This window comes from Dromaius novaehollandiae, chromosome 7 (assembly GCF_036370855.1).
Source record: "Dromaius novaehollandiae isolate bDroNov1 chromosome 7, bDroNov1.hap1, whole genome shotgun sequence".
Classification (NCBI taxonomy): Eukaryota; Metazoa; Chordata; class Aves; order Casuariiformes; family Dromaiidae; genus Dromaius; species Dromaius novaehollandiae.
In genome coordinates, this window is record NC_088104.1 from 39102476 (window position 1) to 39172570 (window position 70095).

The following is a 70095-nucleotide window of genomic DNA, read 5'->3' on the forward strand; positions in this document are numbered from 1 at the left end:
TCTGAATGTCGTTTCTGGCCAACTCTAATTACGGCGAATAGGAAGGTGACTAATGGGAGCAGCTCACCCACCCACCACTGGAAAGCGGCAGCCATTTACTGCCGTGTACCCGAGTGAACAAACTGGGACAGGAACTGAAGAGAGCTCCGTGTGACTTCAAAAATGTCTTGGTCTGAGATTTTGCTGGGGTATTCTTTTTAAACACTTTACGAGTACAAAACTGCCATGGTATCTCTAGTGACCATATATCATCGGAGCATCAGTTTCACATTGCAAGAACAGAAAACAGCGTTTCAGCAAAACATGGAAGTATTTTCTAGCAACTAGACAGAACCTGGCAGCGCTTCATTTTTCAGTCCATTTGTAGTTTTTATTTCAGGACAGATGCAAGACAGTGTATTTCTGAATAACTGAAACAATCTTTTGCGAGAGGTTTTGTTGTAATGAAAGGTGGGTTTAAGTAGCATGGGAAGCCTTTGAGCATGCTCTGTATATAACAATGCATCTTTCATACACATATTTCTGTATGGCTGTTTTTCACTGTATATGATTAATAGATTTGAATCCTAATTCTACTTTCCCAAACGACCTGTCCCACATCCAGCAAGCTACTTCCAGCTACTGCTCCCTGTTCTGGTCCAGGGACAGCTTTCTGCAGCACTTAAACGTTTCACCGAACTTTATCCTACACAAATGCTTCTTTTGTATGATGAATACGATTTTGGGATTTATTCATGGACTTAAAGCCGCATGAACCTGCTTTTAATGTGAGTTCGTGTATTTGCCTACAGTTCTCAGTGCTTTTAATCCACACACTAGCCTCCAGGAAAATGAAATTCATAGAGTATGGAAAGGGTTACATTAAATGGAAGATGGAAAGATCCAGTTGGATCCAACTGGCAGGTATCAAAAGTTCTATTCATCCTAATAATGAATCAAACTTGGGATCATGTAATGGTAACTACCTAGTAGCATAAAGAATTATAGTCAGAAAAAGGTTGGCTAAACCAGACAACAAAATGAGCAGTTACCCCCTTCTTCACATACATCCCTGTTTATCCAGCAAATATCCCAGTCTTGCTTTCTAGCACAGCAGAATCTCAGCTAAATATTGCCCTAGGCTACAGTTTTATTGAAAAGAAAAGGGGCAATTATTAAAAAATGATTGTACCTTCATTGCCCCACTAGAATACCTGCCTGGACGCAGCGTGCTCCAGGCTCTCCTGGGAGGGAGCGAGGGAAGGCCAGCGCTACAGCTGCTTCTGCGTTCAGCCTCTGCGGAGTTATGGGACGCTAAAGCTTCCGCATCTTCTTCCTGAAAGATTTCTCACTCCCATACCTGATTTCTGTGCTTTTGCCAAGCAGACTGCAACTGTTAGAGTGACTGGTTCCAAGTCCACGGTCCAACGTGCATAGGATCTGAAATTCTGACAAACTAAGAAGTGGAGAAAAAATAATTTTATCTTTGGCAAACACCCATTTTTTGTTATAAATTCGATGTAGCAAAAGTGAATTTTAAAGTATTGTAAACAAAATGTTTTACAGGACCGGAAGCTTATGGGTGGAAGAAGGTATTTAATTCAAACACTTCAACCGTCTAGAGCAGTCCTGGGCACTGAGCGTTTCCCGTTCTGTGCGTTGGACAAAAGCACCCAGAGCATCGCTGTTGCCAGACCGAAGCCGGCCTTCTCGTGGGCGAGCCGAGCCGTTCGCAGCGGCGCTGCCTCGCTGCCGGGGCCGTGCGCGCGGGCTGACCTCCGCCGCGAGCTGGCCTTCGCCCGGGCGCCCTGCAGTCCTGGCGCTCGCTGCCATCTTCTCCACAGATGTCCGCAGCCGGCCCGGTGACCGCCCCCTCCCAGGACCCGCACGCAAACGTTTGCGGTGCACCTCCACCCGAGGCACCTGAAACCAGAGACTGAAGCAACTTTGGCCACTGCCATGGAGGAGCCATCGATGCCTTGTGATCGGAGGGAGTGGAATAATTGCTGCATTTGATAAAACCCGTACAGAAGGCTGGTCTTTCTTAAGTCTAAAATAAGAAATAACAACACGGGAAAAAATAATGGAAGTTAATGTGGAAATTGCAAGCGAATGGATGAAGCTGATGTGCAGGATCGTTACAGAGCTACAGGCCAGCGGGCCACGTGAGGGGGTGGGTGTAGCACCAGCTTGGAGCCTCTTCGTAAGATCAGCATAATTACGTTATATTATTGCACGCAGGCCAAGGCAGAAAAGGGCTTAGAAGATGTTCAGTCTAAATAAGAGAGTATTTTGAAGGGTAGACGAGTAGTCATAAAATAAAATATGATATAATGAATTAGTTTGCTATTATAAGAGAAAGGAAAATATTATTAATTTGTGAAGCAGACAGTCATCTTTGCTACAGAATTAAAAGTGAGAGAGCTCTTATAAATGCTACCCACACGATATAACACCTCACCAAAGCTCAGCTACGAAACCAGCCTATTCTGCTGATCACTGCTGTTCTAGCCAGCTTTCCTGCATGTAAAACATTAAGTCAGCCGGTTATGAAGCTCTTGAATGTTTCCAGAGTGTCACTTACCAGAAGGATTTGATAACTTACAGAGAAATGAACTGTTTTGCTTTCTGATCTTGATTAAGCGTTGCTAACCTACCACATTTTATAAGAGTTTCAGATGCAGCGTTCTTTTTTTTTCTTTGTTCTTGTTTTATTTTCCCCAATATTTCTATGATTTTGTCCAGCTTATCGCACCTAAGTTTTTAATCCGTATGGCAGAAGTAAATTGGAGCAGGTGTTGTGTTTCCGTAACATAGCCTACAGCCGTTTTTACCGCAGGCAAAGAGGAGGCCTGTTTTCGTCACCTATTTGGTGTGTGCATTCTGGCTCAAATGAAGGGAAGCTGCCAGTGGCAGGAACTGGGGACTGTCAAGCAGGTAAGAAGACAGATTCTTAAAAAACACAAAAAGAGAAGGAGTCTTATCAGCGTTGTTGCAGAGCTTCAGACATCTGCGCTTTCCCCCACGACCTGCGCGAGGAGAGGCCTCTGCAGCGCGGCTAAGGGCCGGCCGAGAGCAACTTCCAGTGATGGTTTTCGCAGGGAAGAAGGAGGCTGAGGTATTTCATGCAGTTTCTGGTGATGCAGGGGCGCAGCGCGGAGTACCCGCACGTCGGTATGTACCGTTCCCTCACGCTTGCCCAGGAGACTTACTGGCCGGCACTGAAGTGAGCAGCCCTTTTGCTGGCCCAGGAAGCCACCAACGCCCAAGGAGGGGCTCTAAGGCAGGGCTGGGACCTGCCCAAGGTGTAGCAACGTACCAATAGCCCATTTCACCTACAGCGGGATTCACTTATTACCTGCACAAGCCCTAGGAAGAGCAAAGCGTCATGCCACTTGTTCCAGCTTCCGCCAAGAGCTGCTGCGTCACGAGGCAGCGCGGTGCCCGCAAACCCCACCCCCGGCACAGCGTGGCCCAACCAGCTGTTACCCAGCGGCTCAAGCTCTCCCGGTTTTACCACATATTCCATTATAGGAAGTGTTGTCGTTAAAGTCCCGCCTATCGGAATCACAGGATTAGGTGAAAAATTCCATTTTCCTTAAAAATAATCTTGCTCCATTTTGGAAAAACATACACCCCAGAAGCAATCCAACAGCAAAAGCAGTATACCTCAAAAAGCATCTCTTTAGTCAACATCCAGACTGCCTGGTTGCCTGAAACATGCCTTCTCAGGACTCTGGCACGGTTTTCCTTCCCTCTGGCAGGATAACTCTGTGCAACTGCAGTTGCATAGACTTAGTGTCACTGATATAAAAGATCACTTTAATTGCTGCCCTATGTGTAAAGTGTTCCTAATGAAAATAAACAGCCATCAGTTATCTGACATGACATTATTTGCCATTTTGAACAGTGAGTATTTCATTACTGAACTGGCTTTATTATAGCTAATAATAAGATTTACTTTCTTATCAATTTTATTGGTGAATAAAGAAGTACTACATAGCATTTGTTTGCAAGGAAATTGCATGCATATAAATATTGTACTAGAACAGAATTAATCCGGGTTCTTTAATCCTGATTTTGACTGCAATCTTACATATTTACTTTCAATTCGTAATACATTTATATTGAAAAATGCCTCCGTCTTACCACTTCTGCTGCAAGAAGCTTCCCTGTTGCTGCTCCCGTGAACAAAAGCAACTTGAAAAGTTTGGGACTTCATTTGTATCGTGTGGATCTTTGAACAGAAAAGAAGCGGTGTTGTCTGGGCACGCCCCACGCCAGGGCCGAGAGTGAAGCAGATCACACTGAACATATTAAAGTGTTAACTGCCAGAAGAGAATTAAAGAGAAAAACTGTCAGTGAAGAAACTGAGAACTCCTTTTTTCAACTGTAACTTCATAACCGCTAAGAAACGTTCATTCAGGTATAAAACCATGAGTGTGGTTAAGATAGCTGACTATGGAACTACAAAGAAATCTCCATTTTAAAAGTAAAAGAAGGAAAGACAGTCAAATACCGACTAGCTAATAATCTCTTACTTCAGGGCAGGATCCACCAGCTCGCATCAGTAGGAATTATTATTGATTCCAATGAAGTTTTGTCACCTACCCAAGCTTTGTCACTCTGGCAAATGCCAAATTTTTTTAAACTGATTTCAGGGAAGATTTTTATAACCGCCTCCCTCCCTCCCCCATTACAGCTGCTGAGATCTTCTACCAGGAATTGTTAATTTGTTCAAACAAACCATATAGCTCCTCACCATTCCTCTTTGATATGCAGCGTACAAGTCCCCTTAACAAAGGCTATTCTTTAATCAGCCACAAAAAACATTTGCACAAAGTGACAAGAAAGCCATGTAAATGCTGCTTATCTGTGTGTAGCAGGAGAGGAATAATTATTCCCAGGTGATGCTCAGGCCCCTGCAGGAGCAGCAGAGTGTGGTGCCGGGTATTTGTGATTCCTTCCTCTTTCTGTGCAGCTTGGAAACTTCTCAAGTTCACCTCTCCCTCTCCCCTAGCCATGGGCTTGCACGCCGGATTTACATTACAGTCCCAGGGTAACGTCGAGGCCCCACAGTCTAGGTGTGATAGGAACTAGCTCAAAATACATATTTATTTGTTCAAGCAAGCATGCAGTTTACAAATGTCAAGCATAAATTGTTTCTGGTAATGCATAAAGCTATCTGCTACACGCCAGCCTTCCCTGGTTTGGATTTCATGACAGGACTCTTGGTACATCATCTGATTCCTGTTGATGTGCCGTCTTCTAGAGGCAGAGCTCTTGTGGTTCAGACCATTCCCACTGCAGGGAAGACGGGTATGTTTGGGATTTTTTCAGGGCTTGCTCCCCCACAATAGCTTTGGTCCAGCAAAAGGAAGCAGCATCTGCATCCCCTCCAACTCTCACCTCACCCCCTCACACACAGGCTCAGGCTTTCTGGAGCTGCAAGGCCTAAAGTCGGTGCGTGGACCAGAAATTGTATCAAACTGGCCAGGAGTTACCTGGCCAGTGGAAATGTTGGTTACTGAAGAACAAGAAATTAGTCCTGGGTGAATCTTGAGCAAAGGTCAGATTGGTAGTAAGGATAGAAGGAGGTCAACAAAAGCGTGCTATTGCATAGCCTAGTGTTTCTTGATTTTTTTTAATTCGATAAAGATCAGCAGAAAACAGGATGACCAAATTTTCCCTGCAGACCTCAGGGCCTGACTGAGTAATAAGCTCAAATTCACAGATTTCACAAGAGTGGGGAGTCTGACTATTTCACAGGACTATCTCTAAAGCTGAAATGATGGACCACTTACTGCCCGCTCACAGGGCAGCCGGATGGGAGGCTCTTGTCCAATGGTTTTCTGTACCAGCCACGACTGATAACTGAAAATGGCAAGGAGAAAAGTTGATCAGATAAAAGAGCTGATGAAAATGAAAGTAAAGTCTGTGTTTGTGTTTGTGTGTGTGTGTGTGTGTGTGTGTGCAGACAAGTGTGCCTGTGAATGCCCACTCAGATGCAGCCAGAACCTCACTGTCCCTCTCTTTCTCAAACAGGCTGACGTATCTCCTGGCTGGGTCAAAGGCACCTGAAAAGAGACTCTTCCTGCACCTCGCCAAGCAGCATGGTCTCATTATTTGGCTGTCCAGGTAAGATATTTGGTTATGTTTTTAAACTCCCTGTTCTAATGAGCATAGCTCTGAGACCAATTCCTTTAGCCTCTGCTTTTCACATTCGTCCCAGAAAGAGAGTCATGATTTCCTCTTTACTTCACGTTCTAGGAAGTACACTGACCTACAGTGTGCATCTTTCATATATTAGTACTGCTGTGATTTGCAGAAAGTCATATCCAACTTGCATTTGTCCATTTTTTGGTGGGAGGATCGTGGTAAGATGCTCTCCCAGCATCGGGAAAAGCACAGAGCTCAAGGTCCTCGAGGGCATCACAGGGCATCAGGGGAGTGGAAATTTCCTGAGGTCTGGGCTCTGCTCTCTTCAGAGGTAGCTCCTATATGTACCCATGGAGATAGGCATAGATATCTCTGCAGGCACTTAGGCTGCGCTCATCCCTGTAGTGTCAGCTATAAATTTTATGAGTATCACTGTCAATAAAATCTGAACTGAAATCTCACTTTGGTCTTCATTGCAACATCAGCTGATTTGAGTGCACCTATTACCCTGCTAGAAAACTCAAAAGGGGAGCCCAGCTTAGAGCAGTAATAATGTGTACTTATGTAATATTTATCTCAGGGAATACTGGAACAGCTGTAAGGAAAGCCACAGAAAATTCAGCACTACAGCAATATAGACAAGGGGGGGAAAGGTTGGGTGGAAAGCTACTGACAACAAAGAGGTTCCAAACAGCCAGAGATTTGGGGCAAAGGCATTTCCAATAGGATAATTAATAAACAACTTGTCAGGAATTATTTAAGTGCAAAAGGAGCAAACACAAAATACTGCTATTGCCACACATGAGATGGTCATTTCTGCTTTGACCTCCCATAATTGCACTATTCAGGTGATTTAGCAGCCTTCAGTCTGTTTCGGAGAAAATGCTCCACTGACCCCACTTGCTAGGAGAGACTGCAATAAGTTAGAAATGCAAAGATCATTACAGGCCGCACACCTCAAGGAAATGCTGGCGTACTGAGCGTGGTTAGTCCGGGCGGATGCAGAGGGCCCAGCCAGCCTCAGCTGACCCGCCAGACATGAAGGCAAACTGGAACACACACAAGTTCTACCATGACACAGATTCACGGCCAGCTGTGGCCATAGGTCATGAGATTGTAGACACAGGTCCAAAGCATCGCTTCACCAAGCAGGGACAGACTTTGAAAATCACGTACCTGCGCTGCTTGTAGATTGCTTAAGAAAAGGAAGCTCTCAGACTTAGTGTATGGGAATCGTCAAGGAAGAGAAAAATAAGGAAAAATTGATTCATGATTTGGAATTACATATGAGATTCAGCATATCTGAGCTACTATGTGCTGTGGTGGAAAAAAATTGCCCCAGATAATTATTCGTACTTTGCCAAGGTAAATTTGTCAGCAGACATTACAGCTCACCAGGTGGATGTGTGGGCCAAATCCCTTTTTGCCAGTCTTGGAACACGTTTCCCACAGCAAGCTGCACTTGAATAAGCAGGGATTCAGTCATTTTGCAGTGAAGGGGGGTATGTGATCTTTGATCATTTTTTATCCCCAAAACACCAGGTTAGTGGAAAATTAGGGGGAAAATCCCAGACTGGTGTCAGAATAAAAAAGCCACTGCAGAAAAAGGATATATCATCAGATGCTACTTTTACTTCATGCAGTACTACTGTAGGTCAACACTGAGAAAGCAGAGTTAGCACCTGCAAACAGTTTAGCTGGCGACAAAAGGAGAATGTGAATGTTTGTACAGCCGGAGCTGGTGCCAGATGAGCAGGCGGAGAGGGGGAAAGCGAACCAAAAGAGCCATGAGATTGGGTGTCCCCTGCAGGAGCATGGTGGAGGGGACCGGCGGGGGGGTTGGGATCTGGGGCCATGAAGATGCAATCACAGCTGTGAAACAGTGATAGGTGCTGCCAAGTGTTTTGGTTGCAAGCTGAAATTTTGATAGTGAAGAGCCAAAACAGTAGATAGTCGCTGAGAAAGTTCACGTTGTTTTAAGCTCCAGGAGCTTTGTGTGTCAGCTACCGTTTAGCGAGTGAGAGTGTCAAAGAGGTGCAAAGAAAACAGGATTTGAAACTAGGACTGGCTTTTTGTATAAACATGTACGGGAGATGCAGCCAAAATCTTTACAATTACCCTCTGCAAGTAAGTAATTTTGCTGGAAGTGAAAAGGCAACTGGTAGCATCTCTGAACCACATCGCGGCAGCTCTAACTAGACAAGTGGAGACTCGGCTGGTTTTAATGGTGGCCTCTGAGGAGGAGAGCTGCGCAAGTAGCTGTTGGCAGGAGCACACTGGCTCCCGCAGAAGGGCAAAAAGCAGGGTCAGAGAGTAAAGGTTCATCTTGTCATCACTGCTTTCTAACATGTAGCCACTTCCTGTTTCTTCTGAGAATGGTGAATAAGAAATGAACTTGAATTTGGGCAAAGCGTCAAGGTTTTTATTGAATGGTACATAACTAATAAACAAGATTGTACACTGTCAGTATTTTCATGGAAAATAGACTCAGTTAAACACAGCAACAGACTTGTGCCTTTTGGATAGATGCTAATTTAGCATTTGTAAAACGCAAGGCCCCAGCAGAGCTGGGACATGCTCCAAGCAACGGCCCAACAGGGCTCTGCTGGGCAACCTTTCCCTCCAGCAGCGCTGTCAGCACTGGCTCGGATGTCACCGGCTAACTCCAGCGCAGCACTGCTGGGACTCGATGCCAGTGAATGGAGCTGAGACCAGGCTTTTAGAGCCGCGGTGTCATCGGTGCCAGCCTACGGTGATGCTTCTGAGGAGACGCAGAGCACTAATGCAAGAAGTGGAGCCAATAAATAGCAATGCCCGGGAGCGCGCCGACATTGTACCTTAGTGTGCTCTTGCGCCTCTGTCCCCCACGCCTATAGGGTTAGCCTCGCAATGGCACCCGAGCCTCTGTCTCAGTAGTGTTTGGATTTCAGCATTGATCAGCAGACAAGGTATAATTTGACAAAAATATGTTCAACTGCAACAGCAATAGGTCTTAATGCTATACATATATATATATCTATATATATATAGACTACATATTGGTACAATACAACTCAAAGAATCAATGGCCTAGTGTAGCCATTTTTATGTGACAGGGTTAATCTTGAAATATTAATGCATAAACTATTTATTCTCCTCCAAACCATAGAAGTTACAAAAACATTCTCTCTCCTTCCCATACACCTTTGTATAAGAAAATTAATTTTATTTCTTTAGCTTAAGTCAATTAGCAGACTCTCCACCCCAGCTAGGAAATGGGCTCTCTCTCTCTCTCTCTCCTTGTTTCAATTAACGGTGATGTGGAATGGAATCACTTTTTTCTCTGTCTTTTCAGAAGGCATTTTCACATAAACTCCGGTAGTGAGCCTTCGTCTTCTCTGTATCTATAAAATATGGCAAGAAAGTAAAATAAGCAAGAGATCACAGCATAACAAGTGACTGGCACATTTTAGAGAAAAGTGCTGCGTGTCCTGTGCCTTTACTGAGTAGGAGGTATTCTAGTCACCTTTCCCTATCCCTGGAGCCTGTTGGAGGGAGGATCAGGAATGACGGGGCCATTTGGGACAGGCTAGAGAGTCCTGCCATTGAGTTAACGCTTTCAAGGTGCTCTTGCTGCGGAGTTCAGCGCTGGTTCAAAACCAGGAGTGTTCACAGCTGCCAGTTTCATTTGGCTCCTGGGCACAAGGATGGGCTGAAAACATGGGGCAAGGGTAGTGTTTGGTTCTAAGCTTCGGCATCAGGGTTATTCCTAGCAGACTGTGCGCACTCCAGGCCCCCACTGAAAGGGGCAATCCAGGCTTACATGTTGTAAGCCCCACTCTGTGTGCAGCCCTTTCTAGCAGTGGGAAGAGAGGTCAAAATGCTGGAATTTACAGTTCTCCCTCATCACAAGTGGAGGACTCTGTAAGCTCACTTGGCACAGAGGTGAGTGGTGAGGCACGGAAAAATCAAATCCTGGGTTGTTGTGTGAATCAGTCATGTGAAATCAGAGTACGTGTGGGGACTGCTGCCTTTGGTCTCAGCAGCTCTGACTGAGGAGTCCCGCCTGTTCTCGCCACCCAAACCTAAGCCAAGGGGCAGTCCAGCTGGTGTAAGCTGACTGCTTTCTGGTGCTGTGGCAGCACAAATGAGACAGGCGCAAGTTTAAATGGTAGGTCGCTTTGCTTTATCGTAGCAGCACTGCATTACACCACTACAAAACAGCCAGAGCATCCAAGCGGGTTTGGTCCCAACAGCCCTCCCTGTTCTTATTTCTTTCTCCTTGCCATAGGGAGGGGTGTACACGAAGGGGAATGAATGGGATGGGGCTGATTCAATGGGACTTACCGCTTTGCCCACGACAATGGCTGAGATGATGATACTATAAAGAAAGAATCCTGAGGCAGTTGCTCCTAATACCCAGAGATATATGGCAGTGTCTGGACAAGGTTCTGGATCTAAAACATATCACAGAAATCATATCATACATTAGTCTCGTAAGAAAGCCCCTACATCCCATGAGCCAGTCTCTATGCTGTTCTTCTCTAGAATATGCTCTCTTAGGATACTTCCAGGACTGAGCTCTGAGTCCCTGACCACTCAGCCTCCAGGGAAAATGGGCTTTATCTTTAGGAGAACATACAGCTTACTCTTTGCTACTTCTGCACTTACATATGTAACTGCCTGCACATACATAGGCAGTATGTGGTATTGCTTACTCTGTCAAGCATCCATACAACTATAAATGCATCCCAAGCCTGTAAATATACCTGCTTAAGGTGACTGCAGGGAGATCCTAAAGGAATAAGAGCTAGACATGATTCTCAACGCTTGAATCAACGTTCAACCTCACTTTTTACGGACAGGACTTTGAACATCTTTGAAGCGTAATAACAGCTCCCTTAATCTGGGCATAGCACAGTAGGGTAAAGCAGCTTGGCTTACCAATGACATAGAGATGCGTCCCATTTCCTGTGTTCATAAAATAAGGTGGAGGGTACATCCGCTCCATCTTGCAGATGTAAAGACCGGTGTCATTAGCTTGCAGGCCTGTGAGAGTGAGGGTCACGTTGTTTCGGCTAGGGCTAACGTGGCACTGAATGACCTCCTCCACGCTGAACATTTTAAACTCCGTGGTGTAGGTTGAAGCACAAATCTCAGTGAACTGGTCACCCGTCTGTTTAAGCAGAGTCACTCGAATTTCCTTTGCGTTCCCAATGTGCTTGTATTTGCAGACCAAGCTGGCAACTCCTTGTCTGTTGGCCAGCACCATCGCTGGCTGGGTCACTTCCATCACTGTAGGGAAGTACAGAGCATGATGGCAAATGAGCTGTCAAGGAATGATCTGCAGTCACATGTAAACTTTTACTTGAAATCTATGCAATAAGAAAGAAGTCCTACCACCTCCCATCATCCATGGGTCATTCCTAGAAAGGCTGCTGAATTCTTCCAAAAAAACCTCCCAAGACCTCAGTTCACATCGGGACTGCAATAATATACTGAAAAATGCTGAAGAAGTTCTTTACAGTGAACAATATTATAAATCTCAGAAGTCATTTTTTGCTTAAATATTAGGGAGCTTGACCCACTGACTGGAGCAATGGCCTGCATGCTTCAGTGCAGGATTTAAAAAGAACCTTTTTAACATATATATAAGAAAGCAAAAAAAATAGACTTCAGATGTAAGGCTGAAATTGGAATTTTAAAATTAGAAATTTAAACCGCAGTTTCTACCTGGTAGAAATGAACACGTTCACATGCAGAAATAAACAGTTTGACATCCTGTATGGGACATGGAACAGGAGCACCACGGTACCAGTAAAACCGAATGGAAAACCTGTTTGCATATTTTTGTTCCTGATCTTTTTGCTCCTCATTTTTAACTAGCATTTGCCAGACAAGTACTAAGAAATTCTAAGCCACAGTATAGCAACACAGCAGAGCCTGATAAACATGCTGCAGAAATATCATTACAAATCTTAAGGGAACACTCGTGTACCATGTATATCACTGGCTGCTCTTCACAACTGCTATACTCTATACCACTATACCATGGGAAGGCAGTGACTTTTGCTTTAATAAACCATGAAGATTCAATATTATTTGTTCACTTCCATTTGATAGCAGTGCATATTTAGGCAGGATTTATCTTTAGTTCTGCAGTGCAAGAATTTGGGAGGGAGGGGAACAGAATCTCTCCATCCGCTCAAACCTCTATCTCCACATTATCAGCTTCTAACAACTTCACTCACAAGGCCTGATGTGACAAAATCTTTTCTCCTTCTTGAGCTTCTCTGAATCCTGCCCAGCATCTCTAGAGATGCTGCTGCTCTAAAGTCTCTGTCTGGCTTTCCAGATCCCCCGCAGTGCCCCAAGACTCTGTTCCCAGACTGTGCCATGGAGAGGTCCCATGTCACCTCCGTCTCCCTGCTGTACCCAGTCCCCGTCCTGCAAAGAGGTGAAACAGAAAATGCAGACACCCCCGGCTACCTTGCCTCCTTCATCTACCCACCTTCGGCAATGGCAGTGGCTGTGCAGAGAAAGCCCACGGTGACCAATACTGAGAGCATTCCTGCGCTGGGACAGACGCTGGAAGGGTTGAAGGTGGCTGATGCCTTCAGACTTCAAGCCAAACTGGAACTCTCAGAAGGACTGGAAAAAGGCGACACCTTTCAGGATACTGAATCTTCGAAATGTTTGAACCCACACAGAATCAGTGTGTATATATATAGCATCCCAGATGCTGTACCTGAAAGTAATATGAAGCTTTGTTTTGGTTTTACGAGAAAGGAAGTAGTGGGTTTGATTAGTACGTGCATTGTTAACCTCAAACAGCATGAACAAAAACAACTATTCAGCAGATGGAAAATATATATTCAATCTGAAACTGCCATCGATTCTGCTTTAAGAATTGGGGGAGGAAAGGTAATCATCCAATAGAGCAGTTCAGGCCCTCTGGTGCTGCCAGCTTTCACAGTCACAGCATTTTATATGTTAGCAATCATCAGGTATTTCCTACTAGGACAATGCATAGACAGCTGTATTTCTGCCTAATACGACGCAATGAATCAGTGCAAATTAGCCTTTTTATGGAGGACTTCCCTCCGCCCCCAATTTCTTTGCTTGTTCTAATGTTAGTGCTTTTGATGTTTTGAAACTGCTGTCCCCTTCAAAAAAACTTACTACAATTGCAATGGCCTCATCTTCTCTGATGAGCAATGTAACCTGCATCATAACCCAGCTTCTTTAGGTTTTCCTGTTTCCAAAAAAAAAAGAAGATCTATCTAGGTTTATAGCTAATGACTTACACATCTGTACAGTACTTTCCCTACCTACAGACTTTTCTAAGTGTCTTGAGCTCAACAGATGAAAAACATTGCAGGAGCTTTGGTTATTGCTTTCTCTGCTTAGAGCACCTTCCTCATTTCAAATCTCAGTGAAACAGTTTTCACCCATTGGCCCCTTAAAAATCATGTAAGGTCTGAAAATTGGCTTGATGTTTTAAGTGATGGGATGTCACATCCAAGAATCACTGGCGAAAGAATTTTATAAATAGGAAGTTACACTGAAGGACATCATTTATTTTTTTCCCCTTTTGAGAAGTTCCTTTAGAAGGTGCACCATCATTTATGCAGATAGGTCTAGTAGATTAAAAAGACCTACTTTTGAACTGTGACCTAGCAAAACTAATAACATTAGTTCTTAAATGGTAGCCTGCCCAGTCCAAAGATACAGGATAAATATTCGATTTTGAAATCACATAAATACATAATTATATAAATAAATTTACTGCTTCCTTATTTAGATGATGCAACAATTTTCTGTAATGACAGATTCAAAGCCAGCATTCAAAACAGAACTGGAGATAAATAAAAACAGGCTTTGGGAAAACAAAAGCTGCATTCAAATAGCAAGTCAGGCCCATATTGTATTACTGGTTAGAGAAGCTTAAATCAATTTTAAAATAAAATTTAATATTAAATAAATGCTATTGCAACATCACATAACAGAGTATCACTGAGATTTATGGCATGAAATTACTAGCATATGCTTGACATTCTTGTATCTAGAATAGTAACCACATTATTTGTCCTGTATATATTTTTGGCTTGGGTTTTGTATGCAGTTAAACAAATGATGCATTCAAGCCTCATCAACCATAAAGTCATCTCTTGATAATTGATTGAGACTGCATAGTGATGGTGCAATTAACCATTAAGCATTTGCAAAGGATTGCCATGTAAAACCCAGTGCTCGCTGCCCCAGATACCCACAGTGTCTTACACCGTTAGAATGGGAGGTACCACCGAACGGAGACTGCTCTGGCAAACGCCGTGTGTCCCGTGTTACCACGCTGCTTCCTGGCGGGGTCACGCTCAGGATTCCCTCTCAGATCTACCACTCCTCCTTTTTAACCTCGTTTCTCCATAAAAAGCCTCATGTTATGATGACTGTGCTTCTACATAAAGCCCAGTGTGGGGCTGCGGGTTCTCCCGAAGTTGTCTCTCTCCTGATAGCTTGGGCAGCCTGAGCGAGCCCAAAGCGTCCCCCCTCCAAAGGATACAGATTGCCTTCCCATGGCACCCTCTCTCCTTGCTAATCAGACTTTGGACCTTGTGTTAGAAATACCAGATTGCTGATATAGTAGGATAGGGATCTTGTTCCAGCAAAGATGACCGCTCCCACCCTTCCCGGCTCCGTCATGGCATGCAACAGCCAAGGGTACTGGTGACTGAATGAGTTCCCCACCCAAATGAGATCCACACCACGGCCTGGGAGGGCTTTGCTCTCTGCTGTGCCGCTCTGCTAACTGTCCTTCAGCAGATGAAGACTCTGGTCTCCTGCTTGGTCCACTTTCCCAATGTGCCGCAGACATGCTTTGCCAGCTACAGCCACAGGACCTATCCTGCGTAGTTACTGCTTCTTACCTGTGTAGTCCAGACTCTTCCTGCCCTAACTTCCCCGTCTTGCGAACTTGCCTTCTTCCCCCGCTTCCCCCATGACTGGAACCCTGACACAGGGCCTCGGGCCAAGGCGAGGGAGTGGGTGGTGGAAGAGCCCTTCCTCTGACTTTGAGATTCAGAAGGTCTTTCACAGCCTATTCCTCAGGCTGTCTCCAACAGCCTGGGTTTTGCACTTGCCACGTCCAAACGCTCAGTGTAAGGTGGATCTTTTTTTAAAGCACACACTCTGCCTTCACATGTCGTAGTACTCTCCTCTTTGTTCTTAGGGGTTATGTAAATCCCCAGGTCGCAGGAAACCTTTCTGCTCCACATGTGCTGCCATAGCTAGCAGTATCAGAGCAGTGGAGGGGACTGAGGGCCTCGCAGGGCTGAGCTTCGGTGTCTCAAACTAGAGAATGAGCTTAGGAGCTGTCCTGGTTTCACGGCCTCTGTGAACTTAGCACGGAGGGACATGCAATTTATGCTGAACACTGGACCACAGTACTGTGATTAGTCATCGTGCTAGTAAGTTAAATAACTAGGTTTCTCGTGTAGGTTTCTTTGTCGTTTTGGGTTAGTCTCTCACATTTTAGTGATTTTGAATTGCTTTTCTTCATTGAATGCTTGTTAGGGCAAACCCTCCTGCTGACACCCTCTCAGAATTCCCTTTGCAAAATGTTGTTATTATTCACAAATTTAATTTCACACTTTAAAGAAAAATTGCCTCACCCTGACCATGTTTTTTTCTTCTGTGACAGGAACTTTAAAAAAATTGCTTGGTGAATTGCTTAAGATGTAATGGGGAGAAGAGAAGTTTAACATTTGCATAAGTATCTGGTTTCAGGATATTTTCTTAAACTCAGAATGTGAGATCATGTCTTATTATGTTAAACAGTTCACGTTTTTACCATGTTAGTTTGCCACAAACCTATTGGGGTTTTGAAATGCCTTGTCATTTGAAAAAAAAATCCAGACCTCTAAGTGGTATGGCTGAAGAAAAAATCTTTTCTACAAAACAATAGGTAAAGAGAAAAGGAAATAACACAGTGGCTGGAAAAAGTATTGTTTCATTACCATTAAAGGACTAAAACCTGATCAGTGTAAGCAGAACGCTAGATATGACCAAGTTTGGCGGATCAGTCCTGGTTCCTGAAGGAACCACAATTCACATCACAAAACCACCGATTATTAAGTCTTTGAGAAATGCGGCCTTTCTGTCAGCCTCTCGCCTGGATCTACAGGTGCTGCTTTCTAGTCCTAAGCCCGTGCCCTCAGTCTAGCCTCAGCGGAGAAGACGAGTGGAGGCGGAGGCAGCCTCTGACTAACAGGAATTCTCCTTTCGGCGCTTCCCCGGGGGTCACGGGGTTGTTCTGCTGGGGCACTTCGGAGAAGTGCGGACCGGCAGATTGTCCAGAAGGATCTGAGGTGCAGGCAGATGTGTGAGAGGGTTGTTTTTCCCTTTATGCCACTCTTGCTGGTCCTTTTTGGAGTCCAGGCTTCATTACCCCTGCTGATATTGAAGCCACAGTCCTGTAAAGTTAATTATATCTGACAGTCTTTCCTGAAATTCAGGGCATTCAAGTTGTCTCACCCAGAGGGAAGCTTGCCTCCCAGTTTCCCAGGCTGGCAGTTCCCCGCCAGCACTGAAGGTCTGCATTGTGTCCCTTCTCTCGCTGGCTTGCTACGTGTTATTTGCAGTAGTGCCCACATGCCCCGGTAGGAACCAGGACCCCAGTCTGTTTGAAGTGTGAATGCATTGCCCCTGCCCATGCTCCAAGCAACTTACAGTTAACATATAGGATCTGGGACCATAGGGAAAGAGAGAGAAACAGAAGTCTGTAGAGCTGATAAAGCGGGCTAAATAGGGCTGGTTACTAAGTCCCTGGTTATTAATTTAAGTCCCTAAAAAAATTATTACTGGCGTTTAAAACCACAAGATTAAAGCAGGTCTCCTGGAAAACCTAGAATTAAACCTTGATATTTAACGTTTATCAAGCAAAGGACTGAGAAGTTTACATATAGGAAGGAGTGCTCCAACTCTGTGGACACACACGGAATCCAAATATTTGAAAGACGGGAGACCTGACAAAGCGAGGCATGTTCCCAGGCTCCCAGTGGGAGTTCGGCTCCCATCCAGGGGACGGCACGGACCGTTTCAAGCACTTCTCTGAAATGCTGACAAATGAGTAATGAAGATCAGCTTTGTTCTCCGGAGTCTGGAGGCCCTTTCTGAAGAGTGAAGAAGAGGTGACAGGTAGGATGGGATGGGCTGGCAAACGAAGTGGAGGAAGGAAACTTAGTAATATAACAGAAGAGGAGGAGCCAGCAGAGAGGCACAGGGAGAACGACAAGGTGTTCAAAGTGAGAGCTCACAGCAACATTTTGAGTGTAGAGCAGTGAGCCAAGGTTTGTCAAGGCCAGGGAAGAGAGTGCTTCAGCAATCAAAAGGTGAATTGGGATCACGGGCAAGAGGTTTTAAATGTATTTTGTCACATTCAGCCGCATCCACAGTCAGTCCGACTCGCCTGTACAGTGCAACACGAGTATCCTTCTCTTCCCAGGGGCACACCGACTTTGGGAACAGAAGATGCAAAGCCTGGAGAGTCTAAGGGAAACACCTTCATCATCCAAACCTCAGAGGGCTTTTGATGAGATGCAATTAAGGAAATGAGAATGTCGAGAGGGAAGAGGATGTTTTAGGGAGAAGTCTGAGTGGCTGAATTAGTGACGGGCTGTATGTAGCTTTTCAGCGCTTTCAAATGTGAATGTTAGCTACCAGTGAAGCATATTCCCAGACATAACCTGCCCAGAAACCACTTACGGACAAGAGCTTATTTTGACAGATTCCAGGTCGTGCACCACCGGCCTGCCCTTCAATGCTGCTCTTTAAAATCTGCGTGCCAGAGCAAGGGGGTCTGGAAACACGGCACTGAGGGGTGGGAGCCACCTTCCCGGTGCTGCAGCATCGTCCCTTGCTGTGACCCCGCCTCACTTTCCTGCCTCCCACACCCTCTCCTTGCCTCTTCCATTGCAGTTTTATCCACAACAACTGTGGCATGAATAGTGGCTTTATTACAGGTTGTTGTGTTGTTGCCTATCAGAGAGTCTGTCCCTGGGAATTACGTCTAAGATCTGTAGGGGTTGTGTCTTGGTGTATGGAAGTGATATGCTTGATCTGGTTGCCTTTGGTCCATGGACCACCACGTGTTACCAGAAGTTTACGGTGATGTGTGCAAGGCTTGCAAGTTTGTGTTTTAACATGTGATAAATCATAGGCTGAAGGCCCTGGATGACAGAGATAAGGAATTTCTGGCAGAGGGTTGTGTCATAAATCCCAGGCTTTGCAAGAACCCCCTTGTTTTTACAGTGTAGCAGCTGCACAAAACCCCCCTCACCCTGCAACCCAGACCCCTCTGCAGGTGGGGTGCTGCAGCGAAGCACTGGCTTTGTGGCTGGATCATGTGAGTCAGCAAAGCAAAAGCAGCTCCTGTTCCTTCCAGAAAATTATCAGCTGCAGGATTTGTTGCTCAGCCCACTCTTCACCGCAGAATCTGATCTCGCGTACAAAGCCTCACCCTTGCAGCAGCTCCAGCTTTGTCTTCCCTGGTTTGCAAAGCACTCGAAACAACATCTCTGGGACTTGGCAATCCCCCTTTCCCAAAGTCCGCACCAGGGCTGAGTGTGAAACCGAAAAATCGAGGTGTCAGAGAGGCCACACTTGCAAGGGGAGGCTGAGTCTTTCGTTAGCCAAACTGAGAGTTTGAAAAAGCTGACGAGCTTCTGCCTCTCGCAGAAGCTCTTTCTCACTCTCCCTGCGTGACTGCTCCCCACAGGCTTTTGTCTCCCCCCTGTTCTTAGACAACGGCATCTGCAAGGCCTGCGTGTCAGCGTCGCGGACTCGCCCTCCCGGTCATTACGCTGAGCGCTGGCTAACCCCTGCTGTAAAGTCCCTGATGGCAGTGAGCATCCAGCCAGTGCTCCCCTTCCCAGCTCCAGCTGCCCCCCACCAGCGTCGCCCGCAAACCCAGCTAGGAAATCCCGCATTTCAAAATTCAGATCCGGCTCCCCAAAGGCTTCTTAATGTTTGGGCCACAGGGCTAGTGGGTACCAGAAAGTATCGTCGTGGGCAGCTTGGCTGGTAGCTGTGCTGGGGAGGAAGGGGAGAAGCGAAGGCGTTTGCAGGGCTGTGTGTTCCTAGGGGGCAAAGAGGCTGTGAAACAGGGCTGCAAAATCGGTGAGAGGGGAGAAGGAGGGGGATGGGCTTCTGGGTAACACAGCACTTGGGGAATTTTTCTTTCAGATGACAGTGAGATCATATCTGGTGCACGCAGAGAAAACAAATGTGTTGGATGGGGTCCAATGAAAATCAAGTCCTACGCAACACTGGGGGAAATGTTTTTGAATTTTATAATTTTAATGAAATGTTGAAGGAAAGGGGGAAATTTTTGAGAAAATGCATGTGTATCTTTTCCTAAAGCTTTTTTTCAGCCCCCACGGACAGCATTTTCCTTTTTAAATCATCATTTCTTTTGCAAAGAAAACAAAGCTATCTTAGACATTGTCAAAATTACCTGTTTGCCATCGTTCTGCCTAGAAGCACTACCAGGTAAAGAGAGAAAAATGTGAAGGAAACCCTTTACAGCCAGGGGAACTGCAGAGAGGCACAACTTTCTTGAGAAAGTTTCACTTCCTAAGGTTTTTCGCTATGTTTGCTCATTTAAATGGCCATTGTATTAACCCACTTTTTAAGATTTTCGAACGTCAGCAACCAACTGATGTCTTGTAAAAGAAAAGGCACGACGTCGAAGGCCGGCCTCTCGTTGCTCTGAGGACCTGGCAGCACCAGCAGTGCGCTGCCCCGGCCTCGGGAGTGGCGTGGCTGCAGCCCGGCCTTCGCTGGGGTGGATGCGACTGCTTCCGTGTAGCTGTACCAGTCTGCCTGGGGGTAGCTATTCCCAGAGAAGTAGCTGGTAGCTCCGTAGTAAGGCCTTTGGCCCGCAGGGGTTAGGCAGGACCCGGCTCCCCCCGTTCCTGTTCCTCCATTCGTTCAATCGCTTTTTCTTGTGAAGGACTTCTGCACCCAAACGTTCAGGACAGGAGATGGTGAAATAGTACTATCATATACTTTAATTTCAAGGAAAAAACCTTCAAAGTTTCCAATTAAATAGTTTTTAGTGCTTTGCAACACTTTCCAAATTAAAAGCTTTGATTTTTCTTGTTCAAAGCAGCATTTTCTTTCAAAAATCCCCTTTATTTTCAAATATTCAAAATATATTTAAATAGCCACTGTCAAAGTGAAGCTTTAAAATTTTTTAGGAACAAATGTCTCATTGGAACCCTCCAAATCATTATTTGTTTTACTTTTCAATTCACAAAAAAAATCACTTTTCTTTCCTTTCAGTCTGATTGAAATGAGTCCTCCTAACTTTCCAAATTTGCCAACGAAACAAAAAAAAAAATTAAATATTCATCGTGTTCCAATGAACACCTTTCGTAAAACTTCTGAACTATGCAAACTAATCCCCTTCTGGGAAATAGGTGTAGAGCGTTTTATGGTAGAAGCTTGCGGAGTGACTCAATGCCTCTTCGCTCGCGCACCAGAACCCTCCTCGTTCATCTGATTATTCAGACTTGTGCCTCGTCTCTGGTTTTTGGCTCGTCCCCCCACCGATCTTCTCTCTCTTTCCTTCGCTCCTGAGAAGATACTCTTTATCTGCAGAGGTGTCAGACAGAGCCGTGCCGGGGGGCGGACGCGGCTGGCAGGGCAGCCGTGGCTGGGGCGTCCGTGCCGACGGGGCGCGGGGGCTTGTCCCCGCTCCGGCAGCGGCAGCAGGAGAGGCGCCTCCCCGGCACCTCCCCGGCGCCCCGCGCCCGCCGCCGCGCGCCCGCTCCCGGCTCTTTGCCAGGGCCGCGTCGGCACCGCCACGGGCCCAAGGCGCAGAGGGCCGGCAGGCAGCGCGGGGGCAGGGACGCGGGGTCGGCCCACGGGCGCTCTGCCCCGCGCGTCGAGCGGAGCAGGCCGTCTCCGGCGGCCCTGGCGGGGGGGAGGCTCCTCCCGGAGGTCCGGCCGTGCAGGTGGGCTGCTGGAGAAGTGGTGGGAGATGCAGCAGAAGCAGGAGCTGCCCAAATCGCGGGGCCAGAGACAGAGGGGAAGACAGCAGAGCTTTGTTGGCTCCCCTCGCTTGCTGCCAGCCCTCTCTTTCTTCATTTCACGCCTCTGGGTACACCAAGCCTGCAGGCACGGCCCCAGCGAGCGTGGTGGGCAGCAACGGCTGCCAGCCTCCTCCTCACGGCCGGCGGGTGCTCTCCTGACATGAATCATGTCCTCCCCGGCAGCCGCTGTGAAGCAGGACCCTGGCAGGACCCTGGCCTCCCTCACCCACGTAGTACCAGGCCCTGCAGCTGACCTTAGAGAGCGGCTCGCGCACCCCTTGCCGCGTGCCGTGCTGCTCACAGGAGGAGCGGTCCCTCTCCGCCCTCCCAGCTCAGCCGCGGCGCCAGCCTGGCCCGTGTTCGGCGCTCGTGCCGTGCTCGGCGCCGCGGCGAGTACGGGTGCTCCCCGCGGAGTTCCCGGCTGCGGCGTGCCTCTGGGGCGGGCGGCAGCCACGTGCAGGCAGCGCACAGCAGTCGCTTTGCCCCGCGCTTTCAGGCACCGGCTACACTTCTAGCTAGGCTGCGTGTGTTCTCGTGGGGAGCCGCTTTGTAAAATTCATCAAGTACCCACCGTTTCTTCAGGGCTTTTGCCCAGTGATCTGGTTTTATAGCAAATGCCATGAAGGCCATGGCTAGAGTTTGCACCCACCGAACTGCATAAACATCCATAGCGTTTTTTTGCATAATTGTTGGCCACTGTCCCCCTGGATAGCTGGAAGTTTCCTACAGGAGTATCTGCCTAAAGGGACTGTCATCCACCTAGCAGGAAAAGGAGGGCAGATACCAAGGGGTTTTTTTCTATCGAGGACAGATCACTGCTTTAATCCCAGTGCCACAAAGAGCTGCAGTCCTTGCAGAGCGGGCAAGATGAAGGCTTAGCTGACGGCATCTCCTCTCCGGAGCCCTTTGTGCTCATCTCAGGGACATTGTGAAGCCCAGTCAATCAGCGGGGCTGCGTGGGAAATCACCATCATTCTGTAGTCAGCTTGACTTTGGGAGAAGACACGGCAAAACGTTATCCTTGTGCTTCCTAGCTGCAGGCTGAGGGCAGCTCTAATTTACTCTGGCAGCCGGCAGCCTCCGAGATGAGATCTGCTCAGACAGCAGCACTGTTTACCAACAACGCGGCCACCTCGACTGTTGCAGTGTGGGCAAACGTTTGGTGTAGGCACTGCTGTGCTGCTTTCGAGTTGCTAAAAGACTCCTGTTGTGACAGCAAGCTCATCCAACAGCAGGCAGCGATGGCTGCCAAGGGAGCGGCTGGCCGCCGCGAGCCCAACTGTTTCGTGTGCGCCGCTGCCAGGGCCCCGCTGTTACCTGCTGAGCAAAAGTGGCCGTGGCCCTCCCACCTGAGCGCTTCTCTCAAGCAGCCAGAGCTGCCGTCTTTCAGGCTGTGGAACGCGTGGGGGCTTACGGTGCCCGTTACTGTGGTCAGCGTGAGAAGGCGCTGCACAGTGCCTGAATCCTCTGAGGACCCCGAGGAGAAGGAGGAGCCGCCGTCCCACGGGTGGCTTTCAGCGCGGCCCCACCACCCTGAACATGTGGCCTAGCATAGGGCTGAGCTGTGCCAACGGTGACAGCGCAGGGAATAAATAACAGACTGCATCTTGGAAATCGAAATCCATTTCTGCACAGTTGCCTGACTGGGCGGTGAGATTTGCTCGGCTTCCACCTCGAAGGCCCCAAGCAGGGACGGCAGTACTGGTCGGAGAAAATGCCGCATTTGCTGCGATAGAAAAGCTGAAGATGAGGCTGACTGAATGATTGCTGTGGGAAATATCGGTGGTACTGAATTTGGGCAGGGGGATATGTGTCAGGGGCAGAGCGCCACAGATCCCCCCGAGCCAGCCAGGCAGGGTGAGCGCATGTGACGGGGCTGAAGGTGGGCTGAGCTGCCAGAAGGGTAAGGCAAACTTGGGCGTACCACGGAGACCTTCAGAGAGGGAGCCTGGGTGCCCAGAAATTCGCTGCAGCTCTCTCTATTTATATGCTAAATCCTTCTGGATCGGTCACAGCCGTCGGAATGAGGGAGAGGTGAGTGACCCGGCTACATGCCCGTGTGGGGTGGCAGGCACTGGGGTCCCCATGGACCGGGAGTTAGGACTTTGCGGGAACGGCTCCCATCGGGTGGTTTGGATGCAGCCACCCCGCTTTGGAGGATAAGGGAGTTTAAAGATACAGATGGTAAGTGCCAGCTGGCCTCCGTTCCCAGGAGTGTTTCTGCGCACATTTAATTTACTAACAGACACAAGTGATACAGTCTAAAGCACGATTTAGCCCCAGGAAAATGGTGCAAAGGGAACTTTCTTTTTACAAGCTCCCTGAGCAGATGTTCCTGTAACTCTGGGGCTTGGCACCCTGAGGCTTTATAAATAGCTCATGCGATTCCCCCCTTCTAGGCAGAGCGTACCTTGTGCATTTAAGAGTGGGCCTCAAATCTTAAAAGCCTTGCTGGCTTTTCCCTTCCCTGCCCCTTACACACACCCACACGTACATGCGTCACCTTTATAGCCTGGTCATCTTCACCATTGCCTTAGGTCAAGGTTTTGTCATCTTTGTGTCTGATCTTTGTAACCAGGGCTGTGACTGCTATGGTAACAGAAAAGACAGGCAGCTGCCGATCACTACAGCTTGCCAGCCCCATACAGGGGGGAAAATAAAGGCAGGGGGGTGTGACTCTCAGTTGGATTTTTCTACACTCAGCTTCCCCCCAGAATATATAAATATGGCTAATTAGGTAAAGACTCTGCTATAAATGCATGACAAAGAAAATTTAAGCTGGGACCACATAAAAATGGAGTGGAGCCCACAAGGATGCGTTCTCATCAGACCGCCCCCTGCAGACGGCAGAACAGCCTATACCCCACGCCCTTCACCTTTGGCGAGAGCGTTACGTATTACCGTGTTATTCTTAGAAAAGCATCTGCCAGACCTTCCTAAAGAATCCAGTTCTCACAAGCCCTCCCCCTTTTCTGTCTGAGAGCTGCGGGTTTCTAACGAGCGTCACTGTAAAGCAGCTCTACCACAGGCAAATGTCATTTGGCATCTGTATTCTCGGAAGCGCCAGCGTGACACCTTGGCAGGGATGACAAAATACCGAGGGTAACAGTGAAACAGAGGGGAGGCAAGTCCTCCCTCTCGTACCCCCTGCAGCACCGTGGGTCGTTGTGGTGCCGCTGAACGGCACATCAGCATCCTTGCAGTTATTCTGGTGGGAGCTCTGCACTGAATCCAGTGGAAGTCACTCGGGTTTACACCACGCACGGCCGCAGAGCTCAACCCGCCATCCGCGGCCTCTGCGGGAAGTGCTGAGCGGTGCCGGGGGCCCTTGTGCCTATAGACGACTTGTCCTGTGGGTGACTTGTCCAGCTGGAGTGCAAGTCAGGCGGGACTGCTTTTAAGGACGCATTTGTGCAGAACCTAATTCTCCTGCTAGGGAGCGTCTAACCATGACCCTGCAACGCTCAGCGTCACTGTGAGCCGTCTCTTAGGGGGGCTGAAGAAGTATCACTGCACACCAAGGTGAGGGGAGAACCCCAAGCTTTGGAGCTCGAGGGGAATGTGGGGCACGTCTCCCGCTCTCCTGGGATGGGGTCATCCTTCGTCTTGCACAGGTTTAAACCAGGAAGCACAAGTTTAAAGCAGTTCAGTAGATCATGCAAAACTTTTCCCAGGTTTTTCTTACCATAGGGCTTTGTTTACTGTCTGAGACAAGTGAGCACTATGGAGTGAACTGAGAGCTATAAGAACTGTAGTGAGCTTTCTGGAGCCTCGAGTCCTCTCACTTTGCATCCATAGAGAGAAGGAATCAGGAAACAGGCCCCGGATCTTCCTTTTCTCCCCTCCCCACACCCTCACATGTGGGAACTGTCCAGATGAGGCCTGGGAGACTGCTGCTCGTCAGCCTCTGGAGCTGCTTCTAGCAAGAGCGTTTGTTACTTTCGGAAATGCCTCAAATTCCTCGTGACCCTGGGGAGCAGCTGGATGGGATCTCGGCGGAAGAGGCACCTCCACACTCTTTTTCCCACATTTTACTTTCCTGTGCTGAACTTAAAAACTGCCCACATTGAATGGGGGTTTGCAGATCCTGGAAGATGAAGACACTCCCCTTTCTGCATAGCGGCACACCAAAGTGGATGGTCTGCCAGAAAAGATGCGCAGCCTCCACCCTGCATGGCCGGCTGCCGCCTCTGCTTCTTGCAGCAGTGTAGTTAGGTGTGGACTGAAAGCGAGGTGAAGCACATCCCAAAATCTTTGGAGAGCTGCTAGCCAGCTCCCTGTGTGCTGCTAAAGGCAGAAGGGGCATTTCGATCAGGAGGGATCAGCAGGTGGGGAGACACGGCTGACTCAGGTACCGTGAGCTGCCTCCTTCCCCGGCCACGCTCCACCACCTCTCCCGGGGCGAGGGGCTTCCCTCCTGCGCCGGCTGCTCCAGCGGCCCCGTCCCACCCAGCCGCGAGGAGTGCGAGCGGGAGGAGAGCCCGGCCGTGCCTCTGGTCTGCGCACGTCCCCTCGGGGACGGAGGACCCTGCGGGGTTCGCAAAGGCTGTCACTTTGAAGGGGCATCTCGCTAGCCTCTCCGAGCACAAGGAGCGGCAGGAGGACACCTGGGCAGCCGAGGGCGCATCGCGGCAGCACCCACGGTGGGCCAGCGCCGGCGGGAAGCTGTGGCCCAGAGGAAGGGGCGTCTTGCTGAGGCTTTCACCGCCCACCGAGGCGTGGGGCACGGCTCCCCCTCCACTGCCCGCCAAACCGCCGCGGCCGCTGGGGGCCCGGGGCTCTGTGGGAGCATCCCCTGCCTCTGCCTGGGGGCAGCGGGTCCCCAGTGCTGCAGATGAGGCAGCACCGCAGCACCCTAATTTGCTGGAGGAAAATCGAGGCTCCTCAGATCAGGCGAAGGGCCCAGGGCTTCTCGGGAGGGCAGTGACAGAGCATTTTGTTGTCTCCTTGGCCTGAGGTGTGGCCACCAGCCTGCCCCTTGGCTAAATTTACTGTGAGGAAGGACATCTGTGGCAGTGTGTCCGGGGTCTTGGCACTCTTCCAGGGCCTGGATGAATGAGCGCGCGGAGGGGCTCGGGGTAGGAGCTGGAGTTTGCCGACCCGGCTGCGCTAGCAGGAAGCAAGGAAACAATGGGAATCGGGGGGGCGCCGCGTTTGTGCCTGCAGTTCATGGTCATTTAAGTTGGCACAAACCAACTGACAGCCTCATAGAAGGACCCCTCCCTCTGCCTGTCACCCCTCCCTCCTTCGTGGCCCCTGTTTTCCCTCTTGTGCTGCGCCTTTCCCTTCCCTTTCCCCAGTAAACAGGGGTCGCGGCGCCAGGCCCTGTGCCCGCGCGAGGGCAGGCCGGGACGGGTCTGGGAGGGGGCCCCGCGCCGTGAGAGGGGCCGGGGGCTTTGCCGGTACCAGCCTTCGGGCAGCGCGTGCCTATCGCTGGGACCACAGTGTCATGACACGGAGCTGCAAGTGTGAACGCAGTTTTGGGTCGGTTTTGGCTGCTGCTGCAGCCCAGTGCTTTCCCCTCCGTGCACCCACGAGTGGACCTGCAGCAAAGAGCAGCACCCTCAGTCCCCTGCCTGGAGATCGTGGAAGGGAAAAACGATCTCCTCAGCCACCGGTGGGCACTTCTTGTTCATTGACCAGGGCTGAAAAGCTGCTACGCAGCATGACCCTGCCTGCTAGTCCGGGCAGAGCACTGAAGGCTCCAGGTCTGAGGGGAGGGAAATGACTTGCACATCTTTTTTGAAGTGAATTCAGGCTGTTTAAATCACTCTGCCTCGCACAGTTCTGCCACTTACAGTTAGTAAACCGGATTAATTCCTTGGTGTTGGGCACACACAGTGATCTATTTAAAATAATGATGGTTCCTATTTCATTCTGAAAGCAAGCAAGGCATTGGCGATCATTACATTTCAGGAACATAGTCTGTATTTCCTCGTTTGCTCTTATTATTAGATGCTGCTTTTAATTGTTGATTCACTTCTTTCCTTCTATTTCTTTATCTCTATGACTCAAAGGTTGCCCGTGTATAGGAGCTTGGTTTGTTTTACTATTTTGAGGGGTTTTGTTGAGGTTATGGGTATATATAGTTTTAGCCAAAAATATGCCAGCCATATATCAGTTTCTAGCCTTCTGTCATTTATCGTGTTGCTTGACCTTTGCATGCAAGAGCTCGCTGGTTTGTTACAAAACCCCAGTGCGTCTGGCTTTCTCGCACACATCCTCTCTGCCATAATTAGCAACTGGCCAAAGCAAAAATCCCCGCTGTGAACACTGCTGAGTCATCATCCAGATATTCCTGTTTGCATCGCTTTTTCCATCACGGATGAGACAAACCGTAAAACCAAATAACCTCTGAATACTGGGTGGATAATGTTTTTACCTGAGATGGTTAAAGCTTTGATTAGGATCCCCCTGTGCTCAAGGGAAGAAGCTGAATTTCTGTGCAATCAAATAAAAGTTGAAAGCATAAATACAGCTCTTGCTTGCGCCTTTCCAACTGTGAGACAAGGTTACTCCAGGCAACACCTCAAACTCACCTGAGTGTTGTAGCTATTAGAGGGTGGCTGTGTTTAGATGAATGGTGTAACCCTCCCTCCCCCAAATTGCCTTGTATGAGTTGCCCTGCAACTTAGATGGGTAGCGAAGCAGTCGTGATATTGAGACCGGGAGGTTTGTGAAGCCATTTGAGCTGAATAGCTCTTCAGCAGCTGTCTGCTTTTGCCGAGCTCTGGACACGACAGACCTTTTAACTCCATGTTGCTCTTAGCCAGCACTCAGGCCCACACAGTTCCTCTTCTCCAAGGGCTTACGAGATGCCTTCGTGGCTTATGTCCATCTTTCTCTGTGGAGTCTTTGAAAGCCTTGAGCTCAACCACACCAGCCCACATGAAGACTGGGTGCCAGGCTCTTCTTGGTGCGGGTTCACGGCCTCGCTTTGCTCACACCAGACACTGATAACCTTCAAGAAAGACCACAGGAGGAACCCATTTTCCCAGACTTTTCTTCAACTGATCAGAGAAAACACTCGGACTTAGCTAGCAAGGCCTTACGAGTCGTGGATAAGGTTGTGCTATAAACTGGCCGTTTCAGCAGGACAGAGCCGGGCAGCAGGGCCCCGGGGCGGTCAGCAGTGCGAGTCAGGACGCACTGCCACCGAGGTTGGTGGAAGGTGTCTGAGCGTCAGCCTTTACAGCACGGCAAGCTCTGGCCATGTTCCTCGTAGGTTTATAAGTGGCCATGGGCATTTAGGACTGAATCAGTTTCTCCAGAAGGAGCGTTTTACTGTCTTGAGATTTTAAAATAATTGCCTGCCTTACGTTGCGCACACGCTCATAGCCCTGGCTGCTCAGTGTAGTCAAGCACCGTGTTAAAGCAACACACACGTTCGAGCAGAGGGGATGTGCCGCCGTGGTCACGAGACGGAGTTTCCAGCGGGTGATCGTCCTGAAGGCACTGACTTGCCCTGCCCGTTCGACAGTGCGTTTGGGCTAATGCCGTCTCCCCGTGCTGCGGCGATGTGTTTATTCCTTTTGTCTCTTGTTGGTCTGGCACATGGACAAACCAGTGTCAGAATCATTTAAAAATCAAATCATAAAAGGGAGTGAGACGTTTCTGTTCTTAAAATAGCAGTTTCTTTTGAAGCTGTTGGATCTGCCCAGGGGCTGGGGGGAGGGCAGGGGGAAGGACTTCCTCCTTTGAAGATAGATAGCTCTCGTAACTGTGACAAAGGAGAAAGGAGTCTGTATTGAAAAGATTTCTCCTCTAATCTGAATTTTCTGCACCATCATGACCAGTCTGGCTTAGACAAAAGTCGCTCCAGCCTTGAGGCAGATGACTCTTCCTCCTGCAGGCACTTGGCCGGTCCCCAGGTGCGGGTGACAGCAGGCAGGAGTGCTCCCTTGGGCTCTCCCTGGTAGTAACCGGAAGGCCCCACTACTCTAACCGATGGGGCTGGAGGTCACCACGGTGCTGGAGGAGGAGGAGGAAGCAGCTTTTCAATCTACCTACAAGTAAATACCTGTTCTTTTACAAATGGACGTCAGCAGCGATATTTCTCTGCTCACTGGCCCAACACTTCTGCTTTCCAGCTGATGCTGTGGACTAGGCCAGTGACAGCCATGCAGGTGGATTTATTGCCCTGGGATTTCTGGTGGGATAGCCAGCCCAAACGGAAGGATGAACCAAGCATAAGGTGGATAAAAGAGCGTGGGAGATGGGAAGACTCCTCTCAGGAGACTTCCTGTGGCAGCAGGTTAGCCAGTACAGAGGTCTGCATCTGAGGTGGTTTTCCAGGGTCCCTTTCAAATCAGTGGAGAGAAATCATCTTGTATACTGGAGATGTCTGAAGTGCGATGAGGTGAACCCCGTTTCTTTAGGCTGTCTGTCATAGGTCCATCAGTGTGAACTCACTGTAGTAAGTGTCAAGTATAGATCTGCATAATATTCCCAAATTACAGGTATTTTCTGATGAAATTTCTATATGTTTAAATGTTTTTAACCACGTGAGCTGAGAACTTACCACAATGTCATTTGTGTGAATGAACAAAGTGAATAGGCAAATGGAGAAATGGGGCTGCGCTTAGCCCTGGTGAGAAACAGGACCGATCTGATAGGAACGAAGGGACTGTCCTAAACAACAAACCACGCTGTCGGCAGAGGAGATCATGGAGATGCGACATCAAACAAGGGGCTGAGCTATTTCCAGGGCAAAATGTGGCATGCAGGGTGCCCAGCTGTAAAAGCAAATTATAATACTGATATTGTATGATAATAGTGAGAAGGAGAAGAAAGGGGAATACATTATCTCCCATATGGATTTATTAATGATTTCTGCTCCTTCAGTGAGGACTCTTTCCCAGTTATCATCTTTTGCGACAACAAATCTTTCATTTCTTTCACCAGGGTGTTACTTTATTGTGCACCAGAGGAGGGAGATACATGCCCACAAACCTTTAGAGAAACGCATTTACAGGAAACAAAAAACACACAAGCAAGTCCTTCTGCCCCACTGTATCTGCGTGGGAAGTGAGCCCTTACTCTTTCACACCCATTAAATGCCTCAGCTCATAATTAAACCAGCACTAACTACTGAAAATGTAGCGGGCTACACAGTGATCATCTATATATAGTGACCACCTGGTATTCGCCAGGTGCCCCAATGTGTGAGTATTATCGGAGGAGATCAGAGCCTGCTGAGTGTCACACAGAAGTGACAATCACTGCTGTTGTAAGAAGTCCATCTTTCTAATTGCTTTGCTGACAGATGGGTTCTGCACAGGGTCTCATTTTCACACTGCAGGCTGCCTTTTTTTGTCACAATTTCTAATCGCACAATTCAGTACAGTTTGCAAATATATCACACTGTGTATACATACACACCACTAAAAAGATCTCATGTTTTTTTGTGCAGCATTGGAGTTGCTCCACACTGGTGGCTGACCTGTTCGTAACCTAAAACAACATCTTAGAAAAGGGAACAGTTGTTACACAGGTAAAGGTTGCCCTTTTGGCTTTGAGATAATGGAGAAACTTCCACTTCTCTCTAATCAAAATGAGCATCCGTCCTTTCTCTCCATCCTTGCCACAGCAAAGAAATAAAAGGTCGAGAGGCAGGCTCTCCATTAAGATGAAATAGATTGAAGCTGTCTCCTGAAATACTTTTATATAAGAGCATCTGCAAGCACTTTGCAAAATGATTTCCTTTATTCAGCAGGGAAAAGGTAAGATGATCCAACATTTTGGCTTCAGATGGGGAGTTGGGGTCCTTCAAGGTATATGGAGAGCTCAAGGACTTTTAAAAGAGCCCCTGTCCCAAAAACTTAATTTATTATTTAGGTGGCGTGCATACTGCAGCCTTATAGTGCTTGAATTGGTCTCTGCTTCTAAGTCTGGCTGCTCAGGAATTCCTGACTCACTTAAATGACTCTCAGGTACTTGTCTCTGGGGAACAGGGATCCCATATTGGCTCCTGTTTTTGTTGCTTCAGAGTATCTGATCCCTTGAAGAGTTTCTGTTTTTCCTTCTTCTGCTTCTTTTGTAACAGAAGCTTGTTCCGAAGGTGCGGTTGTTCTTCGTGTGTCTCACTCTTCACAGCGAGGCTTTTTCTGTCCTTAGGGCATGGGCCGGTGCCGAGTGGACGGCTTGTGAGGGAACTCTTCTTCAGAGTTTATGAGGGAACCCTTCTTCCCATGGCTGTCCTCTCTGTGTCCAGGACTTGCCAAGCCACGTCAAGAGGCTCTGCGTTGTGGTGCGACACCTCAGCCTGGAGGGCACCACCACCGTCGGACAGCCTCTGTGCTCTGTATTCTGCATTAGTCCTTCGAGCCAGCTTATGAGTTGCTGTGATAATTCCCTGGAGAACAGGATGCCAGCTCTAACATAAAGAGGCGTTTCTCACTACAGTTAGTGTCATCAGTGAGGTTCAGCATTTGCTAAACAAATGCCAGCATGGGCCTGTTTTGCCAAGACGGCACCGTACCTTCTGCTTTCACGCAGCATCGCTGTAGCCAGCCTCGCTACCCTGTTGGCAAATGTTTGCAAGCACGGCCAGCACCTGGAGAACACTGGGCTGGCGATGACAAATTCGTGTTGATCCAAGGAAGGAGGGCTCCTTTGAAAGAAAACGTTGCCGATGACAGAGCATCAGTGTCGAAATCGAAACTAACAGGATCGAATTGCCAAGGCTTCGTCATGGCAGGGAGAAGTTAGCTGAGCAGCACCCCCTCTCCCGAGCAGTCGCGGCTTGGAGATAGTGGATAGCAACGTGACTTGGAGACTGCAGTACATAATGCCATTAGGTTTGTTACTCCCCCTTTACAGCTTGCAATAAAAGAGGATCGTGCTGCAATCAAGGTCAGGGTGAGGCATAAAATAAAGAGCCCAGTTCTGCCGCGAGTCACACTGTGGCAGGTAAAGGCAGCGTAGCTTGACAAGGGAGGACGATGGGATCGGCTCTTCCCTTCAGCAGCTGAGTGACTGCTCTCTCTGCAGTCTTCCGTGTACCTCCCCGCGCACTTTGCTCTGTAGCTGGAAGCAGGGAACAGAATTAGGTTTCGTTCCTCTTTGAACTGACTGATTCTCTTTTTTAGCATTTACCCCTCTTTTCTCAGCACCTGCTATATCTAGCAGCAACTTAATTCTGGTACGTTCATTTTTAGCCTAGAAAATGGTTTAGGAAACTCCAATCTGTAGATGAATGTGCTGAAGCTCGCTACACATCTCACAAACTTTAATGAAAATAAATACTTCCCTCACATATGTCTGACAGGTTCCTACCAAAACCCTCCAGGAATGACACTTGGGAGCAGAGAGAAAGTTAATAAAGTGTCAATAACCCAGGAAGAGAGAGACTGTCCAACCAGTTAGCCAGAAACTTGAAACACATGTCCGCAGATTGCTGGCTATGGCAGGTTATATGCGCTGTTACGAAAAAAATAGACTGCGCTAGTTCCAAATTTCACTCTCTCGCACCAGTGTAAATCCCACACAGTCACCACTGACAGTTCACTCTCATACAACTGAGAGATGTAGAATATCTTCCTGTTCTCAAGTATTAAACTGCTGCTTGACTGAAAGCAGACAGTTAAGCCCAGGAGGTAGTGACAGTGTATTCCCTTTTCATTCCGTTTTCCTTGGTTATACACCCAATTTAAAAGCAAACAGCCACACGTGCCAATCACATTACAATTCCTTGCATTTCCTTTGCATTTTTTTCCCAGTCAATTGGCTTTTGTCTGTTCTGCCTTTACCCTTTAAGCTCTTCAGGGCATGGAATATCATTTTTCAGCTTGTACAGTGTGGAAAAAATAGAGTTTTGATTATTGCTATAATACAAACGTATATTTGTGATCACAATGATTGTAGTTAGGGAAAAGTGGAAATCATAAAGATTATTTCTCACAGCTCCTGTCAGAGGCCATGAGATGATCACTAGTTAATGAGAGAAACACATTTCTTTCAGGGCAAGCTAGTGCATCGTGGAGGCTTTATATCTTCCTCTGGAGCAGCTAGGCTCGTTGGAAACAGGATCCCACTGCCAGATGGACCGTAGGTCTGTGCGCTTATGGTCTGATGCAAAATGCATGTGAAAAGCCTCAGAGCCTGGGGTCCCCCGGGGTGAGGTGGGAGAGTAAGTAAGATCTAGTTTGCAGGAGAACTGATTGATGCATTCAAATAGCTTTTTTCTAAGTCTTTCTAGTGACCCCTGAGCCCAGTTCATCTTGAGAACTACCAAATTGTTAAGTTGCATAGACAGAAAGTGTCTTAGACTGGCTTCTTAGCTACTCAGAGATTCAGAGAGCTTCATGGCACCTGCAGGAATAGATGAAGGACTGGACTTCAGTCTATGCTAGAGAGTGGCAGGTAGGTTGTAGGTTGATACACACAGCAGTGTATGTTTTTTAATGTTTTGCTCAGCTATGTCTTTATTCTTGCTATGCAAGAATATGCTTGCCATTTATGCAGGAAAAAGTTCCATGCCAATTCTGGGTATGCAGAGCAGGTTTATGGAGGGGATGTATGTCCTGGATGCACCGCCTGTACCCTAGCGATCTTCATGAGGAGTAAAAAATGCGAGCCCTTCGCATCCGCCCACGCCACGCATCACCTCTGCTTTCCTCCTTGCTGTGTGATGAAGAGCAGTAGGGACAGACGATCTTCACAAGGCTCCAGCCTGATGGCGCAGATGCATTTTGAGTCAGAGCTTCGACTTTCCACTGCGTCCACATTGTCATTCCCCCGTAACACAGTGTACTGCCATGACCTTTTACTTCTTGACTCCCACAGCAGCAAATGTGCTGTCTCCTTTCTAAATGCATGTGTGCTTTCCAACCCATTCTTCTGGTAACCAAAGGCTGTCTTAAGGAACGGGAAGAAGACCCATTCTGCTATGAGCTGGTGGAACTCATCCAGCAAACTACAAGAAGTAGCTCCAGGAATATAAATTAGTTCTATGATGCTTCATTTTATAGTGCTAAAGGGAAAACTGGTCCATTTAAGCTTCCCCACTCCAGCTGTACGTTGCATGTGTGCATAGTTACCTTTGCACAAAGTTTGCAATGGCTCCTATTTTTCCCCCTCCCTCTGCATCATCCTCTGCCCGTAAGTGCTGGGGGACACCTTGGATTATACAAAGTCTGTGAGAGATGGGCACCTCTGTGATCACAGGAAAACTCATAAATAAAAAAGAAGAAGCTGCAAGTGAGCAGACAGGGCTTAGGTCTTTTTGCTGCGGGGAAGCAGGGAGCTCCATGCAGAGGACACAGCCACACATACAGAAGGCTCCGTCCTTATCTCAGTGGCAGTTTTGTACCTATGGTGCAAGATGAGGGAGGAGAGGAGAAACATGTGGACAGTTAAAGCAGCCGTTATGCTCTGTCGGTTGCGTCTGGGAAGACCAGCTTGGAGGTCTGAGCTGTGGCAGAAGTGTAGAAGTGAAACCGCAGCCGTGACCAGCCCGGACTTTTCTGGCTCGAGCCGCTAGTTTCTGCTGTTGCCTGGGGCCGTGGAGCCCTACCGGGATGCACACGCGCTTGGCGTGGTGCAGCGCACGGAGCTTACCGACGGCGCGCCGAGGCCCCGCTCTGCTTTCCACCCTCACAACTGCTGTGCTCCCTGCCCGTGCCAGGGACTGTGCCTCTCCTTCCCTCCTCATTTCTGTTTTGTTTTTAATCTCCTCGAGCAGGGGCTGACCCGTCACTTCGGTGCGTCACGTGTACAGTTTATATACGTTACACGGACAGCTGCGAGCCTGGCACAGTGCCAGCCCGAGCCCTTTCCAGAGGATACCCTCGCAGAGCTAAAGGGTGGCGAGGCCAGGCGGGATGAGGCCCCTGGCTCAAGTACGAGGGAGCAGCCACCGTGGCGATGAGTCACGCGGGCACCTACGGTGCCTGCTCTCCCAACACCCGCAACATCCTTTGCACTCGTCTCTTGGTTTCCTGTTCCCAGTGCAAACACTGTTTGCCTTTACCCAAGTAACCCATTGCTCCTCTGTATTTTTTCCTCTGCCTTGGATCCTTTAGTATTTCGCTGTCTCTTTGCATCTGTATGCATCTGAGCTGCTAAACCTGGCAGCGTTAGAGCATGCGGTCACTCCTCACCAACCCGCAAGTGGTGCTTAGCTGCTGGTGCTCACGCCCTTCAGCCGGGTGCACCACTGAGCTGAGCAGCGCCTCGGGGTCATGGGTCTTTCGTTCTGATATTCTTCTTGTGCCGTTGTCTAGCCCCAGGTGTTGATCACCAGTTTGTTGACTGAGATTGCAACACAACACTTATGTGAGGGAAGAAGACACTCCCACAGCAAGGTGCTCTGATGTGTAACTTTCTCATACAACTAATCATACCAGTGTCAGCTGGATTCCTCCCCTCAGTAAGAGGACACATATAGAGGAGCCTTTGGGAGAACAAGAAATTAATAATTACTGACCAAGCATTCAGTATGCCAGCTATCGAGGACAAGTGAGTTTAATTTTTGTGAAGAGGTCTGTTTCAGGAGGAAGGCGAATTTTGTATTTTGCACTTGGGCAAGAAGTATTAGGCAGGTCCTTGGTTGCTTGGGCTGTAGCTGGGGCACAACAGGAGCGCAACGTCCACTCTTGCTTCGTGGTGAGAACAGCTAGAGCAGAAGCACAGGGAATTCACCTCTCTGATCTGCAGTTGAAAGGGGATGGTCATCCGTGTTTTCTCTGTGCTTAGTGGAAAAAGGGAGAGCCTTATAAATGTACCTCAAATCCAGGGCTAAAGCAAATTACAGCAGATTTGGAGGTGGAGGAAAATCCTCTTTCTAAATACAGATACTGTGAATTTATTGTTTTGCAATTTTCTGATACTTTTTCTATTTCAGAGGCTGGTGAGTTGACCCAGGCAAGTCACCACACAGCCAAGTTAAACATCATTAATCTAGAGGTATCCTAGACCCAATAAGCATACTGTGCCTGAACTGCAATCCAAGACACTGTGCTCATTGTTGTTTTCATTTTTACATATATAAATAATGATGGAGGAAAAACGACGGAAGCTTGCATCTATGTGCATGCCGTTGTTAGCGTGTCCGTATGCAAAGTGTCCCTCAGCAATTGCTATGCAGGAGATGTCTTTTCCTTAAATCCTCCTTAAAACGGTAATTTCTCGTGCCATGTATACAGCAAGCAGTGTTTTATCCGTGTGTGCAGAGATTCACTCTGTCACAGACACAAACGTGCCAACACAGAAGAACCGCATCTTCCACATCTTCTGCCCCCCTCGCCAGCACTCGTGCTGCAGGTGGTGCCCCGGCGCTCCCGCTCTGCCCGCGTGCCCCAAGGGCAGCCCGGAGAGAAGGCGCTCCTGTAGGCTGACTGCACAGCGGAAAGCTTCTGCTGTTGCGAATCCCCGCAGCTCAGCAGACGGGAGGACGGGGGAGGGAAAATCAAATTCCGTGCCGTGGGAGCCAGGCTGTCTTAGTGATTTACAAATGACCTCCATGATCTGCAATCATTGCAGGCACTTGATATCGCTCAGGTCCCTCTGTCTCCTGCTCTCGTGCCCTCTCTAAGCACAGTAAAGCAGGCGAAATCCAGGAGACTAAATTCAGTGCTGCAGATCAGTGACGGCAAGGAAATTGGATATGCATGAATTAAACAAGACCATTTGCCTTCTCTGATCTTTGCTGCAGATGTTTTTCTCTCAGAAATGCAACTTCTTTTTTTGCAGGTGACACCCACACATCTCCTTCACTTACGGGCGATGATAATAAAGGAGATAAACAACTGGAGCTCTTGCTGTTACACTTAATCTTTGTGTGTCATCGTCACCAAGCAAAGCCACAGCAGTAGGAAAACAGAGCTGTTTTCTGCTGCTCGTTTCTAACTGACATTTCCCCACAGCCCAGGTTGCTCATGTAACCTATGGACCCTTTGAACTTACTTTCGTGCTTGCTTTCTTTCACAGTGTGTGGGCACTGCCATGAAGTGCTGAGCTGCAGGAGATTTATCCTCCGCTTATATCCTCTGTCTCACTTTGCCTCTCTGCCTCAGTGGTTTGAAATCAGATCGCAGAACTACAGCAGAAACTCCTTAATAAAAAATAGTCACTGAGAAAGGAATATTCTGGTTTTAAAAATTTACACTGCAGGTGAAATGTGGAATTTGTAAGTAAGAAACCCTTTAAATAAGAAAGGAGAAAAGGCAACAACAACTGTATTTTTAAAATCTTTTTTGGTTTAAGTGTATAGGCATGGTTATTTTGACTTAAATCATCTCAGGAAACACCACAGAGTCGCCATCCCTCCAAGGGCCTGCTTTTATTGGAGGAAATTCCCTGGAGCTGCGGAGCGAGCCAGTGCGTCCGTGTAGCTGCCGGAGACCAGCGCTGGAGTCCCCGAGCGCCCCTTCTCCCGCAGCCTGCCTTCCAGCTCCTCCCGCCTTTCCCGCCTGCTGCGGCTTGTTCGCCCGTTGCCCTCTCAACGCGATCTGCTGGTCTGGTCTCAGGAGCTCCCTGGGACCAGCGCTGGGAAGAGGGGGCCGAGGACAGGCTGTGGAAGCGGCCGCGTGCCCGCTCCCGGGGGAGGCACTGCGCTGCGCTGTGCTGCGGCTGCCCGGGGCGCTGGGCAGAGCTCCGCACCGCAGCGTCCGGGCCGCTCGCAGGACCCGACGTGGCCTTCAGTGTCAGCGCAGCTGGTTTCTCCTGGATGCACAGCAGCCCACGGAGCAGAAAGTGCTTCTCGAGGCAAGCAGGGCCAGCGTGGTTTTAATACTCTTGTTTCTAGTATATGGGCAGGGAGAGGCAGAGGTCTGCTTTGCGCTGTGCATGCTGCAGCTGGTCTGCTCGTCTCCGTTCCCTGAGGGACTGTTCTGGAGCTTCGCTGAAGTGGTTTTAGAGTGGTTTCTCCATTAACCCCTTCTGCTTCTCCTGTCCTTAGTGGTGGACTGCTCCATCATTGGGATGGACCTGAAATCAGCGTCGACTGTGTGTGTCCGTGGTAGAGGAGGAGGTTATTCCGTTGCTGTCCATTTTTGTATCTTCGCAGCCTCTTTTTTTGTTTTGTTTTCATTTAAAAAAAAATGGCATTACTTCAGCATGCCGCTAACGAGAAGAGGCACTAGATGGGATGATGCTCCCAGAGTCGACCTCCTGCCCTGACAGTGGCCGCGTCCCTGTGCACGGGGAGCTGATGAGCTCCGGGAGAGAAGCAGTGTCCTTTCCCCAGCTGCTTTCACTTGCCTGGGGAAGGCTGAGAGGCCTCGCAAGAAACGCGAGCGGCATACTTCATCGCTTCCGTCAGCAAAAAACTGCGGCTCTCATCTTGACCACTGGTGTTTGAAGATTGAAGTAGCCCTAGGGCTGTCACAGGCAGCCAGCGTAGCAGGAAAATTAGTTCATTCTGACTCACAACAGAGTGATCTAATTTAATGGGGCACTGACAGGGCTGTCAGGCATTAACTTCGCGACCATCCTTCAGTGCCTGGCCTGCGCACGTTGTCTCAACCTTCACCCCCTTCTCTCCCCTTCTGTAAATGATGCAATTTGCAGGCACTTAAGGCACTCAGTTACCCTGCGTGAGCATGAGTGCAGTGCAGTGCAGCACGTGCTCACCCCGCCACGGGTGTCCGGAGGCAGAGTGACTCTGCCAGGCCGTGTGCCCGCTGCAGCTCCCGGCACGGGGGGCTGGAGGGGTCCCCGGGGCTCCGCCGCTGCAGCCCGGCCGTGTGCCCACTGCAGCTCCCGGCACGGGGGGCTGGAGGGGTCCCCGGGGCTCTGCAGCTGCAGCCCAGCCGTGTGCCCGCTGCAGCTCCTGGCACGGGGGGCTGGAGGGGTCCCCAGGGCTCCGCCGCTGCAGCCCGGCCGTGCGGCTCCCGCTCCGGCAGCGCCCAGGGCCTCGCACCACCGCCCAGCGCATGGGCAGGGCAGCCGGGCAGCCGGGCAGCAGGGCAGCAGGGCAGCCGGGCAGCCGGGCAGCGGGGCAGCAGGGCAGCAGGGCAGCTGGGCAGCTGGGCAGCGGGGCAGCGGGGCAGCGGGGCAGCAGCCCTCGGCACGCGTAGGCTGCGGTGAGGGGGCAAAGTTCGGCAGGCCGGGAAGAGCCGCGGCGGAAGCAGCGCGCTGCTCGCGCAAGGGGGCAGAAGAGAGGCCGGAGGGGCCGCTGCGCGCTGGCGTTTCCTGCCTCTGACGGCTGCGTTTTGCAGCTTGGTCTCTTTTCTTTCAAGGTACTTTAGAATGTCATTTCTTGCAATGTAATTACATTAGAGTAAAGGGACTTTGTAAAAAGGCCATTTGATCCTCCTACCAAAACGAAACCGCTATTCCTATTTCCACACCCAGCTGTGCTGGTACAAAGTGTGTGTGTGTGCTGCTGCGCTTTTGCTGGTTAGGGAGGGATCTTTCCTGACCGAAAAACCAGCCCATGAGAACATTTCAACATGATCCAGAATAGTTTCCTTGAAGGAATAAAAAGCCAGTGAGGAAAAGGAATGAGGTGGCCACCTAATGATACGACGGCTAGGAAAAGTGTGGCATTTGCAAACTGCTGCTTTGTCAGTCAGATGAATCAGACAGAGCGAGCTCCCCAAAACTGAGACGCTACTGGATAAGTTTATGAGCTCTGAAAAGAAAGTTATGCTTCATTTTTATTAACAAAAGGAGAAAAAGTGAGAACCAGTGCCCTAATCCTGGAGATCCAATAAAAAAAAGAAATCATGAATCTGAGACCATTCAGCTTCTCATCTCTTTGAAAATGGGCTTGTATGAAATTGGCAGCCTGCTAATACGCTGTCAGCCAAATTGGCCACATCAGACTGTCTGCGTGCCCTTGAGGCTGGGAGAGTAACACACCGTAACGCGATGCTCTAGCAAAAGCACCTCGTTGTGAAGAGCAACCCATTGCATCAAGGTAAGCAGCTAGTAACGTTCCCTCTCGCAGCCACTCACAGACACTGACTCTGGCTTCGGATTACTGCCGATGCTGCTTTCAGTGCTTTCCCACTCGCTGCCGGACCTTCACAAAGCAGGTATTGTCCTCATTACCCTAACCTGTTTTCTGGCTAGTGTGAGTAACTAACCAGATCTCACCGTGGCCTGTGATTCATCTTGAATAAACTATTTTCCAGTCACACAAGCAAAAGCCTTGCTGAAAGCGGAAAGATTTGATCTTTAGCACTGAAGCGTTTGCTTGCGTGCTCCTAAAACTCAAGCTTTTTGTACCACGTTATCGATATCAAGCGTACTGTCAGCAGCCGCGGTTGCTTCTGCTGCAAGGGCATATACAGGCATGGTGACTTGGCAATGGCCGAAAGGCTGCTATGCGCAGGAAATGAAATGTTCGGAAATTAAATGCACCGTGAGAAACACGTGGTGTGTGGGATTCCCACATGGGCGTCTGGCACGACTGAAAAGTTGGAGATGATGGGAAAAATCAGAGAGATGAAAGAGCCCAAATCCTTCAAACAGAAGACAGCTACATCTCACATCACCGCATGGCTCCAGTCTCCTATGGTGACTTGATACCCAAGACCGAAGAGGAATGTGGCATACAAGACAGTCTTTGTAAAGCAAACAGCTAGTCACAGGTCCACGGGGAAGGTTGCACAGTGGTGGCAGAGCTGAACCAAGCGGGTGGGTTCCTGAGCTGCGGAGTCTGGCACAGAAGCGAAAGTATGAGAGGTGATATGCAAAGTAAAGGAAGAAGATGCGATTATGGCCACAGAAGTCTGTGTTTATGGCCATAGAAGAAAGAAGAGACATTTTAAAGAATCTGATCCAGGAAGAGGATACTGGAAATTTGGAGATTTAAATCAGAAGGGTTGTCCAAGACTTTAGGCTTTAGTAAACCTGACAGCTCCTGTTGTGCAAGTTCAGGATACTTGCGGAGATAGCACAGGCTGCCTCCGCGGCGGCAGTCTGCCGGGGGCTCGGTCCCGAGACGTGGAAGGTGTTCATCTGACACTGAAATCCAAGTGAGGGGGATAGGAGAATGAAAAGTTAAATTGCTGTTCGACAGGGTGGTATCTGCACTTGCACTACGACCTGTCTGCAAGGCAGAAAACCCTGTTCATCTCTCTGTGCCGTCCGTGAGGCCCAGTTTCCAGTTCTGAGCAGCAGCAGCGGGGGGAGGATTTTCTTTACATCATCCCGCAAACAGCATATGGACTCCAAAGGCAGGGCCAGGGAGGGCCATGCTGTCCTCACATGTTATGCGTTGACTGAGACCACCTGCAATAAATTAGGACCGCTCTGTTTGTCATATATGCTAATCCGCATTTGCAGAGCTGGTCTCTGGGCTTAACTTGCCTGCTTTGATGCAGACTCTCTTCTGTCCCTTACAGTGGTGGATAAAAGCTATTTACTGGTATTTCATCTCCAGTGTGTAAGTCGTGTCCCTCCAGTGCTTTAATATAATGGTGATGTCCAGTTTAACACGGTGCTGGGGCCTCTCCTGTCCTACTTCTCCTCATTATTTTTGTTTTATGTTTAGGATGTTTCCCTTTATCTCCTTTTATTTTATTTTATTTTTTTTTGGTTAGTCAAATTAATTGACCCTTGTTCCAGATGTTGCAGGACTTACCTTCCAGGGCCATGTTCCGGGAGCTATCGTAGGCTTTAAATATAGAAATTACCCAAGTGTTAGGGGAAGGAAAAAAAATTATACCAACATTTACTTTAGAAAGTAATACTTTCCTCTGAGTAGCCTCAGGCCCAAAGCATTTATTCAAGATTTAATTTACTGTATCTATTTAATAATTTTAAAAGGAGATTACAAAAAGTATAATAAAACTCTGAGGAATCTAGACATACTGAAATAGATACATTTATCATTTCTGAAGATATATGTACGTATGCAGTTCAAACGAGGAACGTTGACCCTGTTTTATGCCGGCTTGCGCTGCACGTTTGCCCTCTGGCCCTGCACGCGCGCGAGCAGGTGAGGTTTCTGGCTGCGCGCGGGGCCGAGAGCGCCCGTGCCGGCTGCGTTACGCAGCGACGGCACCGCGAGACCGCCGAGGCCGCGCCCCGGCCTGCTGCCGGGCGGCCAGAGGAGCCCGCGCGACCCGACGTGGCGGTGTGCCCCTCTCCCCCGCGGCGGGCGCACGGCGGTCGTGTCCCCGCTCGGGGGTCGCGCGCCTGTGGTGGGGGCAGGGGGCCCGGCGGCGAGCCGGCACCGTCCGGGAGCGCGGCGCGCGTCGGCGTGGCTGAATGAAGGGTTTGGGCCTGGTCTGGTCAGCAAACGCGGATAAAACTTCCCATTTGGAAGTGCCGAAATTTGTACTTGGGTTAAAATGTCAAAGCAGATTGTTGCCACCCTTCCACATCGCTATTTTTGTCATTTCCTCTCCAAGATAGAAAGAATCTTTTTTCCAGTTTTGGAGTAAAGTAAGTGTTGGATGATCTTGATTTTTATTTCAAGGTGGAAATATGGATTTATTTTCATTTAATTGTTTGTTCAGTAGTCCCTAAAAAATAAATCTCATCTCCTCAGCATCAGAAAAGATTTTACGTTACGACCACCCCAATCACAGTGTAGGATTCCTTGCTAATGTAAACATGCTTAATTAAAGGAATGACGTAAGTTTTGCTGAAGACCCCATCCTGCATGGAGCATCCCTGAAAACCTCTTTAGGTAACAAAGTAATCTCCAGCCAGCACAAAGTTCCTCAAGGTGCCCAGAGCAGTCCCTGCAAGTGGCTGAGCACTTGCAGACCCTGTTGGCTGTGGTAGGAACTGAGGACCTTCTCACACCCAAAAAACTGGGTGCTGAGGGAAGAATTTTCAAGTTATCTTTATTCGCTTGTAACTGGACCGAGATTTTCAGAAGAGCTCTGATACAACGTTGGTATCAGAAGCGGACAGATTTTCAGGAGGACTCAGCTGAGTGAGTGTCTTTTGGGTAGAAGTAAAAATTCAGCAGAAGAGTAAAGCTGTCCTCAAAATCTGACCTCGGTGCGTTCTAATGCTTCCCACGCGACTTCGCTGCAGGCCTTGCGCTCCCTTGCTGTAGGCAAACGTAATGCAAAAGGGGCGTTTCGTGATGACAACAGATCTCTCTTCCTCTCCGGCTTGTCTTGCTTTTATCTTCAGGTTAGTTGCTTTCTCACTCCGTGGAGTTGTTTGATCATGGCTTCAAATCATCTTAGTCAGATTTATGAAATGACCAACCTAAGGACTCACGTGTTGAAGGTTTAGTGGTTTTCCATCAATCTTGGTTTGTCCAGACAGCCCATTTGTGTCCTAACCTGATAGCCCGGATACCTCTGGCTGACTTTTCCCTCTCTTTTTCTGAACATGTGTTTTGAACTTCAGACTGTGCCCTGTCTTGGGGAGTGGGGGGAATTGTGGTTTTCTGCATTTTGCCAGTTTTAACAGCAATATGGGTTGCATTTCTGAGGATTAGATATACAGGAAAAGAAATTAAGGGTTAAATCTGAGGCAACAGTTATTGGGAAAGGTCAGAAGTCCTGGTTCTCCCAACAGCTGAGCAAAATCACAAGTGTTAAGAGGAGACCAGCTTGGAGGTCCGATGCCATCTGTCTGTCTTACCCACTCTCAACCTTCAACACAAGTCGTATCTCATTTTCAGCCGTTGTGGAAAACAATCCTTGTTTAAATTTTCAATTTTTCATGTTTGCTTTTTTTTCCTTTGTGCATACCGTCGAAGTTTAGCCAATACTTGCCATGGTGTAGGTATCCATGATCGATGACAACAAACATGATGAGAAATGACTGGCTGTCCTTCCATGTCCAGGCGCAAGTGACGACGAGGAGCACCCCGGGGTGCGGGTGGGTCGGACGGTGGGGATCACGGCTGCCAGGAGCGGTATGCAGTGTAGTCTCGCGTGGGCGCGTAGGACGGGTAACCCTTGTTCTTCTGGTAAGGTGGATGCCGGGGAGTCATGTTCATGTAGTCACTCTGATGATACATTTTCTCCTTGCTTTTTTGCTGTGGGAGAAGGGAGAAAAAAAGTGTGAAAATATTTCTGCAATTAGTCTGTCCTGCCTGGTGAACATCTAAAAAAAGGAGAAAAAGGAAGAGTGTGTGTGTGTGGAGGGGGAGCCTTTGCACAGGGAGTTTTTGAGTGTTAATAAGATCTGAGAAAAAATAATAATGGATTTGATAAATTTTTCCTTCTTTTGAATTAATAAATGGTCCCACCAACCATCAGCTATATTTACTGCTGATGTTTCTAGCCCTGGGCCCTGGCTCAGGGAAGCAGGCCTATTTATAAGGAAGCCTCAGCTCTAAATAACATTCACAGAATTACAACACGTTCTCATAAAATCATCTGTGAATTTGCCCAACCTGAGCACAAGTCCAGCCTATCTGCTGAGAGATTTACAGCGTTAGCTCTACAGGTGGACGAATGCTGCAAGCAGAGGATGCAGACTGCTTGCTCTCACCCCCAGTTCTCAGCTGTGCAACCACTCAGCACAAGCAGAACAGCCTAAGCAGTGAAGGCTGTCCTCGCTTAATAGGAGGAGAAAAGGAATTTGCTTAACTCAAACAGAATAAAATCAGCTCAGGCTGTGTATGCCATGGTTTACCTACCACTTCTGGCAGGAATATGTATGTGCTGCTAGGAGCATCTCTTCAGGAGGCAAAAGAAGCAGAGCTGATGTTAATCTTTAATCTGTCTCATTAACTGGGCCTCAGAAAGCTCATTTCCACTGTTGAATTCCTGCCTTATAATGCCCCTGTGAGACAGAAAAGCATCATCTCTTCTACAAAAACGAGCAGCAGAAGCAGAAGGCAGGTGAAGTTATTTGCCTATAATCAGAGGGAGCCTGTGGCTATGGCAGCACAGGTTAGTGTGCTGGTGTGGCTTAAGTGCTCCTTCAGGAGTGACCACATAAAGTATTTCCATTCTCTCTCTCAGCACTAATTATACTTCTTTTTTTCTTATCTCTTTTTTTACTGAAATTTCCTTCCTCTATACATGCCTACCTATGTGTTTGTGTACAAATGTATGCACCTACTGTGGTAGGTATGATGTTGTGGAATTGGTTTGCGTTAGAAAATCTGATGGCTGAATTGTGTTGTGCCTGCAGAGTGGGAAAGTTAGTTACTGTGAGATTATTTAATCTTTTTGTTATTAATATTACATATATATATGCACACACACAAGGTGTTGAGTGTAAATTGCATGCTACTTAAGTTATGCAATGTAGTTGGTGCATGTAAATCATTAGAAAGAAAAGCTTTAGTTGCATGTGCTTATCTCCATAATTCAGAATTTTTAATTCACCTATTAAAATCAAAGAGTTAATTTTGCATGAGAGAAATACATTTTACTAGCATGAGTGAATGCTAGGCTGTTCTGGGATGAAAGACTGCTGCTTTTGGAAAGGAAAGCAGTTTTTCTCCAGGGAAGGCAGAACTGTAAGAAAATAGACAAATCTTCAGCTGCTTTCAGGAACTCAAGTGAAACAGGCTTGCTGTGGCTGTCAAGTATCATTTTTAGGCCATTTTTTTAACATCTGTAATCTCTTCTAGGCAGCTTTATTTACATTCAACAGCACTCCAAGTACATCCACACTCAGAGTATGTGTTATCAGGAGAATACCAGCAGCAGCAATAATAGCAGGTAAAAACGGATGCAGCAAGCAGCACACATCACAGTGCAGCCTTGTCAGCCTTGCTAGGAGCAGACATCTTAGCAGCGCAGTGCGTGGCCGTTAGGTACCAAATGCAAAGAGTGGAGAGAAATGGCTCAGATTCCGAATGATGGATTTGGAACTACAGCATCTCGTCAGGGCAGAGCCACTACAGCACAGCACTGTGGCACCCGCAGCCATCGCCTGTAATCCTCTTAGCTCCGCTGTGAGGCCGCCGCTGCAGTAAGACGCAAAGAAGAACCGCCTAACCTGGCTTTGCATTTTCATATGGCAATTCCTGATCCAGCCTCTTTTCCAGTAGAAAAAGGCATGCATTGAACAAGTGTATTTTGATGAAAAAGATATCGGCCAGAACTTCAGCTAGCAGAGAGAGTGGTTTTCTGTATCCATGCGGTGCTGAACCTGTCAGGGACTCTGGGCCCTTTAGATAGGCTACCTTGTAACGTATTGAAAATAGATATTTAATCACAGAGATTCAGGGGAAAGACAATGCAAGGAACAGAGTTCTTCACACTCATCGTTCCAGTCTCCCCCATGTGAGGGAAATAGTGTAAACTAAGCTCTGGGAGACTGTGGTCCTAAGACTCTTTCAGCAAAGGTGGCCTCCAGCTGCCTCTGCATCACCAGCTCACTCTTGCGTTACTCCAGCAGGCCTGGGTGTTGGACCAGGCAAAATTGGATGGGACCTGAGCCAGCCAGCTCTCCAGAGAGGTTAGAAAGCAAAAATAATGAGCCATAAGAATGTCTCTGCCTTCTCAGGGTTAATATACAGGACCAGAGGAGAGACTAGTGAGATCCCGGTGCCCCCATTCTCTTGCAGGCCAGCTGCCAGGAATAGTGGTACTTGAGGGAATTGCTGGAAAGGCACAAGACACCAATGTGGATGGTCTTGGGCCAATTCCTGGTCCCTGAAGACTGCTTTACTGCAGGTGAACCCCTTCTGTCAGAATAGTCCCAGAGGGTTTTGGTTTTGCCGGGGGATGCTTGTAGTGTTAGGCTTCCCTGACATGGACAATTATAAGAGCTGGAGACAGTGTTCCAATATTGCTGGTGTGCAGGGCACGGCAAATGCTGCGATATTTCTGTTTGCTTTAGAGCTCTACTGCGGAGGCCTGACAGCCCACCCGGAGAGCATCTGGGCTTTCAGCTTGTCTTGGGCAGAGCGTGGGTGTGCACATGTAGCCAGGGTGAAGAGGCACTGTTGTCCTGAAGTGAGGGATATCAGTGAACTGTAGTAAATACAGCACGCGTAGTCTGAGGAACATACTAGGGCCAAAGAGCGTACAGAGCAAAGGAGAGAAAAGTGGTTTCTTACCCAGTAGTTAATGAAGACTGCAGTTATTAGCGTACTGTAGAAAGCAAGAACTCCAGTCACTGCCACCATAATCCAGTAAGAGCTTGCAGACTGAGGCTCTTGTATTTGGATGGGTGTCTCTTTAAGGAAGAGAACAAAGACAACTTAAAGCACATAAAAGCAACAACCTTAGCCTCTGCTTATTTACTCTTTGCTCTAACATGCCCTGTGTATCAACCATATCAGGCACCATATTGAGATGTCTTCTCCAGGGATCAGGAATTTAGTCTTAATGGGCAACCCACGTATCTGGTTCCTGGGAAGGAAACATATTGCCTCAAGCCTTCGTGTGGGGAATGTGCGTAGGCCTACAGAGATTTCCCAGCTTACCTGTCACATGAATGACGGTCCCATTGCTCTTCTCGTTGTAGACATATGGGGGTGGATACATGACCTCGATTTTGCAGAAGTAAATGTCGGTTTGGTTGGCAGTCATATTCCAAAGTTTGAAGATTACTTTGTCTTTATCATGAATGCCCTTGCAGTTGAATTCTTTATTTGAATTACTGCTAATTTTGGTCATGTTCCATGAGACAAAGCAGACCTCAGCTGCACTGTCTGTGCCCTTGTGCAGCGAAGCTCGGAACTCCTTCCCCGTCCCATTGTACGTGTAGTTGCAGACCAGAGTCGCTGTTTTGTTTTCTACAGTGAGCAAAGGATGCTGAGCCACTAAAATCTTGTTTTCTGGAAGGGGGGGAGGTGGAAAAAAACACTTGTTTATAAAATACAGTATGAGACTTCAGAACCACACATCCTCCTCTGCAACTCTCCTCCCCGTCTGCCCGGCTGACACTCCCTCCTAAGGAGTACGTAACGTCTGAGCTGCAGGAGCAGTTCTCACAGGAGCTCTTGTTGCAGCCGTTCCCCTTCATATAAATAATTACACAGTCACTAGGGGACCCTGTGAGGTCAAGGGAGTTTTTCTTCAGTCAGAACATTAGTACAGAAAGAGGCCCAGGTAACTAAGATTTAACATTGAGAGTCAAAAGGCTACTCTCTGTGTGTGTGTGTGTGTGTGTGTGTGTGTGTGTGTATAAATATATATATATATATATATATATATGTATGTAAGACCATTCTAGTCTATCCTTTTCATAGTAAGTACGTTCCCAGGGAATACCATGGAGTAGAAATACAATGAATGTAATGCTTAGTTTATCTGTTAGAAATAAGAATATTATTTCTACCCTTGCTTTTTAATCCAAGGGCAGACTTGAAATGGTTCAGCAAATTCCACCTGCAAACTCTTCAAGGGTTTGGACCTTGGACGATGAACATTAAAAGCGTAAACTGCTATCACTTCAGTAAAAAGTCACTTCTCTAGTTAGCAGCTGAAGTAGATTCTTAATCTCCCAAAGGACCCAGGAGATCACTAACTTGACACTGCACTGGCACTTAGCACTTGAATGGCCTGCAAAAAACATGTCACATGAAGGCGTAATTCAGTTTGGATTGACTGGTCTGATACATAAACAGGAAATGTTTTCTGACATACAGAACTCTGCTACCATCTGCCAAACAGTGAAACACCACAAGGACTATGCAGAAAGACAACTTCTTCCAAGAAAAATCATCCTATACAACTGAGGCCCCACTCATCAAATGGTGACCTGTAAGAAAAAGGAAGTTTTGAATCTTAAGCTAGGAACTTGCCAGAAGGACAACCCTTTCATGTGTGTGTAAAACCATACAAATCTTCCTGAAAGCTCAACTCATTTATCAGCCACAGTTCTTGTATGAGGTCTCAGCAGCCTTTGGTAGATCCTTGGGAATTGCTGTGGCTGAGAGAATGGCAACTGGCATCTCGCTTCCTCAAAATCTGCTGCAAAACCCGTATCCCTTCCACTTAATCTATCTGAAGGAGACTTTGAACAGGCTGATAAGGGAAATGGTGGGGGGAGGAAGCCAGATCCAGAATACCCAGAAAACAAGTGTTTAATAATATTTAGGACTAAATGGCTGTCTATGAGCAAAATCTGTGTTCACATGTGCACACGAAGAGGAAGTACCCCCATCTCTTTAGAAGGACATTCCTTTGGGGCGAAGGCAACCCAAGTGCAGTTCCGTGCTCTGCTTGACTTAGGTCAAGGATATAAGCCTGTGTCCCACATTACAGGTGAGAGACTTGGCTTCTAGGTGGCTGCAGGAACATAGGACTGGGAGAGACCACTTGAGTCATCTGGTCCAGTGCACTGCTTTCAGAAACAGACATGTAAAACATAAGACACAGAAAACAAACACATTCATACAGTTGACATATCACTCACACAGATCCAGAAAGCATCAGCTCCAAATGCCACAAAGTGCATACAAAGATGCTATGAAGCTATTCTTTCTTTTTTGTTGCAACTGTTTCACATTGTACAACATTCACTATGAGAGTTGAGGGTGAAGGCAATGAACATACATGGTGGCTACAGCTGTCACCTGGGTTGGGGGAGATGCAGGTGTAATCCCTGCTCTGAATCAAAACAGTAGATGGGCATGAGTGTGGGTCTTCCACATCCAGAGTGAAAGCATTGACTCCACCTGGCTGTCCTGGGCTCTTGTTCCCATTCTTCTATCTGAAATGCCATTCTCGCTGTTAGAAGCTTTCCTGATCAAGGTTTGCTGCTGGTTTTGCTGAATTGCCACTCCGCAGCCAGCTCCCACTCTCTCATCACTGTGTAGCTGAAAAATTCCCGGCAGCTCTAGGTATCTGTAAGCTGGTGAGAGGGTCTATAAGACCATTTCTCTTGAGAGAAGAACAAGCCAGGTTTCTTTCAAGAGCTACTGCTGGTTTAGCAGGAAGTTTGGAGACTGACTCGGAAGCCCTCTGCTAGGTATAGCCTGGCACAGCAGTGGTACGACATGAAACAAAAAAGACTGGGACAGGGAGTGAAGTAAACACAGAGATGCGTGAGTTGGTCAGGACTATTGTTAGGGTGTGGACATTAAAAACAACCTGTGGCCAGCAGGTTTTCTGCTTACCAGCCCAACCCATGAAACCACTGAAGTTGGTAATTTCTCACGCAAAGTCTTGTTTAGCAGCACTGTCTTCTTGAGAGAGCAGGCAGGCACGGGACGAGGAATGCTCTGCTGTCTCGTCAGAGCACAGCTCCTCGCGGTGCTGAATTCCCAAGGCTGCAGGGAACCCAAACGCTGCGAAGGCTTTTGTTTGGGTGCAGAGTGAGCACCTGCTGGCTTTCCAACAGCGAGAGCCACAGATCCTGGAATCCCAGAACTGGGTGACGGAGTAATAACAGACAAGGTGGGTTTCTGTGGGAGCTGCCTGCCTGTGGTGAATTTTCATCGAAATGAAGACATTTCAGCAAAACACCTGAGTTTCATCGAATCAGCATTTTCCAACAAAGCCTCTTGCACAGGCTTAAAAGGCGTTTTAGCAAGGGGTGAGGTTTAGATTCCACCCCTTTAAAGACCTGCTAGTTGATCATATTTTTGTTGGCCAGAAAATCAGTCTTTGGCCTAGGTGGGAACGTGCAAGTCTCCTGTGGAATTGTTGTATATTTAGCATAGCACAATTCTACACATCTCAGTTCAGACAGAGTTACTCCTCAGATTTCTGCTGCAGTAGCATCAACCACTACAATCCCTATTGTTATAGGGACTAAATATGCTTTTGGAAGAGACCTTCTCTTTTTCAGAGAGTTTACAACCAAAATAGGTATTCAAAACAGACACTTATAGAAGCATTAGCACTTCAGAAAAATGCTTGCCAAAATATCTGTTTTTCATTGCAAGTGCTTACAAAAAGCAAATGAACACTTACTGCTCAGCCTACTGAGATTTTTACCATAGTCAAAGGAAACATAACTCTGAAAAATCCCATCTCTGAGAGACCACCTTCAAATGTTCTTAAAACTCTAATACAGAGGCCAGTGATTTTTCCTGCCTTTTGCTCTAGTGGGCTTATCTGGATTTCTGTAATCTGAATTACATAGCTGCATGCCTTGAGCTCCACTATTTAACTACAGCTTTGGACCCCTTTTGTCCCTGCCATGATATTGTGCTGATAATTGGAGACCAGACTCTTCTAATGCACCCGTCTAAACAAATAAGTTCCTTCAACTTATTTCTGTCACTTGGATTTATGGCCCAGTCTGCTGTGCAACACAGGCTGGATGTTGGTAACCTGGCTCCATGCTGTTGATGCTGGGTTGCAGGATGACTTTGAAGAATGGGGAAAGTTCATTTGTGGATCATTAAATGAAGACTTTTCCTACATGATTGGTTTAAGCTAAGCACCCAAATCTGCTTTCACAAAGTGGTTCTAGTATGTCAAATCTAAATTGACTGAGGGAGCTCTTTTGCCTTTCAGCTGTAGGAAAGAATTAGCGCTCCCTGTATTGCTTGGGCTGCAGTGCCAGCAAGGGCAAGGCAGGCTTAGCCCACGAGCGTGCCAGCAAGGCCCTGCTGTCATCCTGCTCCGCCAGGCCTGGATTTCTGTGAGACAGAGAAAGTCAATCGTGCCAAAATGTCCATTAGTTCTAGGGTGAAATACAGTAAGGCCAAACATCCCGTATTTCGTTTGTGCTCTAAGTGCGGTTTGAGTACATTTGCAGTAGGACCTGAGCACGGGGGAAGGCAGAGGGCTTGCACCAGGCGCTCTGAGAGGCCGGTGACCTTCTGGGCAAACGTGAGCTGGAGCTTCTTTTGCCTTCACAAAGATTGTTTTTCTCGTAAATGTCACTCTGAGTTGGTTAAAACGGTGAAACTCTGAAACATTTAGTATGTGTTTCCATTAGTGTATGTTTTCCCCTAAATAGGGTTGTGATTGCTGTTTCCCGAGCTATGTTCAGTCATGCTGAGTAATAATAAATGTCTATATGGAGGTACTTGGCCTTGACCAGCCAAGAAAATGGCAGCTGTGAAAAATTATTGTCTACAGTCTCAAAGAGCTGTAAAATCTAAAAATGTAAAAGCAGGGATGTCAGTGTGCACATGCTGCAAGCTTTCTCAGGATCTTAGGCTTTGTCAGCAATGGCTGTATGCTATCTCTAAATGCTTCTTAAGCTTTTTTCAAGCCTTATTTGTCACGTTAGGCGTATCTCATAATCACATGTAAGGTTTTTTTGCATCTTGAAAAAAATGCCATCCATACATAGTGTCAGTAAAACACTAGCTCTTTGATCCTAGACCCCTGATGCAAGCAAATCTCCAGCGAAATTCTTTTCCTTTCTTTTTTGTCAAGAAAGCAAAATAAAAACAACAAAGCATGGAAAATAATATTTTGATTTTTTTCCCAGAACTCTCCATGAATCATTGGCTATTGGAAAAAATAATCTGTAAAAAAATATTTTGCACTCCTCTTTTTTTTTCTTTTCCATGACAATTGCCTTCAAGAAGTTATTTGCCAGAACAAGGAAGCTGGAAGAAGTGGGGGTCTCTATAAGCAGAGTGAAGAAATGGCTCACTGAAGTTCCTGGGGGCTAGGGGAGGCGTGAAAGGAGCTAGCTCCCTCGCACGCAGACAGACAGACACACAGCTGTGTCGTGAAGCCGTTCTGTTTTGCTGCTGCTGGTCTGTGGTGTTCAACTACATTTACTTTTCTTCCCAAGGTGCAAGGGTGTCTCCTGCTTACTCTGGTTTTAGGTCAGCCAGCTGGGTGTTCAGTGTGCAGCTGAACAGCTCTGCCCCTTCCAACTGTTCTAGACTTGCTCTTTGCTAAGCTTTCCTCCTTCGGTGCAAGCGCTGCTGGAAGCACCATGTTTCATAAAACACAGGTGATGCTTTTGCTTTAATCACACACAGTCTAAGCAGAGAGTTTTGTTTTCTTGTTTTGTTTAACAGGAATTTATTATGTCATTCTAATCTCAGCTAACCTTGTCTCATGCCTCTCCTGCGTTCTGATAACCTTAGTGGGTTAGAGGTTGATTTGACACCCGGAGACCATAAGCCAGGAGGTTATGCGGGTAGCAAAAAGATGAGGTCATTTGTGGTATGCTGCAGTGGGAACCCGCTTACATTGCTTAATTCACAAAATACGCAGGACAGGCAACTTGCTCTACTGCCTCTGTGAGAGACCGTAGCAAAGTAGTTATTTAGCCAAAAAGGCGGGGGGAGAGGGGGCAAACTTTGTAAACACTGACACTACTGCAAAAGGGAATGAGCAAACTGATTTTTTTAAGACGCCTTCCAGCTTTACAGTTCTGCCGTTCGAACCGAATATGCAGCACTTGTTGGGGCAGCCTCTCAGCAGCAGAATGGGACAAAGCCGGTCTTTGGTAAAGCAGAATACTGGAGGCCTTTGTGGCTTGAGGAGGTCCTGCAGGGTTCCTCCTGCTTTAATGCTTGCCACATACTGTGGCTCATTCATCTTGGGGCCAAAAGGAAGAAAGGTGGAAAAGAAGCATGGGAAGATGAGAGCCCGGAGAAGCTTGCTAACTCATGTGCTTGACTTTAAGCAGTTGAGCAGCCTCAGTGAAGCTATTGGAGAAGCTCAAGTGCTTAATGCAAAATAAGTGTATAAATGGCTATCAAATTGTGGCACAACCCCTGTGTCTGAGTAACACACGCTACATTTTATTTTATGGCAATTGAAAAAAGTTGTTTAGAAGCTGCTGATGTCTCATGGAAATTTTTTCAACTGTTCACCCACTGCTGCTACTTATCCCCTCCTGGAGTTAGTGTCTTCTCTGACAACCCAGTTGCCTGCTGTGGAAATAATTGTGATGTTGCAAACACAAATTATAAACACGGGGAAAAGGATGAGGAAGAAAAAGTGCACGACTGTTGAAAGAAAAGTAGATCGTGGTTTCATGCAAATTGCAATGCCTTTACTAAGGAAAAGAATTACAGAAAAATAAGGCATGAACAAGGAAAAAATAGAATCAATTATAGCTCTTGTGTTAGGAAAAGCAACTCTTTAAAGATGTTCCCTATGTGAAAAGTTTTGCACTGGAAAACAGATTTTTGTTCTTTTCTGTATATTCCCTGTAAAATACAAAGCGCTGATACTTGGAGAAGACCCAACAACAAGCATCCACAGGCCAGCAAACTGAAAAATTGTCTGCCTCAGGATTATCCTAGCAAAACCCATCAGCCCTTGCCTTGCCTTGCGTTTTGATGTACCCTTTGGAGAGATGTGTTAATTCTGGACAGACTAACACTGTGTCGGCGAGGGACAGCGCCAAGACAAAACACGCTCCGCCAGGACTGAAGAGTCGGAGAGATTCACGGAGACCTCGGGACTTCCAAGTCACAGACAGACAGCTTTGTTGCTGGAGATGTTTTTTTAAAAAAAGCTAGAGGTCTAATAAATATCAACAGATTGCTAAACAAACAGAAATCAGGTACTTAGCGATTCCCAGCCTCCCAAATCTGAGCTCAGCAAGCAACTCTACTCTTGTTCCTTTACCTGCTGGGTGGGTTCAGCCCCAGCCCGGGGCCCGGGCCGGGCCGTGGGGCAGGGGGAGCTCTGCGCCGGCGCCCTGGCGGGCCGGGGGGGGAGAGGGGGCCCCGAGAGGCCCTGCCGCCACGGCCGCGCAGACCCCCGGGGAGGCACTAAGCCACGCAGGCACCCGTGTGGTCAGAACTTGTCACGTCTGGGGGAGTGTGGGGTAAAACCCCCTCCACCTGAGCATGCAATTTCCAAATGCATCCAAAGAGAAGCCAAGTTACAAAGGTAGCTCTTGGGTCTTGGAGGAATACTTGTGGCAGGAAAAAAAACAGCCTCTGAGTTGCATCAGGTTGCTCCCTATGCAGCCTTACCGGCACGCTCTGTCTCTCCCCTTACATCCCAGCACAGGACAAGCTGTGCAGAATGAATTTAAAGCTGCACTAGACAGTCTCCCTCCTGGTGAGGAAAGCGAGGAAGAAGGGTGGAAAGGCTCAACGTGTTTCCCAGTTACCTGTTGCATGAGCGGCCGGGAGGAAGCAGAGCGCCACGAGGATCCCCAGGAGCATGGTGCTGATGGTGGGCCCCGGGCCTTGTCCTCACCCCGCGAGCGCCGCAGAGGCGCGCGGGGCTCTGCACCACCAGCCACGCCGCGAGGCCCAGCTGCACCCTTGGCCACTCGCACCGCTGCTCTTCTCCTCCTCCTCCTCCTCCTCCTCCTCCTCCTCCTCCTCCTCCTCCTCCTCCCCCTCCGCAGCGTGCGATATGCAGCCAAGTGAAACTGCTGCAATGGCAATGCTTGAACAGGAAGTTTAAGGTTTTTTTATGACTTTAGCGTTAGGAAGCCTCTGTGCCTCTGCAAAACTCGGAAACATCTGAAAGGTGGTGGGAACCCGCCTTGCCAAATAGGGACTGTCGTCCCCGTGGTGCTACATGTGCGCCGGTGGCCGGGGCTTTGCAGGCTGCTCCTGTGACAGCGAGGACTGGGCTTCGCCCGAGACGCAGGGCTGCTGCTCCACCAAGAGTCTGGACGAACGTACCCTCTTCCCGGTGGAAGCAAGCAGCAGCTTCCACGTTCCCGACGGCCTGACCTGGCCCCGTCAGCACGTTCTGCGCCCGAGGCACTCCATCTCTGCCCACTCGTGAAAGCAGAAAGCTTGCTGTGTGCTGGCTTGCTTTTGCCCCTTCCCAGCCCCCGGGATCGATGCCTTTTGGCAGTAGGTGACCTAGGTTTGTTCATTTTCATTTTTCTGCACCAGCTTGCCACCTAAATGCAGACCAAACATTGCACGAAATAGCTGATCTAGTATACCTTCCCTTTTCTAAGAAAGATCCTGACTTATAAATGACCGTGACTGTAATGCGGTTTGCATCTAACTAAAGGCAGCATGCAGCAAGCACACTTCTCAGTCAGTGCTTTTATTAGAGGTCTTTTTATTTAAAGTTACTCTCTCTGACTCATTGCATAAGCGTTTTCTCCTCTTTTCCCTGCAAGCCTGATGTCACCTCGCCCCTTGAAACAGCAAGATTGTGCGAGCTGGTTGATGGCATTTATAGCTGTGAAGAACTCTGCTTATTGCCTGTTCACTTTGGCCACCAGCATAGAAATAACTGTATAGATGCCTTTAATAGATAACTCTGTGATTTATCTGAGAAGAAAGGAGAGGTGCTTTCCAGGAAGACTTTCAGGAAAAGTGGGCTGTAGTAGAAAGGTTTGAAGAGAAATGAACTGTTCTTCCTTTTGCCTGAGTATCTGAGGTCTTTAAGCCATGCTTTATCAGAAATTATCCGTGTAACCTAAGTGCAGCTTTAGCTGGTGTATCCCTCCACAATCTGGGAATTTTAACAAGGTGCTTATCGTTTATAATAGGTGCAAATTTCCTGCTATCCTGAAAGTCTTGGAGTTTCCTCACGCTTAAAAAAAATAGAAAAAAGAGTCAGATTCTCTCTGTCTCCCAGCCCACTTTTGCGGTTTCTAGATAAAAATACTAAAACCTTTTTTGAGTCACATGAGCGTTCCTGCACTTATCAGAGAAATGGTCCCAACTTATCTTGAGGTAAGAATCCCCCAACACGGTTGCAAAATTCAGTATCTTTTCGCTGAGCTGTCCTGTTTTGGGGATGGAAAACACTGCTGTCACATCTTCTGGCTTGGATAACTGAATGTGCCCAAAGTGTGTCAAACCTGCTGTAGATACACATGCTTCTGTATCCTGGACATCAGATCCCTTCAGTATTTGGGATACAGACTGGACGTGCACAGGGAGTACGCTCTTCCCCTGCCCCCGGATTGGCAGAGTATAATATACTCTGGACTGGGCAATGTCAGAAGAGGAGAGAGCGCTCCAGCCATGCCGTTCGTTGGCGTATATTGGCAAAGGAGCAGCATTCAGGTGGAAAGCTGACTGGGGAAATGTTTAATTGTCCCTGCAGCTGTGTGGGAAGAGACTCTGCTCTAGGAACTACCACCGAAAGGCAAAACACGAGGGAACAGCGTGGCCTCTCTTCTGTTTGGCCATGGACCCATTTATGCCCTTCCATCTCTGATTGCTCCTCGTGTGCCTCTCTCGTGGTGAGGACAGGCCACGGCATGGTTTGCAAACAGGGACTGGACTGCTGAAAGAGAGGAGAGGCAAGAGGAGCCACTGAGAACGTATAAACTGTAGCCCTAAAAAAGCAGGCATGATTTATTTGCTCTGCTGATGAACAAGCAATCCTGGCATTGTGCTCTCCAGGCGCTCAGGTTCTTTTGTCATGTTGTTTGGCCTCTTGTTTTCCTCTTTGATCCCTGGAGTAACGAAGGGCACTTTTTTCAGGTAACTCTGCACTTGGTTTTCTTGTGTTTTAAAAGGACACAAGTCGTCATTGTGTTCCCAAGGGTATGGCTCCTTTCCTTCTCCAAATTGCAGCTCTTGCTCTAATTTGAACAGTTGGTTTCCAATCACTTAGACGCTTGACTTTGTCACTTCACATGTACGATCTTTCTCTATTGTCCAAGCTATTGTGAGAGTAGGGGAAGAAGATATGATAGCTTTCAGTAAGTGGTCTTGCACACAGGACAAGCCACAGCTAAGCTTATCTAGGAACAAAAGCCTACGAGCGTCCCCCAGTATGCCCTCACTCTTAATTCTTCATTATTCTCCCAGGCACTGCAAGTATCTCTCTTTCTATATTCCAAGCATTACCTGATGGTGTTTTGCTGCGACATTAATTCAGACACCATACACTACTCTCCTTACCCCATTTCCCATTCAGATTTCAAGCTGTTGAGTCTGTCTGTATTCTGTCAGACAGGCTCTGCTTGCTGTCACAGCAGTGGAAATCCAGACTAGCATTATAATTTCAGTGGAGCTAGAGCTGTGAGAGAACTGAAAGAGCTGCGAATGTAATTTGGGCATGTTTGGGAAGGAGAAGGTTTCCTTTCCATCACAAAATGGCTAAAATCCCAGTCCAAGAGAAGTAAATGGTAATTCAGTAAATGGATTTTTGAGGTACCCAAGAATCTACCCCAGGGGCTTGGGATTTTTTACCTGTCGCAGAATGTAGATAAAATAACAGTCCAGATACTTGATCTCAGCATTTCATGACAACTTTTAGAAAAGCAAGCACTGACAGGAGCTATTACTTGATTTTTTGAGAAATGCTGATATGATCTACTATGGTTTCTCCAAGAATTATCTGGGTATTTTTAAAATAGTCCCGAGAAATCCCAAGCAGGCTGCCACTTTGCCTTTATGCTAAAGAATCAGGAAGTACTGACCCACATATCGTGAATCAAGTATGCAGCTTTTAAAGTCAAACAGATTCCAAAAATTTTATGATCAAACAAGTGGATAGTTTAGAACCTAATCTTGAAATAAATGAAGTCTTCCTTCAGTCACTGGAACTTGTATAGTGCCCTAGTTGTTCCCAGCACGTACCTCTGTTCTCGAGCAAATAAAAGTGTAGGTGCATGCTAGAAGAGTAATTGCAACCAGATACTTTCACTCACTTATCCCTGATAACTTCCATCTAAAGGGAAAACAGTAGGTCACTAAGATTCCTGTTTAACTTCCATTAGACAACTAACTTTTCAGTCCCTGGACTATCTTGCAAATCCACATAGAGAACATACGTAACAGTTGTCGGAGGGAATCTTCCTCTCTCTTCCCCACCGCGAAGAGTCGTAACAGAGACCTTGTCTGAGCGATCTGGGTAGGCTTCATTCTGCTTGTTCTGTATACTTGTGTGTTGTTCAAGGGCTCCAGTAAATGCACTCGTTCTCACGACTGCAAGGCTTAGAACATCTTTATTCTTCCGTTGCTGCTGCAAGTAATAATTTATTAGGAATAGTGTTATGCATACTTGATAAAGAGGGAAGGTTGATACTTTCAAATCTTTATTACGAGGAGAATGTGCTCTTAACTAGTTGCTGTGGAGATGCAGAAATAGGGTGATAGAAAGTGTTCAACAAATTGTTCATAACCAGGGAAGCAGTGGATGTTATCTATGTTGTTCATCACCCACTCTGTCCAATAAGCTAACCCGACAGAGCTATACAGCGCTCGTCATCTGAAGCACTTCATGGAGGAAGTTACATATGATTATCTTCATTTTGCAGGTGGGGAATAATGGAGTCCCAGCAAGCTGAGGAGACATGCCCAAGGACATACCTCAGGTTAGTGGCAGAGCTAAAAATACCTAATAGCCCTGTGATATCTAGCTTCCAAGGCCTAATCTGCTTTCTGACAAGAAAAGCAGTTCTACATTGCGTTCTACATTGTCATTTATTATGTGCACTCATGAATTTTAATTGTGTTGTGAGTCTTTTCAAACCCTTCCTTCTGTGAATTCAGATGCCTTTATACCACGAGTACAACCATTACAGTTAGAGGAAAAAATCAATATATTCCTTCAGAAAGAATTTTAAGTTGGTTTTCTGCACCTTAAAATGTTACACTGAAGTCTGATATGTAGGAACCTGCCAGGGCCAGAGCTTAGTATTGCATGTCACAGCAGAAAGGAAGTTTTGTTTTTTGGAAAGATGTGAAATTTTTGTTTCCAGCCCTCAAGATAGCAGCCCATAAATGTGTCACTAATCCAGGACTAAGTGCTGCCATCAAACCTGTGTAATGTTGAGAGAGAGCTTGAGGGAAGCCTTCCCTATTTGAGGAAATAAACATTTCCCTGACAGGCTGATTATTTTTTAATGCCAATAGCTGGAAGCTGTTCATTTGCATTTGTTGGAGGAAAAAAAAAGAAGGGGCAGGAGTTCACACATGTACATTCTTGGCTCTTTTTAAGTTAAAATGTCATCCAAGTTTCAAAGTGGTAACCATTTCTTCCGGCTGCACCTATTCTTAGTTTGGAGTGTTAGAACAAGTCTCAAAGGAGGTGGATTAATGGGTAGAGAGGGAATGGCTCAAAGCTGCATGATTAACTGTATCTATCACCTGCCTGTGATATGACATATGGCTGTTGCTTCATTAGAGGTCATGTGTTTGGGTAGGAACACCTGAAATAAGGCATTGCAGGTGAGTACGTATATGCTACATGTTCCCAGATAAAAGAGTTTTCAGATTAAGGTTGGAGGGAAGGTCACTTCTCTTCTGAGAAGTGACAAAACATTTCTATTAACAGCACTGCCTGCCCCTCATTTCTCTTGGGTGGAAAAGGTGAGTGAGACCCCGCATATCACTGTTGATGTTGACAGAATTGTGCCAGTTTACCTCAGCTGAGGACCTGACCCTGGGGACTGGCAGAGCACACACAGCATGGAAAAATGACCCTTTGCTCTTCTCAGCCTCTGTTTTAGAGCAGATGCCAGGCAGCTGGCGAGACCTGCTCTAGCCATTTAGTTTCTACAGTGAATGGCAGGCCAGTGATCTTCTGCTCTTCCTAAGAGGAGGGGTTTGGGGAAAGTTGGAAAATATCCAATAAAGCCATGAAGAGTATGGCAACGAAGCAATGGTGTCATGAACATGAGTGACTTCAGAATGCCTCATTTTTTAAAAGAGGGAGAATCTCTTTCCCCAGTACGTAGCTCTTACCCTGATGAAACCAAAAGGTATCAATGAGCACAGCAGGAACACTACAAGCAATTTTAAATAAGGGGCAGTATCTTCCAAAGTACTTAAGACATAGAGGTCTTGAACTCACAAATTCAGAATTTAGTTTTGTGCAAAAAAAGCACCTTCCAGATCTGGTTGTCTATGATTTCTCCAGAAAAGTTACACAGATCCCTGAATATCTCTTCTTTCTCGACCACATGGCCAAAAGTGCCTGATTTTTGCCAGTGCCTGTTCAGAACAGCTCTGCTGCATGCCCTGCAGAGCATGTCCTCAGAAACAGAAAGTCAAGATCCCAGGCTCAGAGCACTCACCTGCACTGTATAAGGTGAGGGGCCAAATCTCTCCTCAGCCTGCAACATCTCAAACCCATGGGTTTTCTTTCTGACTGTCTTTCTCTTTGCAAATGGTACCTCAGCTTATGAGACAGGTCTTGGTGGACCATGCGAGAGAGAGAACCAGGACAACTGGTAAAGGTCGGCTCAGGAGCTTACGGCTCAGTCTGGAGCTGACGGGCTGTGTCCGTGTTAGACAGCATTATTAGTAGTGACTCTTCGGTGCTGCCCAAGTGACCCTGAGGCAGAATTACTTGTTGTGTGTAGTATTCTGCCTCAAAGCGCCCTAAATACCAAGATTTTAGTCTGCCGGGGCTGTGTTCCCTCCACCTGATGGCAACGCGGAGTATCACAGGTCCTGCAGCATGGTGCGAGGGCCTGTGGGGGCCAAGGAGGACGGTTTTCTGGGATGGTGTTGAAAGACTGTCGCAGGGAGCAGGAGTCCAACCCTGTGAGGTACACATCCAATATCACCTGCCTGGAGCTGGCTGGTCTGCCAGCTGTGCCAGCAGTTCCTTTTAAAGAGAATTAATTGACTTATTTCAGAGGGAAGCCAAAAGCAGCACGTGAGCACTGTGGATAATCAGGAAACCAGGGCCCTGGAGTGAAATAAGAAACAAATCAAACTGACGGTGTAGACAGGCCATGAGTCACTTGGCAAATTTTACCCTTAGTAAGGGAATGTTGTAGCTGGGGTTTTAAGGGAATTGTCTGCATTGCATTAATTTGTAGAGAGCAATATGCGTAGCCTACATTTTTGGTAGAGCCTCAGCTAGAGAAAACGCTCCCGCCCCTTGAGGCTCAGAAGATGAGGCTTACAAGGCTTTGAAGATGTATCTGATTATGGGAGCCTTAGCTCTCGCTTCCTCATTGTTTTGTTACTTCTGTCTCACCCAAATGTTGCATTTTATAAATACAGTGGTAGCATTATCAGCATATTGCATATACTGTGGAGCACCGTGCATTCACTGTTCTTCCCATTTGCACAAGCGTGGAAGGAAGCATTACTCACATTTCTGAACAATTCAAAGCAGACCAGAGCGCTGCGTGCCGTGGCTGCCGCTCGCAGGCGGCGTCCGAGGGGCTGCTCGGTGCCCTAGCCGTGCACAGTGGAGTGTATTTTTTGCAATTACTTCATTCTGAGTAGCCCTCACAGGAAATAATTATTTTGGTAGACACTAATAAACTCTAACTTGTAGTGTAAGCATTTCCAAATTACTCCTTTCCCTGAAGACAGTGGCTTCTTTAGGTCTAGGCAAACCTAGCTTATGTCCAAATTCAACAACTTTCTGCCTGAAAAGTGCCCTATTCTTAGACTGTGGTGTTGCCAATACCAGCCTACGGAGTTGTTCTCTGCCAAAGCACTATGAGAAACAGACCTTTCATTGTATTTCTGCTGCAAAAAAAAAAGTACTGAGTCATAGCACATTGGAAATGTTTGCTGGGCCACAGTACGAAAACGCTATAAATATATTAGGAAGAGATTTAAATATTTCCACATAGGAACTAGGAACCAAAATTCCTGAGTCTTAGCTGTGAAAACTGCCTAAAGCAGGGGGGAGCCTTTCTCAAACCGCAGTAGGTAAGCTTCTGCTTACTCATAGGAATTGCGATAAGTACGTATTTTATGTTGGATTTTCCTTGGAAAAGGAATCCTGCCGTAATTCAGCATGTCACCGTTCCTTCGAACTGTTCCTCAGAACAGGAGCTTGACAAGAGCCACTCTGCTGCTCGCAGACCTTCGCCAAGACCCGGGCGGGTTCAGAGGGTAGGAATCCTTGCTGGCTTGAAGTGAAGGAGAAGACTCCTATGCCAGTTTAAAAATCCATCCACACGAGAAGCAGGAAGGAGCTAGACCTGCGCAGGAAACATCTCCGAGCCGTCCGGCGGCTGTCGGGGTGGGGGCGCCGGGTCTGCAGCCTTTCGCTCGCGCTGCTGCTGTGTCCGTGCGCATGGATTCTCTTACAGGACGACCACAATAACCCCACCTTGCCCGACGGACAAAGTTGTGACCCTGCAGATGTGCTGCTGCGTATCACCTCTTGCAGCTGTCTGAATAATCTTTCAGAGGATATTAAAATAAAATCTAATTTTAATATCTCACTAGGCCCTGGATGCTATTAAAAACAGTGTCAAAACTCAAGTTTTGCTGATTTCAGAACAGTCTGCAAGTTTATAAAAATTAAAGTAGCTTTTCGTAGCCAAAACCTCTTAAAGTTTTATGGTAGAATTGGAGTTCGTGATTAAACTTCTAAGCTTTTACTTTTATACATCAGATACTTAGTTTTCTGGTGTAATTTTTCTTTGGCGTCAGCAGATTTTTGCTGATGACTCCGTTAGCCCTAATTCTCCCTCTTAAGGTAGTACTTGCAAACGCTTTTTTTTATGAAATATTCTCACAAGTCTCCCAAGTGTCCATGGGGCATATCAAAAAGACAATCATTTATTCACATCCTCCTCTAATAATTGTAAGTAATTTTTAAATGCTTTTTTACAAAACAAATTACTCCATGTAGTATTTTGCCTATTCAGTCAAATTTCCCTTACTTAGTATTAGTATTAGTCACATTCCCATGATTAGTTGCATATGGGTTTTGTATTACATGTAACGTCTGACCGTTGGGGGCTTTCGCAGAGCGAGCCTGCAGGATGAGAGGCAGATTAGTAAGCAGCCGCGTGGAAGCTGATGGAGTTGGAAGGAAGTGATTCGTGACTATTCATGATTAGATCTCACTCCTGGTTTCCAGGGGTCATGTTTATTTAAACTGTTATAGTTTAGCAGTTTATTTGCAAGGCCTAAACATTCTGCAAATGATTTGTAACACACACTGGAAGCCTGTCATGCAGGGGCATTAGTATTTGTTCAGTAGCCGATGTGCTTCCATCGGTACCCTCCTGTTTTAAGAGTTTCCGTTTCTCCGTCAGAAAACACAGTGTGTGAGTTAGGCAGCCAGCCACACACCCTTGAGGGAAAAAGTAAATCGGGTATGTTCAAAGACATTGGTCTGTAAACAACTCATCAATTGAAAAGTGTTTGTATAATCTGCTTGGTGAATGTTTACAATTAATTCTACAAACATGCAAGTCGGGACAATTTGATGGTCGAGCCACAAATAGGAAAAAATGGACTAAATTAAATGGATCACTTATTAGCATAAACAATTCATCCAGCTCTGGGTCTGGGGAAATTGCGTTAATAAAATTGCACTAATACAGCTAGTAAAAATAGATTCCTCTTTTTCTGAATGCCTACAGGGGATAACAGTGTGAGGGAAGTAAATCTGTAAAAAGGAACTAAATATCTTTGATTGTATTAGGGCAACTATTTGCAAAGCATCATCTCTAGTAGTCCTGCAATAAGGGAAAGGAGATGGCGCATCTAGCTCTTTTTGACCTGTTTCAGGAGAAAAATACAAGGCTCCTTTTTCAGCCTTTCCACCTGGCTGTTTTGTAAAGAGGTTCATCTGGCACCATTACTTTGATATTCCCGCGAGTGCTCTCGGCTCTTCCCTCCGTCGCCGGGGGTAGCTTCGGCCCGTTTCCTTCTGTTTCCTTCCCTTTGCAGGAACGTTGCGTTGAACCTAAGCTGGTATCGGAGCGCTTGAGCCAGTATCAGTTGTGGAGGGTGGGAACCTGCAGAGGTGTCAAGAGCAGGAGACGGCGCCGGAGCGCTCGAACTGGCTCTGCATATTTGTTATCATCCCATCGGGCAGAGCGGTGGTCGTGGGCTAGGAGAGCACAAGCCGTCTGGGGCCCAGGCGCTGCGGCTGGTTTTATCTGCGTTCCAGAAAACCCGAGTCTCGCTGAGCCCTTCCAAGCAGAGCAAGCCCTGTTGGTCTGCACAACGGGGGAGCCTCTTCTGTCACTGATCAGCATTTAAGGTCTTGCATCTTACTGTGAATAACAGTAAGCACCACTCTCGCACCAGCATCCTCAGCTCTGCAGAGCATCCTGCTTGGCCGCTCGGCCCCTGCACTGCAGGGCACCACTTGGTCCGCGTGGACCAGCCCCTTTCAGCCACAGTGGGGACAGCGGCTTCCAGCGCCCCTTGGCCTGACAGCGAAGCTGCCCCACACGTATCTCCTTGCACAAAAGCGTTCTGGTTTGTCTGAAAACATACACGTTCCTGTACAAAACACTCCCCGTCATTTGCTAGTTTTTAAAAGGGTCAGCATTTGGACACAGTTTGGCCAGGCTGAAATCTTGGCCCCAGTTAAATCAGTGGGAGGTTTGCCATGGAGCTCGTTGGGCCAGGATTTCATGCCAGTGCGTTGTTTGAGCTATTGAACCCCGCTATGCTGGTAAGCCTGGACTGCGGACCATGTGAGAAGTCTGTCCCTTAACACTTTGTTTTCCACTGTATTCCATCCTGGCCAGAAATGTTGTAAAGCTTTTTTTTTTTTTTCTTTTTTCCCCCCTCTAATATCTAGCTTATCCTGCTCCTAGCCCCAGACAGAACATGAAAGCAAGGCAATGAGCGCCTGCATCCTTGAGTAGATGTGAAGCTGCAAAATATAGCTTTGTCTACCCTTCCTAAAGTTTGCAGGTGCTCAGGTTTTGTGTGAGACACGTAAGTTATGGGCTGTGGTATGCTTATGTGGTTACATCACATTTTAGGAAATGATGCTGGAAGGATGTAGATTAGCTTGCTGATTTGTTATTTCACTTGTAGTTGTTCCATCGACGCAACTATTGTTCAAGTAAGATGAACACAGGCTGAATGCTGATAATTTCCGGGGGTATCATCTCACATGTCATGAGTGTAGGAGCCAGCTGACATCTTGAGCAGTTTCTGATCCAGACATTTTAGAACCTGAAAAATATGTTAGGTTTGGCTCTTGAAACCAGAAAGGCCATATGCCTTCTGAGTGTGCTGTCTCACCAGAGAAGCTTACACACAAGCCTTCTCTAGTTTGTCCTGTACATTTGCAAAGACATCTTTGCTATTAGTAGTAAAATGTGTTCAAATGGAATATAATTTCAGAAGGATACGGTTGTGCTGTGTTGTGGGCAGTTGGCAGCTGTGATTCGTACCTGGGTAAATGCACTTTAATGGGTGCAGATGAAAATCCAGACAGCTGTATGTTTCCCAGCAAGAGCAAATGTATCTGGGGCTGGCATAATTATCTGTCTCTGTAGCATTTGTGAAAACCCTGATTCTCCTGATGGGACTAGAAGCGCAAGAGACTTTAGCAGCTGGAGACGCTGCCAGTTTTTGAAAACTTTCACAGAGCACTCTGTGCACCTTGCATCAGATACCACGCGCTGATAAGAAAGCCTCAGAGGCATCTGCACTCTAGTGCAGTCTGGCAGAAAACGTCTGTACAGTATTGCTCAAGAAAAGGGAGGCCTAGAACTCTCCTTGCTGTCCGGGTAAAATGCTGACCTTGGATTAAAATCATAAAAATAAATGTGATTAAGGTCTGGTTTGTCAGAGGGGCAACTGCTTCCAGCTTATATGGTCTTCCTTTGAAAACTGAATACTCAGGAGCTTCGAACATCACAGTGAATATCTCCTGATGTCTTTTTCCTGCTTTCCCCTCATCTCCTGATCAGCAAGTGAAGGGCTGCTCTCTATCCTTTCTAGGAGAAGTTAAAAGCAGGAGCACGACTTTTGCTTAGAGACCATTTGGATGAAGTAGAAATCTCTGACTGGGGTCTTCATGGCTTTCAAGCATCAAGCACCTCATGATCACTTCAGTCAGCTATGGGGAGCTGTACAACTGGCCTGGGACTGTTTTGGTTTGTTTTCAGTGCAGCAAACCCCTGGTCTCAAATTCTGGTGGTGGACTGACAGAGAGCTAGCTTGGTTCTGAATCCAGCTAGTCTTTCACTAACACATCAGCTGTAAGAGAAGTCATCCTTTCTCAGGCATTTGCATAAACACCAACATATAATATTCTTTGCACATCCCAGCATATGTTGCTTACTGGGGCACCTACTCTGATGACAAAGATATTTCACTAATCAGACCATGAATCGCTGTCACGTGAAGAGATTTTTCTACTAGCCTTCTGTGCTCTTACAGTCTGTTTTTCTTCTCTCATGGTGATCTTCTGCGTATGGCAGGTTATAGGTTGATTTTCAGGTTTGAAGTTGGTAGGGGAGAAAGTAGAATATAGGTAGAAGTTGCCATGCATTGGTGGAGTTTACAGGCACTAATGGGAGGAGAGGGGGGAACAGCTAAATGAAGACAATGGACCTCAAGAAGACATATTTCAAAACATTCGGAGAATTTGTAGGAAAGATCCTATTCTGGGTACATGTAAGGGGAATGCTGTTAAGAAGGAGAAGAAACGTATTAAGAAACCAGCAGATTACTGAGGATGAGGATACCACCATGGCACTAGCATGTAGGATTGAAACACAAAAGCAAGGGCAAAAAAATGAGGTAACATAAGAAAAGTCCCTAAAGGGTAAGGAGGGACATTTCTGTAGGTACACTCAAGGTGAAAAAAATCCCAGGGAAAGTGCTGATTACTGAACAGAAAGGGGGAATGTTTCTGAGACAGTGGTATGCCCTTTTTGTCTCAGAGGGGCTTCAGGGGTCAGTTGCAGGCATGTCGCCAACACAGGTGACACCCCAGGAAGGCAGTAGGATCTGCACCTAGAATAAGGAGAGAATGGGTTGGAAAGGGCACAAAGAAGCCAAGCGTTTTCAAGTCGGCTTGATGGATTGTAAGCCAGCATACTTGGAGTATTAGCTGGTGTAATTTCAGAACCATTTGTAGTTTTCTTAAGGTGAAGGCATGAGATATCAAAGAAGGGAGGAGGGCAAATGTAATACTTATCTTTAAAAAGGGGAGAAAGAGGGCTCAGGGTGTTATAGAGCGATCAGCTTAATTTCAGTTCCCAGAAAAATACTGGAAAAAGTATTCAAACCGTTATGAATAAGCATCTAGAAGAAAGCAACATGGCTTTGTGAAGAACAGGCCATGTCAAGCCATCTAATTTCATAATTTGATGAGGTAATCCTTACTGTGTTGGCAGGGAGAAGCAGTAAATGCCATATATCTTGATCTTCCTAAGGCTCTTGGCAGAGTTTTATGTTAGCAAGCAAGAGAAACACGGGCCAGGTGAAACTACTAAAAAGTGGGTATCAGACTGATTGGAAACCATTCTCAGTAGTTCACTGTCACAGTAGAAAGATAAACTGGGTTCCTCAGCAGTCTGGCCTGGCCCGGCACTGTTCAGTGTTTTCGTTAATCATATAGATGATGCGGAGAGTCTGCTTTTTAAATCTCCACACAGGTCTGGGTGGGAGGGACTGCAAGCATGGTGGTGGATAGGATTAGTATTGTAAAAACTCTGAACAAACTCTAGAACTGGTCTTACACAAAAATGCAAGGTACAGGTTCAACACCTCTGCGGGAGCAATCTGCAGCACGAGTATGCAGTGAGGATCAATGGGTTAGACAGTGGCTCTGCGAGGGGGGAAAAAAGGGTGATCTGGGACAGTTTCATGGATCACAGGCTAAATGTGAGTCACTGATGTCCTGCAAAAGACAATCGCCACACTGCACAAACTCGGAGGATGGACTGAACATTATATGAAATCATCTTTCCTCTTGGCTCAGCATTGGTAGTGCCTTGGCTAGAGCAGCCAGTGGTGGTCAGGGCCCTGTATAACCAGAAAGCAGTACCCAGCTGGAAGGAGGTGAGGGGAGAGCAATAAGAATCGCTAAAAGAGAAAAGACTGAAGGACGTGTGTTTACTGAGGGAAGAGCTGACTGAGTGGAGACATCACAGTCTTTGAATACACAGAAGGCTGCTGCAAAGAGGAAGGAAATGGCGTGTGCTCCTTGTTTGTGGTAGGCAAGGCAAATAGAGCTGGGGTTGGACTGTCGAAAATGAGAACTGGGCATTAGGAAAAGCTTTCTGAAGGCAAGGGTGCTTGAGCAGAGCAGTGGACTGAGCACATGTTCCAGTCTCCATCTCCAGCCTGGAGGCTTTTAAAAACTAGCTCGATGGACATCCACCTTGAATAGCTTAGGGGGCATACAGGTCCCGCTCAGGATCACGGTGTCCTCACGACGTTTTTCTGTAGCCATTACAAAGTAGGTAAAACATCACGAGTAGATAAAATATTTGTAAAGCTTTGTAAAGCTTTCATACGTAAAGTGTCTTTGATTCACCACCTTAAATGTAGGGAGAGTATTTGAGGACGGCAGCCGGACACCTATGGAACAAGGCCCTGGTTTTCTTTGAGGTGCCTCACGTAAACGGAGGTTCCTTGACTGGCTGTTAACATTAACGTGCTACACATCTCACACAACTCTGAGCAACATAGCACTTGCCCACTGGCATATCAAACTCATGAAAGCTTTTACTAAGGCCTGCTTTCAGTTTGGGGAGTTTTTATTCAAGAATAGTCTATCCAGGGAAGGAAAGCCTGCTATGCTGAGTCAGGTTGATGGTGGCCCTCCAGTGAAATCATACACGTCTTTACCACCAAATCACACACTAGTGTTCTCATGAGTTACTGTGGTATTCAGTGAGCTATTACATATTTATTATAAATGAAGTGGCAAGGGGCAGACATCAAAAGGACAAGCTTATTAGCCAAGCAGTCCTTGTTCACAAACACTTGGGTTCATGCATCTGGAAGTTTGTCTTATGGGAAAAAGCTTTATTTGAAAATTTCCAGTATTCTTGGGTTTCAGTGCCATAAAGTCCAGGAAAACAGCTGTTGCTGCAGTATTTTGGTTTACTTCTGCTTGCAGCCCCAGCTGAAACTGGGACGTGTGTGCAAGAGTGGAAGCAGGCGGATGAAAGGCGTTCTGGCAATGCATTAGCCTCGCTCCGCCACGGGCAGCCGCGGTACCCGAGAGAGGAGCTGGCCAGCTGCCCCACCAGCGCAGCGAGCACCAGCGCTTCTTCCCAACAGCACTTCATGCTGAAAAGGGAGGCACTCCCTGAGCCATTTACATCTCATCATTATATGCAGTGCTTAGTCAGAAAAAAAAGTTCAGCTCAACCTATGAGGCTGATTTAAACTCTCACATAATGCATGATAGGAAGCTTTAGGAAGAGAGATCAGAGTAGCCTTGGGAAAGCCTGATAATTCCAGCTATTTATGATTTAATGTTCTAGCAGAGTTCATGCTGCTTTTTTCTACCCGTAGTGGCCTCCTAAATGGACTCCTAAGTTTTGCCCAGACTGAAGATTGCTAATGTATTCAGATTGCAGCCAGCAGGTCCCTGTTCCTGTGGGAGCTGGTAATAACTTTTGG

The 70095-nt window shown here is 47.3% G+C and overlaps 2 protein-coding genes and 1 long non-coding RNA gene across 3 annotated transcripts; all 3 read right to left on the reverse strand.

The window, feature by feature from the left end:
• Positions 1–1443: 1443 nt before the first annotated feature.
• LOC135328972 (uncharacterized) lies at positions 1444–4260 on the reverse strand. The gene is made up of 2 exons (XR_010390102.1): positions 4129–4260; positions 1444–2029 (listed from the first exon to the last, which is right to left on the reverse strand). It is a non-coding gene; the product is annotated as an uncharacterized LOC135328972 (long non-coding RNA).
• Positions 4261–9241: 4981 nt separating this feature from the next.
• CTLA4 (cytotoxic T-lymphocyte associated protein 4) lies at positions 9242–12847 on the reverse strand. Its single transcript, XM_026094228.2, has 4 exons — positions 12629–12847; positions 11062–11412; positions 10465–10574; positions 9242–9521 (listed from the first exon to the last, which is right to left on the reverse strand). The coding sequence occupies exons 1-4, from the start codon at positions 12684–12686 to the stop codon at positions 9423–9425; spliced, it is 618 nt and encodes a 205-aa protein (XP_025950013.1). The 5' UTR covers positions 12687–12847; the 3' UTR covers positions 9242–9422.
• Positions 12848–41837: 28990 nt separating this feature from the next.
• On the reverse strand, positions 41838–55201 carry CD28 (CD28 molecule). Its single transcript, XM_026101873.2, has 4 exons — positions 54996–55201; positions 47476–47829; positions 47107–47225; positions 41838–44118 (listed from the first exon to the last, which is right to left on the reverse strand). The coding sequence occupies exons 1-4, from the start codon at positions 55048–55050 to the stop codon at positions 43978–43980; spliced, it is 669 nt and encodes a 222-aa protein (XP_025957658.1). The 5' UTR covers positions 55051–55201; the 3' UTR covers positions 41838–43977.
• Between the last annotated feature and the right edge of the window lie 14894 nt (positions 55202–70095).

Excerpts from the sequence above, each read along its gene's own strand:
- CTLA4 (XM_026094228.2), bottom strand. The coding sequence starts at position 12,686 with ATGCTCTCAGTATTGGTCACCGTGGGCTTTCTCTGCACAGCCACTGCC. Across the intron at positions 10,575-11,061 it reads GACGCATCTCTATGTCATTG|ATCCAGAACCTTGTCCAGAC; the intron begins GTAAGCCAAGCT and ends GATATGTTTTAG. Across the intron at positions 9,522-10,464 it reads CCATTGTCGTGGGCAAAGCG|ATACAGAGAAGACGAAGGCT; the intron begins GTAAGTCCCATT and ends CATATTTTATAG.
- CD28 (XM_026101873.2), bottom strand. The coding sequence starts at position 55,050 with ATGCTCCTGGGGATCCTCGTGGCGCTCTGCTTCCTCCCGGCCGCTCAT. Across the intron at positions 47,226-47,475 it reads GACCGTCATTCATGTGACAG|AGACACCCATCCAAATACAA; the intron begins GTAAGCTGGGAA and ends TCTTCCTTAAAG. Across the intron at positions 44,119-47,106 it reads CAGTCTTCATTAACTACTGG|CAAAAAAGCAAGGAGAAAAT; the intron begins GTAAGAAACCAC and ends CTTCTCCCACAG.